Source organism: Cornus florida, unplaced genomic scaffold, assembly GCF_030987335.1.
Source record: "Cornus florida cultivar Cherokee Brave unplaced genomic scaffold, ASM3098733v1 CherokeeBrave_3.0.0_Hap2_Chr01, whole genome shotgun sequence".
Classification (NCBI taxonomy): domain Eukaryota; kingdom Viridiplantae; phylum Streptophyta; class Magnoliopsida; order Cornales; family Cornaceae; genus Cornus; species Cornus florida.
The window spans coordinates 109,499,116-109,571,204 of NW_026775571.1; the positions used below are offsets into that span (position 1 = coordinate 109,499,116).

Genomic DNA, 72,089 nt, shown 5'->3' on the forward strand with positions numbered 1-72,089 from the left:
TTTTAAAATTCATTTTTCTGAAAAATGTGAAAACAATATACTTCTAATATGATAAAAGTAGTTTTTTTTTTTTTTCTTTTTATTTTTTATAAACATATTCAGAATCTGTCTTTCGATTAGGGATGGCAATGAAGTGATTTGGGGTGGAGAATGCCGTCTCCATTCTCATTATCGTCTAAAATCGTTTATTAAATAAGACGTGGTGGGAATGTGTTTTATAAAAGTATTTTTGTAATTATATTACGAATTTTAAGGAAAATAAATAATTAAACAAAATTTCTTACTATAGTAATAATTATTTTTTTCCTCTTATATGAATAAAAATAAGATTCAACTTCTCTCAAGTGCAACTCGAAACTTAATATTATTGTTATAAAAATATCAAAATAATATATAAAAGTTCTCAGATAACAAAAATACAAAATGATATTCAGTAATTGGAAAATAATAAATTAGGATTTGCTTAATATACATCTAAAATTATTGAATATAAAGTAAAAGATAAGGAAAAAATTATAATTTACTATTGTAAACAGGGGTGGGGCTTTCCGTATCCCTGCCCCCAAAACTATGTGAGTTTTCAATCATAAATTGCATCCCCATCTTCAAAACTATTTAATCATCCACGTAATTGTTTTAAACAACACAAGGCAGACGCAACTCGCAAGTAATCGACAAAACGGGATATTTTGCCATATACTTCTGATGTTGTTACGTTGGATATTCTAATTGACTGTAATTTGATTTCTTGATCTAATCTCTTTGTCAGCAACAACTAAAAAATAAATAAATAAAAGTAGTCTAGATAAAAAATAAAAAAGTAAAAACAATATTCAAAAGTGTTGCATGAAACAAATTTTCCCCCGTCATTTAACTTAAATCTTTTTACAATTGGGAACTCTTTTATTACAAATTTAATTTTGTACACTGTTTTGTTGTACATGTGCATCGAGAATGCAATATAATTTCAATGAAGATATAACACTCAAGTAATATATTTAATTTGTTTGTTTTTGGAGACATAACGGTGTTAGAAGAGATTCGGGAGATAAGTTCTTAAAGTCTCGTTTTTAAATCGCGCTCATAACTTAAATAGTACATGTGTTATGGGATCGATACTCATACTTTAAAAAGTTTATCAAGTTTCCTTTGACTCACGTCCAAGATCTAAGTTGCCTAACTCAAAGAGAATTTGTTCTCACATATCGTGTGAGGAAAGTTCACTGATTAAAAAAAAATGAAGAGTCATCCCAAAAAACAGAAGCAGCAGTATTTAATTCGCTTGCCTTGAAAAATAATCCACAATCAAGTTGTCATTAATCTAAGTTGATTTGAATTATTTGGGTGCAATGAAACTTCATTCCTAAGAAAAATTAATATCATAAGTATTATTTTATAATTACCTCTTTCTTTTTCTCCAAATTTCATGGTTGGTTAGTTTTTACATTTTAAAAAACCAAGGTTGGAGTGAATAACTTGGATTCATTATTTTTGACATTAAACCCGTGTGCGTGCGATAGAAAGAAGAAGTAATTTGTTCTCTTTTTCAAAAGCATCATTGATTGGTAAAACTTAAGAGCATCACACATATGTTAGTCATGGACAAAATACTATGCATAGTCGTGCATAATTTGTGTAGTTGTTCAATTGTATCTGGTTTTTGTTTTGTCCCTCCAATTTTTTCAGTTGAATGTGATGGATATATATATATAATATAATAAAATAAAATAAAAAAGTAAAGTAGAAAATTCAAGTTACGCATATGTGTGATTATTTATTTAAAAAAAAAAATAGGATTAATTTCAGTGACACTCCTCTAGGTTTGGCCAAATGTCATATTAAAACAACTTTAGAAAATTATTGTCACTTAGATTTAATTTTATTTTTTTGTCACTAACACTGTTAAAAATATACGAAAAGACATTTTTACCCATAATTTTTTAATTATATTTATTCTAAAATATCAAGTAACTAAAATAACCATTTTACCCTCATTTAATCACATAACAATCTGCAAGTGAATCAATGCAACAAGTAACAGACAATGAATCAATCCATTTTGCACAAATTCATAAGTTTCCCAACCCAATTTAATCACCTGGGCATGGTGCATAAAAACCAAGGCCGTGGTGGTGGTTATGATGGAAGGGACGCCTATGAAAGAATAGTCCATGGTGGTGGTTGATAAAAATGGGTTTTCTAAATCTAGGTTCCTTTTCACAGTTATATGTTCAAATCTATCATTGATACTCACAAATTAGGGTTATATTATATATATATATATATATATATATATATATATAGGTCATATATATATGTTGTATAATATATACGTATATAATCACAATTCTTAGGAGGCGATGTTGTCTTCTCTCTGTCATGGACGCTGCCACCTCTCATGGTCTTACCCTGTTGTAATCATAGACAACGACACCTGGTTTTTGTAATAATTTGTATTGTTGCGACTGCCTAGCTGGTTAGCCTCATTCATTTTCCTTTGATTTTTGGTTGCTGTAATTCTAAGAGCAAATGGAGATGAAAAGAGATCTATATATATATATATATATACTTAGTAAGAGAAAAACATATATAATCAGTGATAGGGGAGGGAGGGATTCAATTTTTGGGCATTTTGGTGTTCTATGGGGGTAATTAAGTAATTTTATACGTGAAATAATCTTTTTGCAAGTCAACACAAAGTTAAAAGGGTAATAATGTCATTTTACATACAAAAATCACTCTAACATCCCAAAAAAGTAACATTTGGGGCGAGTGAAAAACGGATCAAGTGATAGCAATTTTTGAAATTTTATTTTAAGGTGATAATTGGTCAAATCAGAGAGGGTGCGACTAAAATTAATCCAAAAATATACTCTGACATCGCAAAAAAGTAATGTTTGGGGCAAGTGAAAAACGGATCAACCATTTATGATACAAGTGAAAGTAATTTTTGAAATTTTATTTTAAGATGATAATTGGTCAAATCAGAGAGGGTCCGACTAAAATCAATCCAAATATATATATATATATATATATATATATATATAGAAAAGAAAAGAAAAAACCTTTTAGGAAAACAATGTTTGATATTGGAAAGGAATGACAAGTAGAAGAAGAAGTAGAGGAGAAAAAACATATATCCGTGAGAGAAAGAAACAGCATATTACTTTTTGTTTGACCAAATACTATTCCCTTCTTTGTATACTAGTATCATACAAACGAAGGGAATAGTAAAAAGACCTACTTTTAAATCATACAAATGTGAAACAATGACTCAACGAGGGAGACCTACTTTTTGCACCTAGAATTTGGTGGACTATGAATTAAATCTTTCCCTTACCTTTTTTTTTTTTTTTTCCTTCTTTCCAAACCATACTTTATTCATCCTTTATTTTTTTATATTTCATCTATTTTTCTTATTTATACCATTCCCAAAGTAATTCTAATAAAGAATAAAAACAACGAGAATTAAAATTTTAACCTATAGAACATGTGATTCTTAATCAATACTCAACTATCACATTTTTTTGTCTTTCTTGTCAAAGAGAAATAATTTTATTAATAAATCAAATAGAGGCTATAATACTTCAAAAACGTCCAACGTTACACATGACCGGGTTAGCTCATTAGGGGCAATTGTCCTGAATTTTTCTTCTTCTGTTTTTAGGCATTTTGATATATATATACACATAAAATTACATTATTACCACCACTGAAATTACTAAGTACTATAAAATTTCACAATTCTTATTATCATGAGATAACACTTTGTCACCTAATGATTGACAATACAATACTGACTCTGTTCGATTCTTCAGAGCAATTGATTTTCTAAACCTTTACCGTTCTTTTAAGAGAAAAAATAAAAGGGAAAGTGCAGAAAATACTCTCTACCACCCACTTAAAAAAGTATACAAAAAATATCTCTTTTTCATGTTGTGTAAAAATACCTCTCTTGACAAAATTAGTGATGTAATATCTCGTTTGCCCTTTAATCCTTCTGAAAATGGCAAAGGGGTATATATGTTACTAATCTTATAGTAGAGGGATATTATGTGCACATTACTTTTCTTTTCTTTTTTTTTCGAAACTTTTTTATCTATGAATATCTTTACACTTTTTTTTTTTTTTTTTTTTTTGAAACTTTGAGAATTTGTAAAACAAGGATTTGAATTTGTTGAGATTTCAGTTTAGTATTTTCTACTATTTTTATTTTATTATATTTTTTTTCGTACCAACATTGTTAAATAGAAATAAATAAATAAAATTCCCAATATTAGTGTGCACTGACATCCATGTTGGTAATCTCACACCCCGATACCTTTTTCAATGGATCGGGGAATTCCCCTCTTTTGATTCATTCGAAAAGCGGAAGTTCAGAAAAGGAGAGGATGACCCATAGGGGAAGACTCTTGGCAACTTCCTTAGGCGGAGTGTTTTCAGAGTTTGGAGCATATTTGCTTTCTATAGTTTGCACTTTATTTTCGTTTTTTTATTTTTTATTTTTATCTTTACTTTACTTTTATACTTTTATTTTTATGTGTACTTGTCCATTACCAGCATACTCCATTAGTGTCATTTTCAGTCATTTTATAAAATTATATATTTTATAAAATGATTTAATAAAGGTAACTTAGTCAACTTATGGTTTAAAATTGTTAGAGTGATCTATTTACACAAAAATGAAACTTTATGGGTTTTTTTGCAGGTTAGGAGCGTCCTCCAATAGTATCATTTTATAAAATTATTTATTTGGGTAAAGTACAGGGACACCCCCTGAGGTTTGGGGTAAGGACAAAGAGAGGAAAGTTTGCCTATTTTGGGACAAAGACACCCCCTGAGATTTGATAGAGCTACCAAAGACACCCCAATGATAATGAATTGACATTTTTAACCCTCTGACTTTTATATTGACCAAATTGACTGTTGAAATGACCTTTCTACCCTCAAATCCATACCCATTTCTTTCCTTCTCTCCTTTTTGTTCTCTTCCTCCTCTTACTTGAAGGTATTTTGGACAACAAAATACCTTCAAGTACGTACGTGGGTAACCAATATGCATTGAACCCATTTGCATAGTAAGGACTACCATTCAACATAAGCTGTACTCCTCTGCTTCCAATGAACCCATCATTTGCTTCTACTTGGAGAAATATCCTTAAGAAAAGAACCAAGAAAACCAAACTCCAAAGCTTCATCTCTCTCTCTCTCTTTCTCTCTCCTCCTTTCTCTCTCTAAAGGCAGATTTCTCTCTCTAAATAAACTCAATATGAGAATACATCTCTCCTAATATAGGAAGCAAGCTCTCTATCTTGCAATAAAGGAGTTCATAAAGTTTGTGATTGTAAATTTAATTGTCGAAACAAATGTATTAAATAATGAAATCCCCACCTTCCTTTTTTATAGGTTAAGAAATAGTTGCATGTTTTATTCATTAATTAATGTATTCATGTTATTTGCATTCTAATATTTTATTAGATTTTTTTTTTTTTTTTTTTTTTTTTTACCCTTTTTTAAAAAGAGTACTAACCAATTAGGACTTATTTGGTTAAGGGTTTTTTTTTTTTTTTTTAATTGAGTTTTTAAAATATTACCAATCAAACAAATTCTGTATTATTTTTTATTCTTTTAAAATAGAAATTATTTTCGAAAAATTAATCCAAATAAATGGTATACATTTAAAAAAAAACTGTACCGCTTTTATGCTAATATATGCTTATTTCAAATATTAAAAATTAAAACAAGACCTTATTTTATTTTTTAAAGGTAAAACAAGACCTTATTGTAGATTGGAAAGGCAGCAATATTTATTTGGCAAGTGCCTTCAAGTAGTCACCTACATACGTACTTGAAGGTATTTGTTGTCCAAAAATACCTTAAGGAAGATAATAGAGAGGAGAGATTTAGGTGTTTTACCATTTTGAGAGTAATCCAAGAATTGATCATCACCATATACAGAGAATTTCTTTTCGAATAACATTAATCGGACTGATTTCTGGTAACTTAGGATGACATCAAAGAATTTGAAGAAAGTTACCAAGGATTTGACTCAAAGAAGTGCAAGGGTAATATGAATAGATATGAAAATGTGTTTTTATGATAAATATATATATATATATATATATATATAGAGTAATATTGAGTGAGAGCTTTAGAGAGAGAAAGTATAAGAGAGAGAAAGTAAAATAACTTTATTATACTTGATCAAGTTACATCCAGCGAAGTAGTAGATGCATGGCTTTTATAGGAAAAAAGTGAGGCTTCCATGATAAGCCACAAAGATGAAACTTACATAATAAGCCATAGAATTTGAGCTTCCTTTTCACACCAAACATTGTGTCATCATTGACTTACTTTCTTGTGGACCCCACAGATTGATATATATAACACTCCCCCTTGGGGTCCATAATATTACACTAAGAATATGCCTCGTTAAAACCTTGCTAAGGAAAACCCAGTGGGACAAAACTCTAGCGAAAGAAAAAGAGTACAGTATTCTTATGTATTTGAACATGGTATTGCATAGATTTAAAACTGCCTCATTAAAACCTTGCCAGGAAAACCCAGTGGGACAAAACTTGGACGAAGGAAAAAGAGTACAGCATGCCAATACCTCTTTGATGAATTGCTCCCCCTCATTAGATCAACCCTGAAGATCCTTTAGTTGATGCATTCCAATGTTGTGCACCAGCTTCTTGAATGTTGTAGTTGGAAGCGTTTTAGTGAATAAATCTGCTAGATTTTCACATGAACGTATCTTCTGAATATCAATATCACCCTTTTTCTGCAGTTCATGTGCATAAAAGAATTTTGGTGAGATGTGCTTGGTCCTGTCACTTTTAATATACACTTCTTTCATCTGTGCAATGCATGCCGCATTATCTTCATATAATATTGTTGGACTTTCTTTTATTGATGAGAGACCACATGTTGTTCGAATATGCTGGATCATTGATCTCAACCAAATGCATTCCCTGCTTGCCTCATGAATTGCGAGTATCTCAGAATGATTTGAAGAAGTGGCAATCATTGTCTGTTTCATCGATCGCCATGATATAGCTGTGCCGCCATGGGTAAACACATACACTGTTTGTGAATAAGCTTTATGTGGGTCAGAAAGATAGCCGGCATCTGCATATCCAACTAATGGAGACTTTGGTGCCTTCGAATAAAACAAGCCCATATCAGTTGTGCCACGAAGATATCGCAATATGTGTTTGATTCCATTCCAGTGTCTGCGAGTTGGTGCAAAACTGTACCGTGCTAATAAATTGACTGGAAAAATTATATCAGGTCTTGTGCAATTTGCAAGATACAAAAGAGCACCAATCGCACTGAGATAGGGCACTTCAGGGCCAAGGAGTTCTTCATCATCTTCATGAGGATGAAAATGATCTTTCTTGATGTCCAGTGATCGGACAACCATTGGGGAGCTCAATGGATATGCTTTATCCATATGAAAACGTTTCAGAATCTTTTCTGTATATGTTGATTGATGGATGAGAATACCGTTCGAAAGATGTTCAACCTGCAGCCCAAGGCAGAATTTTGTCTTTCCGAGATCTTTCATTTCAAATTCTTTCTTTAAATATGTGGCTGTCTTTTCGATCTCGTCCAATGTTCCCACAAGGTTCAGATCATCAACATATACTGCAACAATAACAAAACCAGATTCTGATTTGTTAATAAATATGCATGGACAAATATGACTGTTCACATACCCTTCTTTGAGTAAGTAATCGCTAAGGCGATTATACCACATTCGTCCAGATTGCTTCAATCCATATAAGGATCATTGTAATTTTATTGAGTGCATATTACGTGGTTTTGTTTCAGGCATTGTAAATCCTTCTGGGATTTTCATATAAATATCACTATCTAGTGATCCATATAAATATGCTGTAACCACGTCCATTAAATGCATATGCAATCTTTCTGTGACTGCTAAATGTATTATGAATCTAAAAGTAGTTGCATCAATCGCAGGGGAATATGTTTCCTCATAATCAATACCAGGTCTTTGTGAGAAACCTTGAGCTACAAGTCGGGCTTTATATCTCACGATTTTATTTTTCTCATTACGCTTTCGTACAAACACCCATTTGTACCCAACAGGATTAACACCTTCAGGTGTCTGGACTACTGGTCCAAATACTTCATGTTTAGCTAATGAATTTAGCTCTGCTTGTATCGCTCCTTTCCATTTTGGCCAATCATTTCTTCGTCGACATTCTTCGACGTTTTGAGGTTTCGGATCCTCATTTTCAATATCAAGAGCTACAAGATATGAGAATATGTTGTCGACAACAATTTCATTTATATTCCATCTCGTTTCATAATTTAATGAGATCTCATCATTTTCAGGTACCTTTGCCTCATCAAGAGCATGTGCCTCATCAAGGGCCACATCATCATCTGTTGCTTTTGCCTCATCAATATTTATTATTTCATCATTTTTAGGTACCTGAGACTTATCAAAAGCATCTGCCTTATCAAAGGCTATTATCTCAGATTGATCAATAATATCTGTTGCTCTTTTTGTGGCCTCTTCAGGAGTGCCAACTTTTCTTTGTGATTTCCTCTTACGAGAAACAATATCTTTTGCACCAACTGGTCTACCACGCTTCAGGCGTGTTTTAGATGTATTTGCTGCATTACTGACAGAAGGTCCCTCAGGGACAACAATTCGTGCTGGCACATTTGCAGCTGGTATATGTGATTTTATCACTTTCTTTGTATCAGTAAATGCATCAGGTAATTGATTTGCAACATTTTGCAAGTGAATGATCCTCTGAACTTCTCGTTCACATTGGTTTATACGAGGATCAAAATGAGACAATTTCAGGGCATTCCAAGTAAGATCACGTTGCTGCTGTACCTTTTCTCCCCCTAATGGTGGGAAAACAGTCTCATCAAAATAACAGTCAGCAAATCGTGCTTTGAAGACATCACCTGTCAGGGGTTCAAGATATCTAATAATAGATGGAGAATCAAAACCAACATAAATTCCAAGTCTACGTTGAGGACCCATTTTAGTGCGTTGGGGTGGTGCAATTGGAACATATACAGCACAACCAAAAACTCGTATGTGGGAGATATTTGGTTGTTGACCAAAAACAAGTTGTAATGGTGAGTACTTATGATAAGTAGTTGGTCGTATACGAACTAATGATGTAGCATGCAATATGGCATGACCCCAGGCAGAAACAGGTAATTTTGTTCGCATAAGCAAAGGACGACCAATTAGCTGAAGTCTTTTAATAAAAGATTCAGCCATACCATTTTGAATATGAGTGTGTGCAACAGGATGTTCAACATAAATTCCAACTGACATGCAATAATCATCAAAAGCTTGAGAAGAAAATTCAGCGGCATTATCAAGACGGATTGTCTTAATTGGGTAATCAGGAAAGTGTGCCCGTAATTTGATGATTTGAGCAAGAAATTTGGCAAATGCAATATTACGAGTAGAAAGTAGACAAACATGTGACCATCGTGTTGATGCATCAATTAAGACCATAAAATAACGAAATGGTTCAGATGGTGGATGGATTGGCCCACATATATCCCCATGAATTCGTTGTAAAAATGGAGGAGACTCAACAATGACTTTTGAAGGGGATGGTCTGATAATCAACTTACCTTGTGAGCAGGCGGTGCATAGATGATTATTTAGTAAGATGATTTTTTGATCCTTTAGTGGGTGACCATGTGAATTTTCAATAATTCGATGCATCATTGTACTCCCTGGGTGACCAAGTCGATCATGCCAAAGTATAAAAAGTTTTGGGTCACAAGATTTTTTATGGATCACAACATTTGACTCAATTGTTCTAATGGTTGTATAGTATAACCCAGAAGAGAAAACATGGAGTTTTTCTAATATCAGTTTCTTGTCTGAGGTAATGGAAGTAATGTAGAGATATTCAACATTTCTTTCATTTGCAGTCTCAATATGATACCCATTACGACGCAAGTCTTTAAAACTCAGCAGATTTCTCCGAGATCTTGTAGAATATAAGGCATCATTGATTTGTAATCTAGTTCCATGTGGTAAAATGATGTTGGCTCGTCCGGAGCCTTCAATCAAGTCGGTGGGACCTGATATGGTACTGACACTAGCGTCTGTCGGAGTTAAGTGGGAAAAATATTTTTGATCTCGAAGGATTGTATGCGTTGTTCCACTATCTGCAAGACATATGTCTTCACCATATATGTTGGAACTAGTCAGATCCATTCCTATTCATGCAAATTTCTTTATCAGAAAAAAAAAAACTTTTATAACAAAAACCTTTAATACAAACTAGAAAATAAAAACTTTAATACAAGGACAACAAAAAGCATAGTAGACAGTACATAAAAAGAAACATAAGATTAACTGGTGTGGACATTTCCATCACCAATCAGGAAGTCTATCATTTCATCACGATCATCAAAAAAATCTGATACATCCAGATTGGTGATGTTAACTGGCTCATCATGATTAATGAAATTCATTTCCAGATTTGTGGTGTCAATTTGCTCATCATGATCAAGGAAATTCATTTCCTTTTGTTTTCCTTTTTCTTTTATTGAGGCTTGATACAGATCAGCCAGATGCTTCGGTGTACGACAAATATTTTGCCAATGCCCTGTCATGCCACACCGATAGCAAGTATTATCATGAGCCTTGGAAGGTTGAGCCACATCCTTCCCTTTTACTTATCTCATTTCATTATGATCTTTCCTTTGAGGATATGGTGTGGATCTCTGATTGCGAAAATGTGAGGATTGATATCCTTCACGATAATAAGAGTGATTTCTACCACGACCATATTCATTATTGTGGTAGTTATTTTTGCCACGACCATATTAATTTCTACCACCACGACCACGTCCACGTCCGCGTCCATGGGATGAGGCAACATATGTTTCTGGGATCAGTGTCGATCCAGTTGGATGGGACTGGTGGTTTCTCAATAAAAGTTCATTATTTTGTTCTGCCACAAGCAAGCATGATATCAGCTCTGAATATTTTTTAAATCTACGCTCTCGATATTGTTGTTGCAAGAGTACATTCGAGGCGTGAAATGTGGTGAATGTTTTTTCTAGCAGAAGTTCATCAGTAACAGTATCACCACATAATTTCAATGTAGAGCTGATTTTGAATAGGGCAGAGTTATATTCAGCCACAGTTTTGAAATCTTGCAACCTCAGTTGCAGCCAATCAGCCCTGGCCTTTGGGAGGATAACTGTTTTTTGATGATCATATCTGTCTTTCAAATTGTTCCACAAACAAAGTGGATCTTTTTCAGTGAGGTATTCATTTTTCAGTTCCTCACTAAGATGGCGCCGGAGAAAAATCATGGCATTTGCTTTATCTTGCAATGGTGCATCATTCTTTTCTTTAATTGTGTCTCCAAGGCCCATGGCATCCAAATGGATCTGAACATCCAGAATCCATGATAAATAATTTTTGCCAGAAATATCCAGGGTCACGAATTCCAGCTTTGTCAAATTTGACATTTTTAGAATAATTAGATATGACAACAATATAAAAATATAATTTAGCATAGTATATAAAATAAAATGACATTAAATGATATAATAACATAATATAAATTATTTAAATAATAAAGGTGGTAAATCCAGCCATAGTAAATAAATTAGTAAACAATAAAAGCAGTAAAACCGGCCCATAAATCATTAAATAATAAAGGTGGTAGAACCGACCATAGTGTAAGCACATATATCATTTAAGTGAACAAATTTATTTTATGAATAATAATCCATAATTAACATTTTCTTACCCTTTGGAGTCAGAAATATTATTTTATCCGATAAAGCAAACCAACCCAATAATCTATCAAAACTAATATCACAAAATAGATATATAGTTGGGATAGAAAGAGGGAGAGAAAGCTTCTTCTTCAAATCTCAGATGGATAGAGCTCGTGCTGATAACGTATGATAAATATATATATATATATAGAGTAATATTGAGTGAGAGCTTTAGAGAGAGAAAGTAAAATAACTTTATTATACTTGTTCAAGTTACATCCAACGAAGTAGTAGATGCATGGCTTTTATAGGAAAAAAGTGAGGCTTCCATGATAAGCCACAAAGATGAAAACTTACATAATAAGCCATAGAATTTGAGCTTCCTTTTCACACCAAACATTGTGTCATCATTGACTTACTTTCTTGTGGACCCCACATATTGATATATATAACACTTTTGTCATTAGTATTTCTAGAGAGAGAAAATCCTTGGTAACTTTCTTCGAATTCTTTGATGTCATCCTAAGTTACCAGAAATCAGTCGATTAATGTTATTTGAAATAAGCATATATTAGCATAAAAGAGGTACAGTTTTCTTTGAAATGTATACCATTTATTTGTTTTAATTTTTCGAAAATAATTTCTATTTTAAAAGAATAAAAAATAATACAGAATTTATTTGGTTGGTAATATTTTAAAAACTCAATTAAAAAAATAATAAAAAAAACCCTTAACCAAATAGGTCCTAATTGGTTAGTACTCTTTTTAAAAAAGGGTAAAAAAAATAAATAAAAAAAAAATCTACTAAAATATTAGAATGCAAAACACCTAAATCTCTCCTCTCTATTCTCTTCCTTAAGGTATTTTTGGATAACAAATACCTTCAAGTACGTACGTGGATGACTACTTGAAGGCACTTGCCAAATAAATATTGCTGCCTTTCCAATCTACAATAAGGTCTTGTTTTACCTTTAAAAAATAAAATAAGGTCTTGTTTTAATTTTTAATATTTGAAATAAGCATATATTAGCATAAAAACGGTACAGTTTTCTTTGAAATGTATACCATTTATTTGGTTTAATTTTTCGAAAATAATTTCCATTTTAAAAGAATAAAAAATAATACAGAATTTGTTTGGTTGGTAATATTTTAAAAACTCAATTAAAAAAAAAAAAAAATCCCTTAAACAAATAGGTCCTAATTGGTTAGTACTCTTTTTAAAAAGAAAACTGTACCGCTTTTATGCTAATATATGCTTATTTCAGTGAACCTATTTGGTTAAAAAGAGTACTAACCAATTAGGACCTATTTGGTTAAGGGTGTTTTTTTTTTTTTTTTTTTTTTTTTTTTTTTTTTTTTTTAACATTGAGTTTTTAAAATATTACCAACCAAACAAATTCTGTATTATTTTTTATTCTTTTAAAATAGAAATTATTTTTGGGAAATTAAACCAAATAAATGGTATACATTTCAAAGAAAACTGTACCGCTTTTATGCTAATATAAGCTATACTCCTTTGCTTCCAATGAACCCATCATTTGCTTCTACTTAGAGAAATATCCCCAAGAAAAGAATCAAGAAAACCAAACTCCAAAGCTTCATCTCTGTCTCTCTCTTTCTCTCTCCTCCTTTCTCTCTCTAAAGGCGGATTTCTCTCTCTAAATAAACTCAATTTGAGAATACATCTCTCCTAATATAGGAAGCAAGCTCTCTATCTTGCAATAAAGGAGTTCATAAAGTTTGTGATTGTAAATTTAGTTGTCCAAACAAATGTATTAAATAATGAAATACCCACCTTCCTTTTTTATAGGTTAAGAAATAGTTGCATGTTTTATTCATTAATTAATGTATTCATGTTATTTGCAGTCTAATATTTTATTAGATTTTTTATTTTTTTATTTGTTTACCCTTTTTTAAAAAGAGTACTAACCAATTAGGACCTATTTGGTTAAGGGTTTTTTTTTTTTTTTTTAATTGAGTTTTTAAAATATTACCAACCAAACAAATTTGTATTATTTTTTATTCTTTTAAAATAGAAATTATTTTCGAAAAATTAAACCAAATAAATGGTATACATTTCAAAGAAAATTGTACCGCTTTTATGCTAATATATGCTTATTTCAAATATTAAAAATTAAAACAAGACCTTATTTTATTTTTTAAAGGTAAAACAAGACCTTATTGTAGATTGGAAAGGCAGCAATATTTATTTGGCAAGTGCCTTCAAGTAGTCACCCACGGACGTACTTGAAGGTATTTGTTGTCCAAAAATACCTTAAGGAAGAGAATAGAGAGGAGAGAAGGAAGAAATGGATATGGGTTTAAGGGTAGAAATGTTATTTCAAGAATCAATTTGGTCAATACAAAAGTTAGAGGGTTAAAAATGTCAACGAATTATCATTGGGGTGTGTTTGGTAGCTGTATCAAATTTCAGAGGTGTCTTTGTCCCAAAATAAGTAAACTTTTTTCTCCTTGTCCTAACCTCAAACCTAAGGGGTTGTTTTTGTACTTTACCCTATTTATTTTTATATATTTTATAAAATGGTTCAGTATTTTAGGTTTAAATTTGCGATATGACTTATTTTTATTAAATTGAAACTTTAGAGATATTTTTTTTGCACGTGAAATTTGTGACATGCACACTTTAGGGGTGTGTGATGCACTTGACCCAAGAAAAAAAAAAAAAAAAAAAAAAAAAAACTCTCGGGAAAAATATGAGAGTGAAATTACCATGCTGCCATAGAATAGAACTCCAACATCAGTTACGCGTCGGCTGGTGTTGGACTAGACCCGTCGGCTGCCGAAACAATATTCTTTTCGTCTGATTCAAATATAAATTGGCCTCTTTATTATCCCCATCACTTTCTACACGCAACGTACGCCGTGTCGTTTTCGATAAGGATTTGGTGTACTTTATTTATATGCTCAGCTCGTTGAAATTTTTGTACACTGCATCCTCGTTCACTTTATGTTTTTAAATAAACTATACTGTCCCAGACATTCTTCTTTGTTATTGTCTGCCGTGTTAGAAAAAATGGTCCCAAAAAAATATTCTCACCTGAACTCGAGTCCTTAATTATTTTTCTTGTATATTTTATACTATATATTAGATCAGAATATGAGAGCCTAAACTCACGTCACTCGCTAAAAAAATGACAAATTTTACACAAGGCTGTATTTAGTAAACTAAAGTAGAGTCTTTTTTTTTTTTATATATATATTTTTTATTTTTTATACTAACATGAATTAATAAAAATACGACACGTATCAAAATATTTTTAAAATAATTAATAAAAATTGTTTAGATTTTTTTGCGAATCATTCAAGAAATCTTTTTTAATTCAAACATGATAAATTAACTACAATTGTGAGACTATAATTAAATCGTACATTTAGTAGACTAAAGTAGAGGTTTTTTTTTTTTTTTTTGTAAGACTATAATTAAATCATACATTTAGACTACACCAGCCTTACCCTACACCACACATTAGGACTCCAACTTATCCTCCAAATGTATATCATTGTATTTATATAAATTATCAAAATTATAAATTCTCACAGATCCAAAGCCTCCAACTTAGATCCTCATAAGTCCGTGAGAGACAGATTTCCATAGGGGAAAAAACAGAGAACCAAAGCCTCCAGTTAAAAAAAAAAAAAAAAAAAAAAAGAAAAAAAGAAAAAGAAAAAAAAACATGACGTCTGTTGTTTGATCTGATTTTTCTGTAAAAATCTCTCTTACCCACTTTTGTGGTTTAATCAAATCTTGGAGAGGACAAGAACCAATCAGTATTAAATTATTGGACATTCATGGTTTCAAAATCAGTAAAAGAAACAATAAGACAAATGTTAATCAAATATATCATATGTTAGATTAGGTAGGGACAATCCTCTTGTCTAATTTTTCAAAAATAGGGACAACGGGACAACAACTGTCACGCCCCAAAATCTTAAATACATGAACTCTTGTCTAGTATTAAAATCTGACATAACTTTCTTTACACAACCACAACTTTACAAAAAGATAATTAAATAAAGAAGTAGATGTAAATCACCCACTAATTTATTAAATTGATACAATTATAAAAACAATCAACCTTGTCACAATTAATCTATGATAACTAGACAAATGAACTAAATCTCAAATTATATCGTCATTCTTATTACAATGCGAAAATTGATTTAAAACAAAGAATACGAAAAGCTAGCCAAAACTCGTCACCATTATGTGATCCCATCACGTTCCTACTCTACGAGCACCTGAAATGTGATAATGGGGTGAGCTCACAAGCCCAGCAAGTAATGCTAAACACAATCATCGTTCAACAAGTTAACCTTACATTGTATTCCCATATATATAAGCAACTCAATAAATGCGTTAATTAATTATGCATAATTATAAACTCAAAAACCATCATTTATTTTTTTATAAATCTGCATATCTCACATGAGCCTCAGGCTCCCGTCCAATAAAGTGGTGTGAATCGTATAGTCCCTGACTACCAAAAACATACGTGTGGCTGGATTGTACGTCTACTCCCCAGATGATTCCTGATCACGTCCACACAATAAGGGCTCATTAGACCCATGGCCATAACTAAAGGGTAATGCACTTCCAAATAGGTAGGTCTCTGACCATACCCAAAAGTCATCATAGGGCCAGTCCCTGACTATCCCTCTGACTAATCCAAATTCATTCATTAATTAATAATTATAGTGAATTATGAAAGGTATTATTAATTAATAATTTAAATTAATAATTAATACACCCAAATACCATTTCAATTAAAAAAACAGAACCTTAAAGACCCAACTAGTGAGAGTACAAAATTCCTAGACATAGCCTAACATTAGATATAATACCCCGCAAAAATTTAGAATCTAACTCTTAATAATTTTTTTGTACTCTCCCTTTTGGTGCTGAAAAATAATACTTTTTCATGTTTAAATTTCGCAAAACTAACAAATAGTCAATTAAAAATCTAGATTTCAGCACAAATAAGATCATTATACCTAAAACTAATATTCTGGAATTTAACACAATTTATGAAATAACAATACTATTTTCGATAATTTTCTAATATATAACTAATTAAAAAAAAAAATAATAGTTAAATGTATTATTTCAATTCAATACAACGACACAATGTTCCACACCCACTGTCGCCGAGAATGGTTGAATCATAATACCCAAAACGAGTCTTCCATCCAAAACAGTTCTATGCAATTTCCCTCCACCCACTTAGCACTAACCTTTGATCTACTACAAAATTTACCAATAACCCATAACTACCCATCTGATACCATACTTGTTCCAAAACAGTTCTATGCAATTTCCCTCCACCCACTTAGCACTAACCTTTGATCTACTACAAAATTTACCAATAACCCATAACTACCCAACTGATACCATACTTGTTCAATTGTAATTCTCACACCAACACTCTCTTCCACTCTCTGCTGCCGAGTGTAGGTTTCATATAAAAGACACCAAAGTGGGTCTTCTTGCCCACAATCATATCTGTATCATTTTTCTCAACCATTTAGTCTGCTTCACCTTCAGTTGATTCCCAACATTCACTATATATTATAGTGTCATAGGACTTTGTTTTGAAATATTACAGTGAATCTAAAACTTAAACTATACATTAATTCATGTATAAAATATATATATTCTAACAACCTCTAATTCTCATTTAAAAAAGAAATATAATTACACCAAATCAGATTCTTATATATTCATTTATATATATATATAATATTATACAATATATACTCATATAAGAAATCAGTTTCACCAACTAGTGTATTCAATTACACACACCAAATCAGATTCTTATATATTCATTTATATATATATATATATACAATATATACTCATATAAGAAATCAGTTTCACCAACTAGTGTATTCAATTACACCTTGTGTATGTGTAATTGAATACACTAGTTGGTGAAACTTATAAGAAATCAGTTTCACCAACTAGTGTATTCAATTACACCTTGTGTATGTGTAATTGAATACACTAGTTGGTGAAACTGATTTCTTATATGAGTATATATTGTATAATATATTATATATATATATATATATATATATATATATATATAAATGAATATATAAGAATCTGATTTGGTGTGTGTAATTGAATACACTAGTTGGTGAAACTGATTTTTTATATGAGTATATATTGTATAATATTATATATATATATATATATATATATATATATATATGTATTCGTACACATGCATTATTTCCACCAAGATGATTTCACATTCAATCATACAAAAATAACTAGCAGGTAACGATTACTTTAATATTATAAATTTTTAATTCCATACAATTTATTATTCATAATGCTGCCATCCTAAACTAACGTGACATTGATATACTATAACCCATTAACACATGCTATAATGATTTATAAGTAATACACATAGACCAGGTCACAAATATATATATAAGTGTACAAAGCAAGATTAACTTGCCTGTTAAATATTGTTAAACCTTTCTCTCTAGCCAATCCTTTGGTCACCGTCTCTTTTTTCAGCTACTGCAGATTGTCAACGAAAAATCCGTAACCCGCTTCCTCTCTTTCTCTCTCGGTAATTTCTTTCTTCTTTCTTTTTTTTTTTTTTTTTTTTTTTTAAAAAAAAATATAAAGGATAAATATAACAGCATTTGAATTATTAGACATTCATGATTTCAAAATCAGTAAGAATCAAATGGATCATATGAATTTAACTAATTATGTGTGAATCAAATGGATCATATGTTGAATAAGGTAGAGAAAATCAATTTACCTGATTTTTCAACGAAAAGAACAATGACCAATCAGTATTATTGAATAATTGAACATTCACGGTGATTTCATACATGAAATGTCAAATGTAACAAAGTCCATGAATTTACTCCCACACACCATATCGCATACACATATGACAAATATAATATTACCTATATAGCACATGTATATATATACCATTTAATTTATTTCTGTTCTAGTCTTCTGCATGGTTCATATTATCAAAGTCGTCACTATATTGCATGGTCTTCTCATTCTCATGAGCTGAATTGGAAAGAAAAAGATGTGTGACTCATCCACAACCGTGGTAGATGTTATGATGATTTTATTATTGTAGAATCTGAGTTGCGTAACTAAATCCACCTTCAATTCATTTGAATTTTAAAAGCATGATTAACGTAATTAAATTAATTAATCTCCATAACAAGAATAATCAACTCATAAAAAAAGTCAATATAGAGAGAAATTTTTTTTAAAGTCCAGCACCACTACCGACCAAGTTTCTAATAAATGTCATCGATTGAATGGTACATGAGCTAAATAATAATATATTACTTGTTGAACGAAACAAGAGCAGTTAATTGTTTATATTGTTTTTTTAACATTAATTGTTTATATTGTGGTGTGCGTGTTTCAGTTTGATTTGATTTAAGAAATAAATTATAATCATCTTGATCCTAACAACTTTTAAAAAAAAAATAGAAATCGAATTGATGCAACCATTTAAATCAAATCAATCGGAACCATATAAAAATTGTTTTGATCGGTTTAAATTATTATTATTTTTTTATAATTTTAATCATATTAATGACTTGGGAAAAAAAAAAGAATTTGAAATATGTCACACAATGAAACACAAATCATTGACCATTTTTAACAATATAAACATTTGATAAAAAGTAGTGTGAGAATAAAATTCATTCCTAATAGAGAATGGAATTAAAATCTTTTCTTCTATGTTTCATTAAGAAAACCATGAATGAAGAAAACTTAGTCTCAAAATATTAAGGGTTAAAATTATAAAATCCTTGCTACTTTTAAAGTTTGAACATTTAAACATTTTACAAACATTTTACAGCTTCTACATTTTACATTTTACAAACATTTTACATTTTATGTTTGACTACAGCTTCTACTTTAAACATTTTACAGTCGGCTCATAGTTTTCTCTCTCTATCAGCTTCTTACATCGTCAGCTCATCTTCACACTCGTATCCGAAAAACCAGAACCAACTACGAACAGATTGGTTTCATTCTGACCTTTTTACATATATATTTTCATCGCAATCTTGGTCATGCCCTCCGGAAACGCCGTCGTTTTCTGCGCTCTTGCATTGAGTTGCTTCGCTTCATTGATTTCTGCTCAGTCAAAGTTGCCTCAAGACGAAGGTACATCAATTTGTCTATTTCTATTACTCTATATGATGATGCGTGATGTTTGGATGCCAAGAAAGTGTGGGAGAAGTGGTATATTGGATCTGTCATTATCTGTTTCTACTTCCCCGAGCCTTTCACGTTCTGTTTGGGTAAGTTGAGTTGGGTTATCGTGGAAAACCAAAACAATAAGGCTCAAAGGCATCTTTCTCCGATTTTCTCCATAACCAAACACAGGATTTAGGTTGGGGTTTCAGTTTTTTTTTTTTTTTTTTTTATTATTTTTAATTCCAAACACAGGTTGGATAACACATAACCAAACTGTGAGAGGCACATGAGTTTATGATGTTTAATTATTTATAATTATGAAATCTAAGTTAAAGTTTAAGTTGCTTTGGTCAATTACAGATTTTTCTTCAATTTGCTGTGAGGCCTCGCCTGTTTATTGCCTTGGAACCACTCGATTCTAATTAAAGCTTGTGGAGTTTTGGATGGGTTAAGTGCATCTGGGTCACCAATTGTAATGCTTGGTTATGAGTTATTTTGTTATCAACTTTTTGGTTTTTGTATTGTCAACTCTGCCAATTAGTTCCTCCTTTTATTTATTTATTATTATTTTTATCCTTTTACCGAATTTTATCTGTTATTTGCTCTATTGACTAACATGTTAATACCACGTTTCCGATGCTCAAATTTTTTGTACACTCACAAAGTCTAGATTTCAAAACTTCAAGCACTAGCCCGTAATCTAGTGGCTTCAGTTGTTGCACATTTATATCTCAATTTGAATTGCAATTTGCATATTTAATATGTTCAGATTTCCTATGTGTCTAAGATGGTGTTTTTTTTACTATATATTTTTATATTTTCTTCTTAGCTTTTCATGGAAATCTGACACTAGATGCATTTTTATTCTTGTACAAGTCTATGAGGATTTCTTGTTCTTTCTGCTGATCAAAAAACTTTACATTGGAATTTAGTAATATAATTAGTGAATGCATCTCATACTGTAGATACAAGTGAATGTACACAAAATTCGAATATGGTTTTTGATTGGTACAAAATAATTGAAACCTATGTTTATTAGTGTATGGATGCTCCAAAATAAATTAGAGAGAGTCAATTATTGTATGATACATTTGCACCTTTATTCTCTGCACTTACTGCAAAAGTATTCTTCTATACAACTGATTCGTGTCTGTGTAAAGGATGTCGTAAATATGTTCTGAATTGAGCATCCAAGTTAAGATTCTTTCCGGTAGCTGGATTGGACCAACAATACTTCTGGGTCCTGCTGCAGAGGCCGGGTTCTACCTGATTTTGTTGCCCATCATGTAGCAGAAGAGGACTCCAGGCTGATTGAGGATCATTATGGTCATAACTTTGTTTAGGTTGGGCTTTGCCAAATTTCAATCAGGCCACTAATATTGTGTATTTTATAACTGAATTGGTGGATTTCATTTGTCCTAGAACCAGCCACCTAGTTTTATAAGATTATTTTGGGTTGGCTGTCCATATTCTGCCCAGCAGATCATTCTACTATTTGCAACAAATAATAGCAGTTCATAATTATTATTAACATAAAAAAGTTCAAATGAATATACTTTCATATGATGTGCTCGAGTACATGCTTATATTAGGCCACTCTAGAACGATTGATACTTATAGAAATATAAGTACATCTCATTCTTGATTGATAGATAAATGCATTATAGTGATAGAAGTAGTTCTCAGGTTCCATAAAGTTTTCAATGGACTTCAATTTGTAGAAGCTAAAGCACTTTCAGTTCAACTGCATGTGATAATACATTTTTTGATTTGTGGAGTGGCAAGATATGGAAAAGATAGGTAGAAAAATGACCTCTTTTTTCTGAGACGCAAGGACAGGATGAGTGAAAGTTGTTTAAGATGGTTTGATTCAGTTGAGTGCATTGGTATTTCGCAAATCATCTACTTTTAATGAATATAAGTCCTGAATTGTTTGTGAACTTCCATTTGCATTTTAAATAATGTAAAGTGCAGCTCATCCCTCCTTCCTTTCTCATTACTCTTGATATGCCTTGTTTCTCCCACACCCCAATCTGATAGTGCATTTTAGTTCCAATCTATACCTGAAATCATTGATGTATTATGTTGTTTCCAGTAACTTTTTGAAGGAAATAGATGTGGAGAAATTTTTACTTCATTTTTCCATAAAATGTTAACATCCAATTGTCCTGGTGTCGAGTTATACTATAGCCCCTGTTCAACATGCTGTATCTATTATTGTTCACTCAACTTCTTGTTTTTGCGAAAAGTTCTAATCACATGTTAAAATCAATGAATTTTAAAAAAATTAGGACTAGTCTATTGGAGTGGTGGACTGTGAAGTACGTCCTAAGATTGGAAATGCTAAGTAAGGTAACATGAAGCTGTTTATATCTATTGAAGGAGCTGCTCAGAACTAGCAGCTTATATCGAGTCTAACCAAAGCTTGAGGACTATAATGAAGGATTTTTTATCCAATCGGACGAGTTTGAAAGATGGATATGATTTGAAAATCTATGAAATTTCGCTATTTTTTTCCTTGCATCTAATAATATCCTTTAAACATAATTTTCCTCTCCATCGAGTTATTTAAGTTCACATCATTCAACATAGATTCATTATTTGATGCCAATTTCTTTCATTTGTGTCATTTAGTGCATGTGCTTCAGCAAATTCTCAATACAATGGGTGCAACGTATTTGAAGTTCAATGCTGATTCTTGCCAACTTGAAATGGTGGCTGGGACACAGGCACCTAGTGGTTCTGAACGCAGTGTTGAATGTGATTGCCAGTTTGAGAACAACACTGTTTGTCACGTCGTAAACATGTATAGATTCTTCATCTTATTACTGAATATGTTGCTTTAACTTTTCTATGCAATCATGGTACATGTGATTCTGTATCTCCTGACGTGTTTTTAGATATTTGGAACACTATCCAAACAACTTTAAATTAAGAAATGAAGTGGTAAAATATGATGCAATTGGAAGGTAACAGTTGTAGTTAAGATCAAGAACCTGGATAAATGTAGTTACGTTCTCTCTCCACCCTACTCCTCACCTTTTTTCTGTCTTTGTATGACTCCCTCTTTCTTTTTTATTCTTCTTACTCTTCATTTCTTTCTTTCTGTTTATCACATCCCAAAAGTTAAGACAAGCTCTATGTTCCAAGAAAAACCTCTAAAACAACCTTAAAGGATATTGTTACTGCGAAAATAAATAAAGAAGATATAAAGGGAAGATTTCTATAACATATAAGCATAGGTTCTATAATTGTTTTTGGCCTAACAATTGAACAAAAATTATCATGTTTGCAGTATGCTTAAGAAATATAGTCTTCCTGGTGTGCTTCCACCTGAACTGGTGAATCTTCCTTACCTCCATACAATGTAAGAGCCTTCGCAAATGCCAGTTGTCATGTTAGAATTTGAACTGCAGCAGTTTCTTATATGGTACCCTAGATGTGAAATAAAATTATAGTATACTGATTCTTGTTCCATCTTTATCTCATTTGTAGTGATTTTGCTTATAATTACCTTAATGGTACCATACCACGTGAGTGGGCTTCATTACAATTGAATTCAATGTAAGCTTTATCTTTTTTCCTCTTTGTCAAGAAGTCAGTATTCATAAGTTTCTCATTTTGTAAATTCGGTCATGGAATTGTTGATGTAGCTCTGTTCTCGCCAACCGCTTATCAGGGGAAATCCCAAAAGAGTTGGGAAATTTTACCAATCTCACATACCTGTAAGTCATCAGCTTTGGTTTATCCAATTTCTTTTTGGACTGTCATGGTGATAGAAGTCTATGAACTGAGTAGATCTTTTATCTCATTTGTTCTTGTTTCTTTTGAAACTGAAATAGTTGGGGGTGTCTTCCGGTTTTTAATAGGTAAGACTCACTCAGTCCCAGTTGGGACTTGAATCCTCAACCTCCTTTTTGGGAGGTGGAGGAGATACCACTCAAGCTAATGCTTCATGGAACATGTTATCTTTCCTCCATGCATTCAGTGTATTGTAAAATAATTTGAATATTGTATTCCTGTTCTGCTCTTTTAGTAATATTGAATGAGATTTATAACCAGGAGCCTTGAAGCAAATCAATTTTCTGGGACTGTTCCTCCTGAGCTTGGAAAATTAATTAACTTGGACAGTTTGTAAGTCATCTCGCTTTATTCTTCTTCTTATGGTTTAATCCCTGAATAAAGTTTGTGAGAGATGGAAAACATTTAACTTTTGGTTTTGCAACTTAATATTTGAATCAAGGATGTTGTCCTCCAATCACTTGACGGGAAAGCTACCAGTGGAATTTTCTGGGCTAAGAAATTTAACCGATTTGTAAGCCTCTCTAACATTTTCTTTGATTTCTTACAGTAATTTCAGTAGTATCAGTTCAACACCATTCTCTTACGCAATGCAGTAGGATAAACGATAACAACTTCAATGGAACAATACCGGATTTTATACAGAACTGGAAAAAACTTGAAAGATTGTAAGCTACTTATCTACCCAAAAGTGTCTTTTGAGAATTTAGCACGAGCACATAGGTTTTGCATCTTCTTTTTTAAAATTTAATTCACATTTGCATCAATGAAGAGAAATGCATGCAAGTGGACTGGAGGGACCCATTCCTTCGAGCATATCTCTTCTGGACAAGTTAACTGAATTGTGAGTATAGATCCTCCTCATGCTTTGTTTTATTTTGCTCATCAATTGCTTAATCTACTGTTGAAGGGATCTATCTGCTTATTGTGGTATCTCTTTAAACAGGAGGATTAGTGACATAAATGGGATGAATCAGGGATTTCCCAATCTGAGCAACACTGAAGGCTTAGTAAGACTGTATGTAGACTGATATATGTTACTGATATTTATAGGCATACGTTGGATAAAATGCCAGTCTTCATTGTGATTAATTTTATGGATTAGGGTTCTGAGAAACTGCAACATTTCTGGAGAAGTCCCCCCCTACATTTGGATAATGAAGAACCTGCAAATGTTGTAAGTAGAGCCTGTAAATTTTTGGTGTTTGAATTTTATTTATTGGGTTTCATCATTTTCGTCAATGTGTAATTGACTACATGTCTACAATGATTACTTTGGCTAAATATAATAAGAATATCTACATTGTATTTTCCTTAAATCGGTCTCTCAATTGATCGGTTGAGTACCTAAACTTTCAACTTGCTTCAAAGGTGCTCCAATGTTGCTTTTGTCAATTCTTTTGAACTACAAAAACTTTTGCCAGTTAACTAACCTCTTGTGAAAATGTAGTTTTCTTTTTTCATTTTCCCGAGGTGAGGTGGGCTGGGGTTGAGGGCATCTTAGTGTGGAAGTGAAGTTAAAAATCAGGCCAATTAAATGGTTTCCCAAGATGGGAAAAAATGAATCAAGTGAGGCCTCGATAGAAAAATGCATTAATGAAATAATTCAATGTTGAATTCTAGTAGCTGATGCGAGGCACATGCAGTTTCCTGCACTAAACCTGTACAGTGCATAAAATAGTAAGTAATACTTCTAACATGTTTTTGTTTAACGCAAACTACTCCAACCTCCCTGAGGTTTGGACTGATAACCTGTAGATGGAACTTTTGAAATTTTTGGTCAACCTCCCTGTGGTTTTGTTGACTCTCTGACCTCCCCTAAAGAAGTTTTTGTAAAACGTCTATTTTGCCCTTTGTTTTGATAAAAAAAGACTTTATATCCTTGTTCATCCTTCTAAAATTATATGTATGACCCTTTTACCAATTTTTATTTTTATTTTTAAATGAGAACAATTTTCCCGACATTGTTCAGAGTCACCAGCACTGCTGCTGATCAACTCCATCTTCTCATTCCTCTTATACCTCTATAATTGTTACTGGCTTAGTGCTACCTCTTCTCCACCAATTTTCTCTCTCCTCTCCTTCCTTCACTAATTTTTTTTTTTTTTTTTTCTCTTTTCTCTCATCTCTTTTCTCCATCTCATACTTCTCCTCTCCATCCCTCCAACCTCCTCCTCTCTCTCTCTTTCAAGTCAATCCACTTTTATTCCTTCTCTCTGTAAAACCCCGAAAGATAATGAGAAAGCGAAGGAAAAAAAAGGGAGAGAAAAAGGGAAGAACATAGATAAATTAGTACCGAAAATGTAGATATAGAAAAAAGTGGATTTTCTTTTCCAAACAAAATTTGAGTTTTGTTTTTGACTATTTCTACCCCTTTATTCAATCAGCCAATTGGAAGGCAAGTTGATACCTGAAATAATAGCAGACTCTACTAAAATTCCTCCATTACTTCAGTATCTCTTTATATATGTACATATCTATACATATGCATACTTGGATATAACAATTTTTTTTATATACAAGGTGTTTGGCAATTAATGGTAGATGCTGAATTGGAATAAAAATCAAAAGGCTCTACCATAACTCAACACAATCATTTCTACATCCCTCTATCTATCAAAATATAGGTTAAGGTTTTGATTTTGATATTTCTTAAAGAAACAGACTTATGTTTGATGAATGTGCAAGTCAAAGAGAATAGATTTATGGGGTGTACAGCTCAGGTCTACTTGAACACAAAGATGGACAGCTATGGGAACATGAGGTTTTCGGCAGATAGTGATACAAGATTATGAATGGAAGGAGTTGTCTAATAGCTTGGTTATTCTTCAAGAAAATGTTGTTCTTGCCGTAGAGGAAGAATGAGGCTTTTGCATGACATAGGTGATGATGGAGAAGGAACCGGTTTGGAGAGAAATAATGCGAGAGAAGAGAAAGGAGGTGGTGCTGGTTGAATGAGGTGGTAGTGGTGGAGGTGATGGTTTAGAGAGAGAAGTAATGGAGAGATAGATAGATAGAGGGCGTGTGTGTTTGGCAGGTGACTGGTGGGTGTGGCGGTGTTGGTTTAGAACTTTAGAATGTCGAAATGTGAACAGAGGGAAAGAGCAAGGGATAAAAGAGATTGGGGTATTTTGGTCTTTTTGATCATATTGATATTTTCTATTTTTTTTTTCTTCTTCTAATATGTTCTAATATAATGAGGATAAATTGTAAGTGTGCATAAACATTAGGGCTGCTTGACCTGCTAACTCTAACAAGGGGTATCAAGAGTTATTTTTCCTAAAAACTTTTATCTATGGGTTATTAGTCCAAAATTAATTCATCAATTTCTTTTAAACTAAAGAACTTCAAACTTTTCATATTATCTAAAATTGCTAATATTTTGTTGTGGACAACAGATTGTTGGAACAATTTATCTATTGTAACAGGAAAAATTGTATTCATCTACCATAAAGAAGCTAATTTTGTATTCAAGCCAAAAAAACATTTCCAGGTTTTTTGGAATAACACATGTCACAATATAGAGGAATTGGTTCTCTTCTCTTTGAAGTGGAGGCTTAAAGTATGGTTTCTAGTAATGTCATACCAGACGTTTTATAGTTTTTATGTGGTTAATTGGATTGACAAAGGCAATTGTGGTCCACAAATCTATGTAACATTTTTAGAGGTGGTTGATTTCTCTAGAAGTGGTCCAAACCATTTCCTGGATTTCTAGTCGGCGAATTTTTATTTGAATTTTTGTTGAAGAGGCTGGTGCTCTCTTTCGGAGATTTAGTAGAATATAATATGCGATCTTGGTTCACTCCTGTGCATCTGAATAACTTGTTTTCATCTCCATTTCTCTTTTTCTTTTCTTCAGAAGTTCTGTTCCTCAATCTTGTACATCCAGTCTCTCTTCTATAGTGTTTTCATTAAATACACTTGACTGGTAAATACACTCATGAATTATTCTAACTGATTTTCTTTTTCTTGTATTTCTTGTCTTGTGATTTGGATAGGGATGTTAGTTTTAACAGGTTAACCGGTGAAATTCCAAATGACATAAACACAAGAACCTTAAAGTTCGTGTAAGTATGACACCCAAAATTTAGGTTGCATTTGATCATGTTATTGTGATGAACTTTCATTTTGCGAGTCTAAAACTTGCTAACAAATTGTTATGAAGCAATCCTTTGGCTTCATATTAAAGCTACCAACGGTTTTCGTGATTGATTGTTTCTGTAAGTTCCATGAAATGCTACCAACTGCATTGCTACAATGCCATCATGTTCCGGAGTTCCTATATTGCGTTCTAACTATATCATGTTGCTTTGAGCAGGTATTTAAGTGGCAACATGTTCAGCGGAGATATACCCAACTCAATCTTGAAGGAGGGAAGTAATATGTACGTTTATTAGCTGGGATTCCCCAGATGTGTTTTTGTGAGAGTAGGATTATATGGTAATGTTATTGTGATCCACTTTTTACTGCATGCACATCATTGTCATCCTGAATGACAGTGGAGTCCTGTGTGCAAAAGTTGAGCACAAATAGGGCTGCCTGTATTTGTGTTTGGCTTTTGCTGATCTGTTTTAATCTTGATATTCTTAGATCTCAGTGCTCATTATATTTACTTTCATCTTTTAAAGCTCATGAATGCTTATTATTGCATGTGAAGACACAATGCATTGAAAAGTTCTATATATTAACAAAGGGAAGCCAATTTTCATAATTTGTTCACATGTTAACCTTTTACTTCGTACATACAAATTCTTTCTAGTTAATAACAGTTTGACCAGTTGGCTTTTGAATCCTTACATTTTTTACCTCGAATTTTCCCTGCTCATGGTGATTAAAAAGGATTAAAAAACTATACACGACTAAAAAGAATCTAGGGGTAGCCATTTTTTAGTATTGCCTTCAGGTTAATCTATAAACATAAGCAATCCAGTTGTTTTATTTACCTGAGTTTTTTATGCAGGACCATTGACATGGCCCTTTTAGAATAATCAAGGCCTTTAAGTTGTGAAATGTTGAGATGAAGGATTGTTTAATATGTTTTTCTTTTCCTCTATGATTTTGGGATTCTAAAGTGAAGAATGATGAAGTTAATAATTTAGTGAACCCGAATACCCTTAGTTAGGTTGTCCAAGTGGAAAGCTAATAGTCTTGCAATCCCATAGGGGGTTGCCTTGGTGAATGTAACCACTAATGTGATCAAGTTACTGTGGTGCACCCTTGATGGGCCAGGTGGTTATCACACTCTCAACCTCAGTCTCAGAGGCTTGAGTCCCCTTGTTACAGGAAGAGGAAAAAAAAAAAAAAAAAATTACTGAGATGTATTGAATTCATACCAGTGCATCTCACAACAATTTCAGTAATTTTGTTCTGCATATTTAAATTACAGTTCCGGGGTTATACCAATTAAGTTTTGAAAAAAATATTTTATTTCTACATGAAATTAGAGCATTTTAAGATTTAAGGGTCTTCGGTAAGTCGCGTCTTCCACTTCTGGTGTTAGGAATACTTCAATGCATATTTCGTTTATGCTTTCATCCTATATGAGTTGATCTTTTAGTCTCAGAATCTGATATATTATTATATTTTAGTAAGAAAAAACACACTGATGAAAGATAAATCATGCAAATGAGGGATGAGCCATTCTTCACAAGGACAATCATGAAAATACATTGGAAGAAATAGAAACTTCATTAACGAGAAACACTGTCCTTCTGCATCACACAACTTGAGTGTAAGATGTCCCCAAATGTTGTTGAATTGTTGACCTCTTTTTGCCAACTCATTTGCTTCTAAATTGTCTTCTCTGGCTACAATTATAAACTCTGCTTCAATTATCTTTCTTTCTTGCGTTTTTTTTTTTTGGAAGTTAAAGCAAACACGCACACCCATCATCCACAACCTAGTGAGACTCTAACTCTCAACCTCCCCATTTGGGGAGGAGAGATCATACCATCTGGCTAGAAGCCCATTGGTAAACTCTGCTTCCGTTGATGGTATTGTACAAAATATAGATGAATTATAAGTAGAAAAATCAATCAAACCCGTATAATAGCGAAAGACTTCAACTAATTTGAGTAAAATCATCATTCATTATGCATTATTCAAGCTAATTTAGGAAAACAAAGGTGCTCAGCTATTCCACTCAATCAAAAAGCTACATCTATAATGAAGCATGGTTTTAAGTTTCACTCTTAATTTATTTGTCCATTACATTCTTTCACTCTTCATTTGTGGTTTCAACTTGCACCGACTTACTCTTGTCCTGTAGTGGCTCCACTGGTTTTCCTTTACGTGTTTAAACCATTTCAGTCACATGTCAACTTCTGGCGCTCCTCACTCAGTTTCTAATATTATCCTTCTAGTTTTTCCAGTATTTACATTTCAGAGTCCTTCTCTAATATACCACTTATATGAAAAATTTAGCATCTGGATTGCCTATTAGTTGTACCTTATGGCACACAACTGGTCACATTGTTATGCCGTAAAGTTTCCCTTCGGGGAACTGTAACTCCATTTCAGAGTGCCAATTCTCCCCCATTTTCCCTCGGAAATGATCCAACGGTGTGCTTGAATTGGTCTTGTTAAGGTATAATTTCACTTGCCATTCAATTCCGACAACCAATCTTGAGCTGCATTAGCTGTTTGGTTTCTTCTTTCACGAGGAAGAAGGTTTTATTTTTTTTTGCAGGGAGAAGATTCAATCCTCTCTTACTCCTAATTTTTTCTTCACAATTGGCACCGATCCAGTGAACTTGCTGATTCTTTGATTGTTAATTAGCTGCAATACTCATTATTACTGCATTTTCATGGTGGTGATAATTTGATGATCTATTTGGTTTTCAACGCATAATTTTTTCATATTCATAAAAATTAAACAGATAATCCCAATATATATCTCTTTTATTTTAATACTTCCAAAAATTGAGTATCTTACTCATGCATGGGATATCTTTTATTCTGATACTTCCAAAAATTGAATGTTACTCATGCATATCCCAATACATGTTGATGCCTCGACAAACAATCTTTCTGATAAGAACGAAAAGAACAATTGATAATTGATTAACTACGACTATTAAATTGAATTCCTTAGGCATTTTTTAACCCCATAACACATAATGGTTATATTATCACATTTTGCATTTTATTTTGATGCACAAGGTGAAGCTAAATTACTTGATTGACTAACATTTAGTTGTGGTTTAAAAATTTCTTAGAAACAGCATTCCTTCGTTCTGGCTTCAAACTAATTATACTCGTATCATTACAGACAACATCTCTTACTTTTCTGGTTTTAATATAATTAAAATTCTATTTATATCACTGTAACTATAAAGATGCTGACAACTAATGTTAATAATTGCTTGCAGTGATCTTTCCTACAATAACTTTACATGGCAAGGTCCTGAGCAACCCACTTGTCAAGAAAACATGTCAGAATACATCGTTATATCTTTTCTCCTTTATGCATCCCAATTAAATGGAATTCTTGTGGTGATGATAATTGTGCTGTCTTTTCTCATCTTACCAGGAATCTATACATAAACTTGTTTAAAAGCTCTTCAGCAGAACACCCCTTGTAAGATGTTTTGTCTTGCTTTCCTAAAGTTCTACAGTTGAGTTTTATATTTCACAATCATAGGAGAAAAAAGTTTCAATTTTAAGGTTGTTCAATTTCCTATTTGGTGACTTACGAAAAGAAAAAAACCTATTTAGTGTACTTTTGATGCTAATCATCCTTGTATTCATTCTGTAACAGAAAGAGTATTCTTCCATGTACAAAGGATTTCAGCTGTCCACGATGTAAGTATTTCTTTGGAGTACCAATATTGTGCACTACCTTAAATTCCTTTTTATTTATACAGAAGTTCAATATAAGTTTTCCTTTAGCTATAATCTAATTTTGTGGAGCAATCTTATTTTTGCAAAGTCTATTAAACCTACCAATTTGTTAATAGACTGCACTAGCAGACCTGTTAAAATAACTAAGATTGCAAGACCAGTAAAGGTGGATTTCAAATTTCTTTTTTGACAAGATGGAATTCACTTAGCCCATGTTTCTGATTTTATCAACCGGACACACACACATACATATATATATGTATCTTTTGATTTTAGGATTGGAGCTGGGTGGACAAAATGGAGGCAAGCTAGTGGTATCCTTTGTGACAAACGAATACCAAATAAATTAAAAGAAAAATTCTATAGAACGGTTATTAGGCCGACAATATTGTATGGAGCGAAGTGTTGGGTGTTGAAAAAGACACAAATACAATGCATTCATGTAGCAGAAATGAGATTGCTATGTTGGATGATAGGAATCTGATGAAGAACCAGGCATGGCCCGAGAGTTTGAATTGCACACGACTCTCATCTATGCATGGAGGAGAGGCAAGGACAGATAGATTTTATAGTTTTCCTATATATTGTAGGAACTACAATAAATCTGGGGTAGTTTTGCAATATTTCCTTTTAATTATTACTAGGGTTAGGTTTACCTATAAATAAGGTATGCTGCCTTGCAGCTTTGTTGAAACCGAGCACACCTATTTCCCAACTCAAGCATAGGTGTGGCTATATGTTTCACTATGGCTCATGGCAGCCATTGTTGACTTGTTTATGTCTGCAGCAGCTGTTTTGGACATTAGGGTCTTTGTATTGCCTATATATAGATGGGCATATGTATTGTGTTAGTAGTTTTTGATGAATATTGAATATTGAGCATTGAATTGCAGATTTCATCTCCCTCAGATTCTTCCCCTCTCTTCCCTTTGTTCTTCTCACTCTCTCTCTCTCTTCTGGATTCTACTTCTCACTCTACTTCACTCTCACTACTCTCTTCTACATCTGGTTCTACATCACTTCTCTCTTCCCAGTCTACTTGTGTTCTACATCATTTGGTATCAAAGCTTTTGTGTCCTACATCAGAATCACTAGAAGAGATGTGATAAATAATGAACATGTGAGGGGAACATTAGGTATAGCGCCTATAAATGATAAAATTTGGGAAAGTAGACTGAAGTGTTATGGTCATATTCAACAACGTACACTTGATGATGCACCTATTAAAAGAGGAAGAGTCATTTGTTTAGGTGAGTGATAAAGAGGCTGACCAAAGCTTATGTGGGATTAAGTAAATTAAAAATGACTTAAAAACTTTAAGAGAAGACAGCGGGTATGATAGGAAAGAATTCATGTGGCCGACCCCATCCATATGGGATAAGGGCAAGGATGATGATTTTGATTTTATGAAGCTGGTTATAGTTTGTTCATTCTCTAATATAAGATAGCAGTCTAATTTTTTGATTTTCTAGCATAAAGTCATTTAGATCACGAAATTTCCTAATTAGAAATCTGAAAAGTCATCAATATTAGCATTAGTAATTAGTCTAATGAGGATTAAATAATCGGAAGTTAAAAGCTCAATGTAATAGTCATGGTGTCCTTTAAAGGAATCAATTTATGATGAGTATCAATTTGCCTTGTACCAATATATTTTTCTGTTATTTAGCTTCTTATGTAGAATGTAGTGAATGAGCTTCATAAATTATTTTGCTCAATTTTTTCTGTTGCAGATGGGTGCTCTTTGCATGTTAATTGTGGTGGCAATGATCTGCGTAATCGTACTGTTTTGTATGAAGGAGATGCACAGGTTGAAGGTGGTACTGCAAAATATTTTATAAACAGTAATAGTTACTGGGGATTTAGCAGTACTGGGGACTTCATGGATGATGATAATTACCAAAATACACGTTATACTGAAGATGTGGCATCAACAAACATCTCCGAATTTTATAGGACCGCACGTCGTTCTCCTCTTTCACTTACTTATTTCCGTTATTGCTTAGAAAATGGGGATTACACTGTTAGTCTGCACTTTGCGGAAATACAGTTCACAGATAACAATACATTTAGTAGTCTTGGGCGCCGAATATTTGATATTTATATTCAGGTAATTAGTTTTATCAATGAACATATATATTTCTATTAAGCCACAAAATTCCTTAACCGAACCTCTTTGTCTCTCAGGAAAAATTAGTTTGGAAGGATTTCAATATTAAAGACGAGGGTCATGGGGCTCTAAGGCCAGTGGTAAAACAATCTAATGCTAGTGTGACAAATAATATGTTAGAGATCCGATTTTATTGGACTGGGAAGGGGACTACACGCATTCCTGATAGAGGAGTTTATGGCCCTCTTGTATCAGCTATTTCGGTTGATCCGAGTAAGTAATTCACGTGTCTTCTTTATTGTAACTAACTATTCTAATATACATATATGTATACCATGTCTGATTTGAATTACATGTGTACAGTTTTTTTTTTTTAATCGCAGAAGACATGAAAATGTGTTAAATTATCCATGCATAATCATATATACTAATGAATCGTTGTGTAGGTCGACATAACATAAGTTGTACTATTATTGTGGCCAATTGAATTATTAATTTGAAAGGCATAAAAGGTTCATTTAATGATGGATAAAAAACGGAAATAAACCATACTATCAAGATTTATCATGCCAAATAACTAGTGAGTTAGTAGTGAATATAGGTGAATAACGGCTCAAAGGTTTAAGGAAAATATTGTTTCATATCTTAAGCCCCCTAATTCCAGATTAGTAAACTAGAAGGAATGGTTATTGTTGATGCTGCAATTTTTTATGTAGCAGTCACTTGTCACTAGTCATGTGCCACATGTACAAGAATGTCAACATCACATGTGCCACATGTACAAGAATGTCAACATCACATGCCACTTGTAAACTGCGAACACAGTTACCCACGCTGACCTTAGGTTATGGACCTTGTGGTTTAATTCAGTTTTGTATACTAGGTATCTTTAAACCTTCAATAATTTGAATTCCTCTAGGATGGATTCACAGCCAATTTTTTACAATGTTCAGTGATCCATTATTACTTATCATATTTATGTTCATATTGGTCATGATTAAAGTTCTTTTCTTTTAAAAAAAAAGTCACATCTACTTTACTGGAAAATTGAGAGAAGAACATAGAAGATCCGCATATGGAAATCCATCAACATTTTAATAGATCCCATTTTTATTCTTAAATATTAATGGACAATCTCAATCTTAATCTCAAAAATCATCATCATCTTTTACATTTTTACATCTTCTTGATTGAGCCTCTTTTGTGGCCCTTTAGTGAGTATGCTTATTTATCGAAAAGAAAAGAAAGAAGGGAAAAGGAAAAGATAACAAACATGATGCATATACTTGACATAAAATTAGAAATACTTGAAGTTTTTACATCTTTAAATAAGTAGATATCCTTAATGCAAATTTTGAGAAAAAAAATAGATTAGAGTTTCACATAAAACAAAATACACCCATTAAGTAAATCTCTAATCAAATTCATAATTCCTATCTTTTATCCAACACTAAACTATTGTATCCGATGACGTGGGAGTATAGGAATATCTAGATCACAACTGAAGTAATTCGGTAAGTTCAGATAAATTTACAAATTATACTCATTTTACATTTTGGCTATCTCATTCAAGCCGCAACCACAATAGGAGGTTTCAAGAATCCACTTTTTATCTTCGTCGTGGTTTCAATGATAACAATTTAGAGGTGTTCCTTTGAATGTTTTAAGATTGATCAGATTGCTGTGTATTCTTCCTGATATCATAATATGGTTGATTATGTGAAGTGTCTGCCTATAGGGTAAATCCAGTTCAGTTATGATGGGTGATTTATTGGAAACCTTGGTATGAAGGCATCCTTAGAGATGCTGTTTGGAGAGCTGTCATTTTTAGCTGGCACTTACTTTGCTATTAAAGCAGAAATGGTGAGGAAGTCTCATCTATGGATATACTCGACATTTCTTGGTAGAGGTTGACTTGAAGATGGGGTTAGTTTGGGTGAAAACTTGGTCCCTTTGCTCTTGGAGAGATGGTCATTTTCTAAGAGAGATTGTTGGAAGAGGGAAACTGGTGGTTTTTTAGGTTCCAAATCATTATTGGAACTAGTGGTTTTGTGGATTTATAAAGCATCTTTTTCTTTCTCTAGCACATCTTGAACTAATGATTAGAGAAAATTCATTAACTTGGATTTCTGAAGAGGGGAAGAGAAGGGAAAGAGCTGTGCACAAACTAATACAATGGATTGTGTGTGCGCGTGGATCCATGTTCTTCCATCATGCATTCATGTCTAAATTGATCCTCAAAAACAAATGTTCTCTATGTAAAATCTGGTGAATCTATGTTTGCTTTGTTTTTGGCTGTGTTCATGTCTTCTGTTTTCTCATTAGCATACTTGTTTGGTTTTGTTTATTTGGGCAGCTTTCAAAACTTGTTCAGCTGGGGGTGGCAAAAAGAACGTAGCTATTTATGCTACTGTTGGAGTCGTAGCATTTTGTATTATTTTCGTAATATTCATTGTCCTTTGGTGGAAAGGCTGTTTCAAAGGTGGGAAAGGAAGAGGAAAAGGTAAGCACTGTACCAAATGCTAAGCAATAGCTTTGAATGAAAGAGAATAAAACTATGTGCGCGCTTACTCTTGATTTAGTTCCATTTGTCAGTAATATATCCACAATATTTTCAAAGAAATCGTATTGAAGGTCTCCAGATAAAAAATAAAAAAAAAATCTCTTATTTTGGTTCTTGGTTGTTTGAAGAATGTGCTCCTTTATATAAATACTGTAATCAATCCCGTTACAAAATTATCTGAGATCAAAATTATCTGAGATGCAATAAAATGAGAATTCTGTAGTGAGGTTGTTATACTGGCTTTTATAGTATATGTGAACCAGGCCCCTCCACCCTGCTGCAATAAAAAGGAAAAAAGAAGGAGAAAAAAAAAATCATGGTGCAGAAAGATAATATAATGAAAACAGGCCTCTATCCTTCCTGCAAATAGAATCAGATATCAAATATGATTTAAACTGAGATTTGTTGTTTTTTAAAAATTTTAATGTATGTCGTACAAAGGAAAAGCATTGTAGGCTCATGATCTATTTTCTCCTCAATCAGATTTTGAAGGGCTAGAGTTGCAAACGGTTTCATTTACTTTAAAACAGATTAAGACTGCCACTAACAACTTCGATTCTGTGAACAAGATTGGAGAAGGTGGTTTTGGTCCTGTTTACAAGGTATCTAGCTACCCATTTCTGATATCATCTTTGGTTTTAAATTATATGCAAGGATTTTAAGTAAAAACTGGAATGCAGGGTCTTTTACCTGATGGTACCATAATTGCAGTGAAGCAGCTCTCCTCTAAATCTAGACAAGGAAATCGTGAATTTTTAAACGAGATAGGCATGATTTCTTGTTTGCAACACCCAAATCTTGTTAAGCTTCACGGATGTTGTATTGAAAAGGATCAATTATTGCTGGTATATGAGTACATGGAAAACAACAACCTGGCCCGTGCTTTGTTTGGTAAATGCGTTTTTCTATTTGGTGACTGTATTTTCTATGCTACTAGTAAGCTATGCTTTTGTAATTGTCATTTGATTTTCTGTAGCAATATTTTGTCATTTGATTTGCTGTAACAATATTTTAAGTGTTTGATGATGTTTTAGCTTCAGAGAACAGTCAATTAATACTGGATTGGCCAACAAGGCTTAAGATCTGTGTTGGGATCGCTAGAGGTTTAGCTTTTCTCCATGAAGAGTCAAGATTCAAGATTGTTCACAGAGACATTAAAGCTACTAATGTGCTGCTTGATAGAGACCTCAACCCTAAAATATCTGACTTTGGATTAGCCAAGCTTTATGAAGATGAGGAGAAGACCCACATTAGCACTCGAATTGCTGGTACCATGTCAGTCACCTTGTTCTTGTTCTCTTCTTATATGTGTCCTCAACATTCATAGCCTTCAGTATAAATATCTTTTGGTGTTGAATTACATTGCAATATTGTCTTGCAGAGGATATATGGCACCGGAGTATGCATTATGGGGTTACCTGAGCTACAAGGCAGACGTTTACAGCTTTGGAATTGTAGTTTTGGAAATTGTTAGTGGAAAGAACAACAACAATTACATGCCAAGTAACAATTGCATTTGTCTTTTAGATTGGGTACTCAAGAACTCTTATCTCTGTTCATTTCATATTTTCATTTCTTCTAAATATTATTATTTTTCCAAGAAACTGTTGCACAAAAGCTTGGGCTATTAAAACTGAGAATGCGGGTTTCAGACTTTCAGTCTAAGGACACCCATTTTATTATTATTACTATTATTATTATTTTTTTTGGATTATATCTGCACTGAGTCTCTCTCAGAAATCCACATTGATAAGACTCGAACTATTAATGCCCAATTTATTCTTCTTTTATGCCAGTAGAAAGGCTAGCATGAACTTCACACTGTGAACATTGAAATCTTGCTAACTGGTTATTTCCTTTGAAGTCTTCCGAAACTGAAAAAAAAGAATTTATGTTGTAGGCTTGTCGCTTACAACAAAATGGAAACCTATTGGAGCTTGTCGATCAGAAGTTGAGGTCTCAAGTCAACAAAGAAGAAGCAGAAACAATGGTCAAAGTAGGACTCTTGTGCACAAATGCATCTCCTTCACTTCGACCTACAATGACCGAGGTCGTGAACATGCTTGAAGGACAAATGAGCATTCCAGAGGTGATACCAGATGCAAATACGTATAATGATGATTTGAGGTTTAAAGCCATGAGAGACTTTCATCGAGAAAAGCAAAGCCAAAGTTTCAGTGGCAGCCAAACCCAAAATTCAACAACTGTTCGAAAGGAGATAGGCTCTTCCTCTACTTCTACTGATGAAATTTACCCGAGTACAGTATCTTACTGATAATGCTTGATGATATTCTTCGATGGCATACCTACCTTACTTGTGCAGCTCTCCTTCTCCTTGCATTGGATGAAAGATACTGCAGCTCCTTCTCCAGGTGCATCCTTAAGTTATACTGTATTTTATTTATTGGATTCTATTCAACAAGGTTGCAGCATTACATGTTGTACATTATTTTAAATTTTAGATTTACATTAGGGGAGGAGTATTATGCGGAATAGGGTTCTCTCTTTCTTTTCTTTTCTTTTTTTTTTTTTTTGGTAAATGGGTTCTTTCTTCTTTCTAGGTGAGAATTTGCTGTATTTAGTCTCAGAATTTTGTCACACCAAATATACAGAATTTAGAATGTTTTTTGTATATTGCATAGTGATGTTATTTCGACAAAACTTCATCTTGTGTGTCACTTGGCTTACAATTTACAAGCCACACAAAACAAGAGAACAAAATATGATAACAAGGGTTGGACACTTGAGGTGCTCCAAACACTCCTAAAAACATGATATTTGAGATCATATGAAAATTAGTTGGATTTCTCGTGGGATTTTATTTCAAATCCTTTCGATTCCTTTACATTTTCTAAATCAAATTCCTGAAAGGATTTGATTCCAAAACGGTGCTAAATTCCATGGAACTGACCGACAATCCAATTGAGCAGAAACAATTGGCTAGGGTTTTGTTGAACATATTGGATGCTGATTGTTGTCATTGTCTAGTGATCTTGAGTAGCATGTTCTTGGAGCCAAAGGTCTTGCCTGAGTATGGCTTTGGTGGTTGGGTGTATGTAAGAGTGGACATTGACAAGGACGTCACCCCAAATTTCTAGGGTTTCTCAAGATTTTCATTAAGAGATTGCACAGGAACTCTCCATTTTTGTTAGATAAGATAAAGGTCTGTATATACTTCCAAGCTATCATGCATAAAGGGACCCCCAAATCATACTAACCAACTGAGACAGTCTTTTACCCATCAAGTAACGTTATTACACAATAAAGTAAACCAGACCAGATGGAACAGTTCATGCAGATGTGACCTAAGTCACAGTTGCAGAGCAGGAGGGAATGTGACTGGGCGAGAGCGTGAAAGCGATAAAATTTAAGTTATACATAGTGAGTTGGGAACAAGAGTGTGAGCGGAGCGCGAGAGTAACACCCATTTAAAAAAATTATGTCATTGTTGATAATGCTAAGTCAATACTAATACAAGAATCAAGCATAACTTCTAAGAATATGTTATTATTATTATTTTTTTTCGGAAGTTAAAGCAGACAGACACACCCACATGAGGTCCTTTGCGATTCTTTCATCACTTCTTATGGTCATTAAAATAATAATAATCCGTATTTTGCCATCTTATTATTACACAGATTTTGTTACTCTAACCATTTGCAAGTTGAACAGTAAGAGATATTCAATTATAATATGTGTATGATAATAAGAATAGCATTACACTCGGTCATCCAAGGAGATCAAAAGTTAGGATCATGCTTATAAGAAATCACACACTAAACATTTTAACACTTCAAGTAATCAAACGTCTCTGATTCAAATCATTCAAAATGTCTTTCTTGACATAAAAATCTAAAAAAAAAATTACGTCCAATAGGATTTGAACCAATACCAAAGGTTTAGAAGACCTCTACACTATCCATTAGACAGAGATTAGAAATACATTGTTTCTCTGTAGGATGGAGGAAGAATACGAAGAAACTACTGCATTTTTTTTTTTCTATCTATGCAACTCTCTGGGCTACCTTGTTCTCACCATTGTTTCATTACTGAGGAGCAAAATCGATTCGATGGAGATCCTGGGCACATGTGAAGGAAGAACCATTTCGTGTTACTTAGGATGAATCAAACAACGGCTGAGTGTCACTTGAGCTCTGGAGTTGCAGCTCATCATACTTGCCTCTGAGAGCTTCGAACCTTGATTCATCACCATAGATATTTGGATCTGCGACTAAATTCTGAACCTTGAGACGACCCTCAAGCATGCTCACTACTGCAGACATGGTAGGCCTAAGTGCTGGAGATGGATTAGTGCATAATAGTGCTACTTGTATCATTCTTAATACCTCTTCTTTGTTGAAAGTGGAACCCAGTTTTGGATCCACTAACTCCATTAGATTTCCTTTTTGTTTTAAAACGAAGGCCTGAAATAAAAAGAGAAGCCAGTAAAATACCTCTAATAAATGTACCAAGCATGACTCATACAAACGATATCTATAATTGAATGAATAGGTAAACAAAGAAATTATTTTGATTTTCTGCCCTTTTTGAACTGCAAAAATTCAGATATCGGCAATTCTTTTCATTTCAGTGTAGAGTGATCTCAAAATCAATATTTAGAACCATGCAAAGCAAACAAACTGGTTTTTAAAACTGTTAATCAAATGCATTCAAAGAAGTAACCGATATTCTTACCCAATCAAGAAGACAGACATAATTCTCACCGGGACGATGCAACAATCTCCAATGCAACAACTCCAAAACTATAGACATCTGCTTTGTAGGTCAAGTAACCCCATAATGCATATTCTGGTGCCATGTACCCTCTGCACAACAAAGATTGTTCTGTTAGCTTCTATTTAACTATTATGAGGTTTTATGTACAACAAATATGACAATTAAAGTGGGACACACCACCATATACTTCTACCGGCAGTTGGAAAATCATTCATGAAATTTATAACGCTATCAAAATATGGTGAAAAGTCCATTAATTCATATATCATTCACATGTGATACCCTCCATTATAAAGCAGAGCTCCCTTCCTCCGTCAAAGCTACCATGGGTTAGCTAAGCATTTATTCAGGCAATTTTGCATGCTGACTATCAAGATATAGATGACCACCACCGATTGTTCAACATTTTTGTATGAAAATCATTCAAGAATGTCAATTTATGAAGCTAACAACCTTTTCACAAGTATGGTTGCAGTGCTAATGCAGAAACCTAAAGTAAACTTGTTTATCTGAAAAGATTTTGAAAGCTTCCCTATTTTGGTTACTTTTTGGACAGCAACACAACCATGTAATTTCAACCAACACCATTCATGCATCATTCATGTTCTCACATAGGTCACTCAGAGATGAAATAATATAATTGATGCCTGTATTTAGGTGGTATTTTAAGATGCACAGTTCTAAGAAAATGCAACTGTGTTAAAGAGTATTCTTGAAGGAAAGAGTGAATCGGAAACTCACATGGTTCCAGCAATTCTGGTGCTAATGTGGGTGTTCTCCTCTTCGTCAAGCTTGGCCAAACCAAAGTCGGATATTTTAGGGTTAAGATCCTATCAAGCAGTACATTGGTAGCCTTGATGTCTCTATGAACCATTTTCAGTGTAGATTCCTCATGGAGGAAAGATATGCCTTTTGCGATGCCAATACAAATTCTTTGCCTTGAAGGCCAGTCCAATTTCAATTACCCTTCCTTTGGACGTGCTCTTAACATTGATAGTACAATCAAAAGAATTCTACTGTGTTGATTGTTGGTAAATAGTAGTAATATTGTTTGGTTACTTATTCTTGTTCAGTCTAATTAACATAACATGCATGACAAAATAAAAACATCTACTTACCAAACAAAGCACTGGCGAGGCTATTATTCTCCATGTATTCATATACCAATAGTAATTGTTTACGTTCAGTACAACATCCATACAATCTTACAACATTAGGTGCTGTAAACCAGAGATCATGCCTATTTCATTCACGAATTCACGATTTCCTTGCTTTGATTTGGAAGAAAGTTGCTTGACTGCAATTACAGTACCATCCAGTAGTATACCCTGCAATGTTCTCCAAATGTCATAACCAAAGAAACAAAACGCTTAAACAAGCAAAAAAATACAAGAAAAGAAAAGGGCTCAATATATACCCTGTAGACAGATCCAAAACCACCTTCTCCTATCTTGTTTGCAATATCAAAGTTGTTAGTGGCGGCTTTAATTTGTCTAAAGGTAAATAATCCAGTTTGCAAGTCTAATCCTCTCAAATCTGTCGAAGAACAAGGTTAAGAAGTTGAATTGCATCTTACAAAGTAGTAATTTTGCTTTTAGCTGAATATACAAGTGCGTCTGGATTAAAAGGGCAAAATTTTGAAAGGAGAGGATCAAGATATGCATTTAGAAACAGCTTATGTCTTGTTTGATTGCAGAAAAGTTGTACGAAAGAAAAAATATCTGTAACCAACAGCACTACAGAAACCTAAACCTATTGTATATTTGTCTTAGTAATCAAATAGAGAAGGAATTATTCAGAACACAACTTGAATTTTCAACTTGAGTTGGCAAGTTACATATCATCAGAAATAGAAAAAGAACCATCTACCATTCCTTTCCCTCAGAATTTGACACAGGCATTTTAGGATCCTCGAAAGACTAGTAATCAGTAAAGCTCAGGTTCAAGTGGACAAGAGAAATTAGCGTGAGTTGTATGCAGCGGAATATTTAGAAATTTTGGATTATTTTAAAAACAGATCTTGGGTTTTTCTAACTTTCTTTATTTTAGCAATTAATAAATTAATATCATGCAATATAAAATAAAGCAAAGTAAAGTTAGAGATGACACCAGAATTTTTTGCCAATTGATAAAATACGTCAACTGTTTGAGTGGAAAAATCTCGTGAACTGTGCAATCCAAAGTAAACCGATCCACTATGCTTGAAACAAAGTATATTGAATTTTGACTCTGGCTCACACCCTATCGTTCTACCAAACACCAATTGCTGACAATTCTCTGGTTTTGCGACTCCTCGTCCAACAGTAACTTGACCTCCGGCTTATGCTTGATCTTTGTAGAAGAGTAGCAGGTAGATCAGATAACACTCCTCGAATGCTCTAACCATTTCAAAGTGTGATCGCTTTTACTTTTGTTCTTTAACTACTGGATTTAATGTAGAAGTAAATCTGCTTTTGTCTGATCGATGTAGATGCAACTGTATGATCACGAACAAGATTTGAACAACACAATACTAAAATCACTATGTGAATATGTGTGTGTTCTAGAAAGACAAATAGAAAAATTTATAAGATTTTCTGAGACAAAAATCTTTTTATGGCTTTTAAGAGTAATAAATTGATAATGCAAAAACCGTGAATAAACCTATGTATATGACAAGGTTTATATAGAATTTAGAATGTCCTAGTCCCTTTGAAAATATGAAAAAATTCGTGCATAGGATTTGGTACAATTCTAGACCAACTAGGAAACAATTCTAAAATAGGAAACTGAAAGCTGTATTGTGAACAGGACTCCTTGAACCAGTTCAGAGGGGCTGAACCGGTTCAAGTCTGGTAGTTGGATTTTCGAATTCAAACTTGAAGCCTTGAACCGGTTCAGAGGAGCTGAACCGGTTCAAGTTGGCCAGAACTTGAAATATGGTTATTTTAAGCCTGAAACACTGTATATGGTAAGTCTGAATGGTATACCAAGTGTAGAATATCCTAACCTGTTTAGAATTCTTCTTAATGTGTTGTTCTTACCTTTTTCTTCGTATGATCTTCAATTATGGTAAGTTGAACAACTTTCCAATTCCGTAGTCGCCGTCGATCTTGATAACTTGTATTACAAGTAACTTGAATTACAACTCGACTTGGACTTGTTTTGTTTATGATAATTGTGACGCCCTGAAAATTCTAATAAAATGATCTGATACCATTTTGTCACGACCCGAAAATTCTAATAAAATTTTCGATTTATACAAATCCAAATACATCAAAATACACCCATTATCATAAAAAAATGCCCTCTTTTATACAAAGTCAATTTCTTCAAATACACACAAAATTCTCCAAATAAATAAATAAATCCTGCAACGCCGACTCTTCCACTTAAGCCCGAATCTAGCAATCCCCGTTCATCTTCGATAACCGAAACTGGAGGATAGTGAGACGAGAAGTCCCAGCAGGAAAAACCATAACAAGAATTTCATAGAGATTTAATAAAACAGCTTCACAAAATATACATATTTAGGTGAATATATAAACAAAATACATATGCATTTAATTAAAATAGTTAATATAATCATTTAAAACAAAATCACCCCAAGCCATTTAAGGTATAGAGAACCTTACACTAAAAAAGATTTTCCTCACTAGATCATCAAAACCTCAAACCTCCGACCTCCTCTGTAACTCTCGGCTCACTCTCTGTCCCTCCTCACTCCAGGCCATCTCTGGAATCTCTCTAATTTTCCTTCTATCTTTGCATTCACTCAATCCACACACATATGAAATATATAAGGCAAATCTACCGACCTCACACAAATAACAGCCAACAAACCCACGTGCGTACTAATAATTTTGGCCCAAAAAGTCTTCTGATGGACCCCACTAAATCATTACATTATCTTTTCAATTCCTTTCATTTCATATACTCTCCATCAGAACCCACGTGAAGGCAAAACAATTTTGCCCAAAAAGTCATCCAGTGGGCCCCGCGAATCCTCACAATTGTTTTCTCAATTCCCACTCTTGGTAGGCAGCTACCCATTTGCTTTGCTTCTTTCCTCCCATCTGACATAGGATATATATATATATATATATATATATATATATATATATATAACAAAAATCAATTCAAACCCATTCATCATCTTTAGGTGGGACCCGCGCCAAACCACTTTGCCATTTATTTCTTTTCTTTTCCTTCGGCCAACCACTTGCTCTATTACTTTCTTATTACATATTACATATATATATATATATATATATATATATATATATATATAACAAAAATCAATTCAAACCCATTCATCATCTTTAGGTGGGACCCGCGCCAAACCACTTTGCCATTTATTTCTTTTCTTTTCCTTCGGCCAACCACTTGCTCCATTACTTTCTTATTACATATTATATATATATATATATATATATATATATAATATGCAACACAAATACCAATTCCAATAAAATGAAACACTAATCTTCAATTGCAGTCGCCAATTAAAATAAAACAAAAAAATCAATCTTGACAGCTATTGTAATACCACTAGTTTTCAAAAGGATAAAATAGGAATTTAATTTTGATTTTTATTGCATTTTTATTTAATTATTTGACTTATGTGTTTTGGTTTCTTAATTGATTAATGGTGAATTTATTTTATTATTTGCTTAATTAATTAAGGGTGTATTTATTTTAATTTAATTGTTTAATTGAATTTGTTTTAATTTAATTGTTATTTGATTATTGATGTTTTAATTGATGTGTATTTGGTAGCTTATATTTGGTAAATTATATTTGGTAGCTTATATAATTTGTTTGTGTCGTAAGGTTTTATTGTTTTGTGTAATTAGGTCGCCGTCTTATATTAGGTTTTAATTAAAGCTTATAAATATACGGTTATAATTAGACTTAAAATTAGGATGCCTATATATATATATTCTTATACGTCTGCTAGGGTTGGAAAAAAACCCTATTCACGTAATCGTGTCTTGAGAGGAAAAAACAGAGAATGTCTTGAGAGTTAAATAGAGGGGCAAGGGATTTGTAAAGGGGAGTTGCTCGTGGGTTGAACCAAGAAGCAACACAGGAAGAGAACAGTGGTCAGAGAAGGGGAAACAGTCTTGGGGTTGCTGGAACTTAGAGACGGTGGTTCAGGTTTCAAACCAAAACCTAAAGGCAAGTTTCATTCTATCTCCTTCCTGTAAACTTGTGTTCTGTGCATTCGAAATAGACTCCAGGAATCTAATTAAACTTTTAAAATGGACGTTTATGCATTTTAGATTAGGAGGTAATCTGTTTTACGTTCTTGCAACTTAAATTGTTGTTTTTGCATAAACTGTTCAGTTGTGATTTAAGTTTTTTTGTCAATTAATTCACATTGGAATATGAGGAGTTTCTAGGATTATAAGAACTAAAATTGAACCCTAGGAATGTTAAAAAGACTTGGGACAGAGGGTTGAACTTCGCCGGAAGTGCAGACGACAACCGGACGAAGCAGAGATGAAGAAGGAAGGCAGAGATGGGCTCTTAGGGGGGAGAACCGGCTCTCTAATGGAGGGAGCCGGCTCCCATGAAGAGAGAGCTAGCTCTCCATGAGGGAGAGCCATCTCTGGAAGTTGTAGAGACGGCTCCCTTGAATAAAAACCCCTACGGGGTGTTTTCGGGTAATTTTCTGATTCCAGGGGCTTCAATGGAGTTTCTGGAAAGTTATGGGAGGTTGGAAATGTTTAAAATTAACATTTTAGAACCTTAAAACAGTTAGTATAGGTTGGTGTGCTATTTGTAGGAGACATCATGAAATACAAATGTATAACGGGCATGCTGTCAAGAAAGGAGGAAGGTTTATTTTGCTAAGTTTGTTTTAGCAACTTAAAAGGACTGATATTAAATTATTCATGGGATGTTATATGAAAGATATATATAATTTAATGAAGGCCAGAAAGGTTGGTTTAGGTTACAGTTATAGACATCATGAGCTTTAGATACTAAGTTGCATTTTGTCAGGAGTTAAGGAGGTTTTACTTGCGGGTTGTGTTTTAATCAATTTAAATGGATTAATATAAAACAATGTTGGGATTTCATATAATGTGCAGTTTAGACTTTCGAGTGTCATTATACCATGCACCGGTTTTGTAATTGGGATTGGATGAACATCATGGGATTGAAATGTTAATTTACATGCCACCCAGGATTAAGGAGAATTTAATTACTAATTTTTGTTTTAGTAACTTAAATGAACTAGTATGGAAAAGGATTGTTTGGGAATGCTAGCATAATATGCTCAGGTTTTAATTATGATAATCATGTTACATGCTATGGATGTTAATTGATGAACTGTTTTAATTTCTGTTCTGTTAATTATGCGGATATGGATAGTTTGAATTGTTTGTTATTACTTAGAAATTAAAACGGATGTTCTATGATTTTTATCATATACTGGATGCATGATAGGATCTTATCTAAATCTGATTTCTAATATGTTGGTTTTTGGATGTACTTGATATGCATTTGAGTGTGTATCATTTATGGATCATATGCATTATATGTACCAGTATGGGACGGTGCCATATCAAGGACGGATTAGATTAAAACGCTAAATCCTACATGTTCATACATACGGAATGGATTAACTAAAATAGTTAAATCCTATATGGATGCATGTCCTGTCAACTAAAACAGCTGAACGACATAACGGATGTTTGTTTTATTTTTTTTCTGTATTAGGAAGAATTTATATATATACTTATGGTATTGTGATATGAGCTTGAGTCTCAGAATCATGGTTAGGGTGCGTATATCGCAAAGGATGGGTAACTGGATATTGCTGATATTCCCTGACAGGAGATGTACATGGCCACTGGAAAATGTGATTTACATGTTTCCTTCTATGGAGGCTGAACTACACTATAGGCTAGTGAGCATTCTATAGTGTGTATCTATATATATATGGACTATTTTAGTTATTGTCGAACTGTCTAGGATGAATCTGCGTATCGGGTTTATGTATGGATTGTAGTAGGATAGAACTTGCATGTGGGCCTGACCCACTCTTATTTTTCAGGTGTTCGTTAGTACCAGGCTTAGAGCTTGATCGTGATGAAGTAGATACAGTCACTCACTCTTCTGACTACATAGGATTTCTTTTCTTATTATAGTTTAGATATCAATTATGTAATTTATTTTCATTTGGGATTATTAGGGGTCCACCGGATGGATTCCCGAGTTGTACGAATTTGAAGGTTTAAAATTTATTAAACTTTTGTTTGGAGGATTTTCGGATTTAGAATTCTTTTCAGCTTATTAATTTATTCTTATTTTATTTTGTATTCCTGCTTGTTTACATATTAATTGTCTGATATCCCTCGGATATGTGCTCGGACTTGATCACCCGTGGCTCTAGAATCGAGGGGTATCACAGTTGGTATCAGAGAACTCCAGGTTCTAGTGTCCTTAGGAGTGTTTTTCGTTATATGACTTTCGCGTTGCGTCTCTTAAAACTTAGAGCCATGTTAGGATTCGTTGTACTCTTTTTACGATTCGTTAGGAGGAGCAGCTGATGTCAATTATATTTCATAATTATGGAATGGTTGGCACTAGGAGGAGGATGGGGTCTAAGGCGACAGCGATTCAGACCCAAAGGAGTAAAGGAGTACGTTATTGAGTTCTTTGTCAGAAGCAAAACTTGGGATCGAAGGTTTAGTTCCGATTGGCGCTACTTTTAGAAGTATAAGCCAAGGAAGGATTTAGGAGTGTGTTTTAAGGTCACCACATAATGGGACCAACACGATTTCAGTTGTTCTGACAAACGAGGAATAGGAGTCCGAAGAAGATTCTAGTGGAGGAGATTTCAACATACCCAAGAAAAAGGGTATTGAATCTTGAAAATCAAGGATCGCGCGAGGGTGATGTGGTTCGCTAATAGTATAGTGAACGAAACTTGTAGAGATGGTGTGGATTGACCTACATATAGTTAACCTTTCGTATTACCTTTAAAAGAGGTAGATAAAGGGAACTCTTCAGGAGTTTAGGATCGGATGGAGTTCTTATCGGAAGGCAGTAATGATTTTATATCACGTTCCGGGGAGTATGGGAATTAGGTTGTGACGGTCTAAGTTGCTTTATTAAGCTACATTAGACGGTTTTCATTCCGCGTATAAGGAGGATGAGGGTTAAGCCTTTGGAATTTGCTGAGGCAAATGGATTTTGTTTTGAGCTATGGTTTGAGCTTATGTTTCGAGGTTGGATGATTCCCTCCGAAACTATAAAAAGGAGATTGTGAACCAATCAGGCAAAGTTGATTTCTAAAAGAGATTTTCTTTGCTAGGAGGAACGATGTTTTATGCAAGATTATATTGTGTTTTTATTGTGTGTGCATTATGTGTTTCATTTTCGTTAATTATTCAGGATCGGGGAATACGGTTTAGTTGGGGACACAAGTGTGTGATTAGCCAACTACCATTTTGGAGGAATAACGTTAGTTACACTAGGATTTTGAGCATGTGGTCATACGATTTATTAAGTATACCTACATTTAGCCAATCTAATAAACCTAGACATGCGTGGTTATAGTAGGTTTTCAAGATAGGATAAGTAAACCAGCAGTTCGAGTCAAATGATATAGATTCATTTGATATACTATAACACCACGATGGTTTATTGGAGATACTGACTTTGCTGAACATCTTCTTGGAAATTTTAAAGGTTGTTCCCAAGTCAGCTGGTGGATTTAGTACTTGCTTAAGTACTTTATTGGAACGGTACTGACTGAGGATGGTAGACGGACTAACTATTCATCAGTCTATTCTTAAATCAAGAATTTGATTCATGAGGGGGTGTCATTGGGAGGAGGAGTCGGAGTTGCATATCAAGGAAGAAGCAAGTCTCTTCATTGGCACAAATAATATGGAAATTTTTTTTTTAGGTCACAGTTCGCAACAAATGGTTGCTGCCCGAAAATTAGTGACTATTTGGAGGATGGAAAGTTTCCGTATTCTTTTGAAGTTCGATAGGGAGTCTAATAGACACTTACTTGTGTTAGAGAAGTAGGATGTTAAAGACTTAAAGGTGGGGTCGAACATTTAAATATGGAAGCTGGTGTTACTAGACTAATGATACTTTCGTTAGATAAATTGGAAGGAGGATGTAAGGACTGAGGTTCACAACTCTTAGTTCTTTATTGGTCCTGGAGGAAACATGATGCTTCACACAGGGAAGCAGATGTCTGGAGGGCAGGTATGAGGAGGGACACAGTGATTTTGTCTCAAAGTCTGATATCTAGTAGATAATCTAGATGGACCGTCAGAGATCATTGGATTCTTGCAGCCACTTCTTATACTAGAGCGGGAATGACAGAATAGTTCCCACGGATTTAGTTGAGAAATTTCTGATTCTACACAAGGGTCAGGATTTTGGTTGGGATACTGCTTGATTGATAAAATAAAACCAGCTTCATTTTGTCTATTTTAGGACTGAAAAGATATCAGTTTATACGAATAGCACGGATCACGAGACGGCTTAGATGGATAGATGTGGTGATTCACATTTTGCATTAAGTTTCGTCTAGTAGAAGTAGTAGGAAGAATGATGCTCTTAGCAAACTGATATGGTAAATGAACCTTCGGTGGTTATTGCAAAATCAGTTAAGGTTTAGCATGTGAAAAAAAAAATGACACTTGTTATTGCTAAGGTAATTAGGAAGGTCAACTTAGATTATCGGAGCTGACACTGGAGGAGGTAGTACCTTACTCAGATGAGCTTAGGGTTCTGAAGAAGGATGAGTAGTTGGTCTTTATGATGCTAGGAAGGTTGGAGTGACAGAGCTGTAAATTTAATAACTTTTACGGTACAGTCAAATGGTTATAAGTTGCATCACGACATACCAAGTTCATTTTGGGGAACTGGTATAGATAGAGATATGTATATCACTGTCTCCAAATGTATCACCTATTAGCAAGGTGGAAAATGGATACTTAGATATTAGTGGAGGTTTTAGCCACTTCTTATCTCAAAATGGGAGTTGGACTAATCAGGAGGGGATGGTTGGTAGAACTTACCGACATTGGTTAGAATTTTAATTCCATATGGTTTACGAGTAGTGGATAGAGCAAGTTCGCTTGTGGACACTAATTCTGGTAGTGTTTACTTTGGCGTTTGGTATCAGTTCTACATTGCACTGATAACGGAGTTAGAACACGTGCTTATTTCGTTTAGTCAATTAACAGTGCTATGTCAAAGGAATTTTTTGAAGGTGTTGGAGTAACAACTATGCTTCGCATCTCTAGACGGGAAATTTGATCGCGATATTATATTTGATCATGGCGAATTGAAAGTGTTACTTCGTTTTTCAGTTATTTTTTGGGCTATTGATGGCACCAGGAGGTTAGTGTGACAACATTTGGGGTTTTGGCTATTACATAGTGCAGATTTCTCACTCGTTGGTCAGGCATGGAAGCGAGGTTATCTAATAAGATCTTGCCTTTATTTAAGGATCCATCGGAGAAAAATACTCTTTTTCGTAATGATTGCGCGAGGTTTGGAGGCGACAGTCGGGTTTTGTAGATAGTTGAACTCGTACATAGGGGTTTTCTATTAGGAAATTGTTATTTGGGAGGACTTCCGTATAGGAAACAATGTGTTTTGGAGGAAGGTCAGTTTTACGTATTGCACTGACTTTTCACGGATTTTGGTTATCGATTTAGACAGTAGCCTATTGCTTAGCGTTACCAATTAGTTAGTGCTTGATGCATAGGACTTTTATGCGTCTATTTTGTGAAACTTGGAGGAATAGGGATCGTTACCCTTCACTAAATATTGGGTAAGATTGGATGGTTGCTGGATACAACCTAAGGGTTGTACATTTATGGTATTTCTTTAGCACAGAAACCTGGTTATTGTTGGATGTGTTGGAATTTGGTGGAGCTCATATAAAAAGACTGTGCCACACGAAAATGGAAATGAATTTTGAAAAGACATTAATTCAAAGTTTCGTGAATTCCGAGGACGGAATTCCTTTTGTTAGGGGGAAAAATGTAATACCCCTGGTTTTCAAAAAGATAAAATGGGAATTTAATTTTAATTTTTATTGCATTTTTATTTAATTATTTGACTTATGTGTTTTGGTTTCTTAATTGATTAATGGTGAATTTATTTTATTATTTGCTTAATTGATTAAGGGTGTATTTATTTTAATATAATTGGTTAATTGAATTTGTTTTAATTTAATTGTTATTTGATTATTGACGTTTTAATTGACGTGTATTTGGTAGCTTATATTTGGTAGATTATATTTGGTAGCTTATATAATTTGTTTGTGTCGTATGGTTTTATTGTTTTGTGTAATTAGGTCATAGTCTTATATTAGGTTTTATTTAAAGCTTATAAATATATGGTTATAATCAGACTTAAGATTGGGATGCCTATATATATATTCTTATACGTCTGCTAGGGTTGGAAAAAAAACCTATTCACGTAATCGTGTCTTGAGAGGAAAAAACAGAGAATGTCTTAAGAGTTAAACAGAGGGGCAAGGGATTTGTAAAGGGGAGTTGCTCGTGGGTTGAACTAAGAAGCAACACAGGAAAAGAACAGTGGTCAGAGAAGGGGAAACAGTCTTGGGGTTGCTGGAACTCAGAGACGATGGTTTAGGTTTCAAAGCGAAACCTAAAGGCAAGTTTCATTTTATCTCCTTCCTATAAACCTGTGTTCTGTGCATTCTAAATAGACTCTAGGAATCTAATTAAACTTTTAAAACAGACGTTTATGCATGTTAGATTAGGAGGTAATCTGTTTTACGTTCTTGCAACTTAAACTGTTGTTTTTGCATAAACTGTTCGGTTGTGATTTAAGCTTTTTGTCAATTAATTCACACTGGAATATAAGGAGTTTCTAGGACTATAAGAACTAAAATTGAACCCTAGGAATGTTAAAAAGACTTGGGAAAGAGGGTTGAACTTCGCCGGAAGTGCAGACGACTACCGAACGAAGCAGAGACGAAGAAAGAAGGCAGAGAGGGGCTCTTAGGGGGGGAGAGCCGGCTCCCATGAAGAGAAAGTCGGCTCTCCATGAGGGAGAGCCAGCTCTGGTAGTTGTAGAGCCGGCTCCCATGGTGGGGGAGCCGGCTCTCTTGAATAAAAACCCCTACGGGGTGTTTTCGGGTAATTTTCTGATTCTAGGGGCTTCAATGGTGTTTCTGGAAAGTTATGGGAGGTTGGAAATGTTTAAAATTAACATTTTCGACCCTTAAAATAGTTAGTATTGGTTGGTGTGCTATTTGTAGGAGACATCATGAAATACAAATGTATAACGGGCATGCTGTCAAGGAATGGGGAAGGTTTATTTTGCTAAGTTTGTTTTAGAAACTTAAAAGGACTGATAATAAATTATTCATGGGATGTTATATGAAAGATATATATAATTTAATAAAGGCTAGAAAGGTTGGTTTAGGTTACAGTTACAGACATCATGAGCTTTAGATACTAAGTTGCATTCTGTCAGGAGTTAAGGAGGTTTTACTTGCGAGTTGTGTTTAATCAATTTAAATGGATTAATATAAAACACTGTTGGGGTTTCATATATTGTGTAGTTTAGACTTTCGAGTGTCATTATACCATGCACCGGTTTTGTAATTGGGATTGGATGAACATCATGGGATTGAAATGTTAATTTACATGCCACCCAGGATTGAGGAGAATTTAATTACTAATTTTTGTTTTAGTAACTTAAATGAACTAGTATGGAAAAGGATTGTTTGGGAATTCTAGCATAATGTGCTCAGGTTTTAATTATGATAATCATGTTACATGCTATGGATGTTAATTGATGAATTGTTTTAATTTATGTTCTGTCAATTATGCGGATATGGGTAGTTTGAATTGTTTGTTATTACTTAGCAATTTAAACGGATGTTCTATGATTATTATCATATACTGGATGCATGATAGGATCTTATCTAAATATGATTTCTAATATGTTGGTTTCTGGATGTACTTGATATGCATCTGAGTGTGCATGATTTATGGATCATATACATTATATGCACCGGTATGGGACGGTGGCATATCAAGGACGGATTAGATCAAAACGCTAAATCCTACCCGTTCATACATACGGAATGGATTAACTAAAATAGTTAAATCCTACATGGATGCATGTCCTGTCAACTAAAACAATTGAACGACATAACGAATGTTTGTTTGTTTTTTTTTTTTTTTTTTTTCTTTTTCTGTATTAGGAAGAATTTATATATATACTTATGGTACTATGATATGAGCTTGAGTCTCAGGATCATGGTTAGGGTGCGTATATCACAAAGGATGGGTAACTGGATATTGCTGATGTTACCTGACAGGAGATGTACATGGCCACTGGAAAATGTGATTTACATGTTTCCTTCTATGGAGGCTGAACTACACTATAGGCTAGTGAGCATCCTATAGTGTGTATCTATATATATATGGATTATTTTAGTTATTGCCGAACTGTCTAGGATGTATCTGTGTATCGGGTTTATGTATGGATTGTAGTAGGATAGAACTTGCACATGGGCCTGACCCACTCTTAGTTTTCAGGTGTTCGTCAGTACTAGGCTTAGAGCTTGATCGTGATGAAGCAGATACAGTCACTCACTCTTCCGATTACATAGGATTTTTTTTTCTTTTTATAGTTTGGATATCAGTTATATAATGTATTTTCGTTTGGGATTATTAGGGGTCCACCGGATGGATTCCCGAGTTGTACGGATTTGAAGGTTTAAAATTTATTAAACTTTTGTTTGGAGGATTTTCGGATTTAGAATTCTTTTCAGCTTATTAATTTATTCTTATTTCATTTTGTATTCCTGCTTGTTTACATATTGATTGTCTGATATCCGTCGGATCTGTACTCGAACTTGATCACCCGTGGCTCTAAAATCGAGGGGTATCACAACTATAAATCTTGAAATAAATATAAATTAAAATTCTAAAAATCCGAATTGTCACAATAATTGCCAAATACAAAATAATATCTCACAAATTCCCCTTTTGGCAATTTCGTAACAAAATCCTAAAAACAATTTGAATAATCTTCGCAAAGCAGAAAAGAAAATTACAAATTTGTTTAAAGGTAAAACACGGAATATCACTGTTCTCTTCTCTTCTTGGATATACGGCTTGACCTAAATTCCTGCACAATATGAAGCAACAACTACCAGTGAAGTTTAATTAAAAAAAAATTATAAAAACTCCCCCTTAAGTAAATATCCAAGCATGTCATTAAAGCGTATACCAAGAATATCCAAAAATAATGACCTTGTTAACAAGTGTATGATGTCATGATATATGATAAATAAACACAAAAGTCAACATTATTATCTTCTCAACCACTATGTTAGAAAAACATCATCTTTAGTCGTCTCCACTATCCTCCTCATCCTCATCCCCATTTGAGTAGTCATCTTCATCCTCAGCTCTCAGAGACGGATCTGGAGGTGCATGCTTGTAAACATCTTCATCTGGAGCCCCTTGCTGCTATCCTCTCATTTGATTCATCATAGCTTGAGATCTCTAATCTCAACCATCATTCTGTCAAACATAGATGCCTAATGTTGCAGAATATGAGAGTACATGATGTTTGCATATGCTCTTGTGAAGTTCCCTTTGGGAGGAAATAACTGTGAAATCTCTGGAGCTTGTGACGACCATTCATCAACCCCTCGCCTGGCCTTTCTTGCATTCGTCCTAGCAGATTGTGACTTTTTCAAGGAACGAGGTTCCAATTCAGTCATTATAGGCTGATGATATGCTCTTGGAGGAATCTAAACATTCTTCTTTTTAAAGATTTCCATGATAATCATCAGAAAAGGAGAAGAATACTTTCGCGAGTTCTTTTTGTAATGAGCTATCATTAGCTGCATAATGGATGGTGTAAGCTGAATAGTCTCATTAATGACACGAACTTGTGCTCGCTCAAGATTAATCTCATATTTCTTTCTAAAATAGCCAAGATTCGCCATTGCAAACAAATTGAAGAACGTTGTTTCATCTATTAGGAATCGAGCTGGAATACTGTCTTGATTTATAGAAGAGTTTGGTACACAAATCTTTGGAACAATCTGAGAAAAATTTGGACCCGTGATTGTCAAAGACAGAGTATCTTTTGTCAACTGATGACTGTCTGGACGGTCTAGGATAGCTTCAATATCCTTTTCATCCATAATGTAATCTTTTCTTAAAAGAGATACGATGAAGTATGAATCTTTTACTTCTCGAATATTTGCATAGAAATAACGCACCATATCCGGACAGTAAGTACTTTTTCCAAGCTTAGTAAAAAAAAACCATTTGTTTTCTTTGATGTAATTCATTAGCTTTTGTCCTGCTGTGCCTTAAAGCTTTTGAAGATTAATGTTCTTTTCAGACTTGATAGGACCATCCATGTAGACCGAGAGATAAGCTTGCCAAGCATTGGCATTGTAGAAGTGTGACTCTTCAAATTCAATTCGTTCAGTGCTTGAAATGGACGGATACCTTATAGGAGCATTTCTTGAAGCATGTGTATCACCTTGAGGTTCTTGAATGGTTATACTTGTTCGGGGTCTCTTGGGAGGTCTAGGTTGTGCAACACCTTTGCCTTTAGCTTCCTTAGACAATTTTGAAGCCATGTTCTTTACAAAAATTTTCACTTTGAAGCTTGCAAACTCTCTTGGGAATTTAGATTAAACACTTGGTGTGCAACCCCAAAAGTGATATATAATTAGCTTGTTTTGATCTTCAATCTTCCCCAAAATCAACCAACAATGTTGATTACAACTCAAATATCACCTTAGAAGTTTCAATCTCTTCAATCAACCTAAAAGATTAACCAATCCTCTAAGTTCAATCCCAAACTCCACAATTTTCTATCAAACCCATTTTTGAATTTCAAATTTTCACACAACCATCAATTTTTGTCTTTAATTTTCATGTTTATCATGTAATGATCAAGTATACTCCATGAATGAATGCCAAAAATATGATATGAATTATATGGTTGATGTGTATATATGTATGTGTATGAATTATGGAGTGAAGGGAGCAACTAAGTACATAGAGGTAAAGAAAATAGGCAAACAATGAAGCAACAAATAGGTATAAAAACCCCAAGCTCGTGGCCTTGAACCGGTTCAAGAAGGCTAAACCGGTTCAAGAAGGGCAGTCCTCTTTTTGGCTTACAGCCTTGAATCGGTTCAACAAAGGTAGTCTTGAACACAATGTATTTTTGAAAAAAAATCTTTTTCAAAATTTTTCCAGAAAACATTCCAAGACATGGTGATTAAAAAATCAACAAAAGAAAAATCTAAAAACCTAAAAATCAAAATCTTTGTGAATTTTTTTTAGACTTTTCAATTTTTTTTTTCTTTGTTTTTTTTTTTTAAAAAATAAATTAATACAAATCATCAATCATTAAAATTATCCAGTCAACACACGATTTAAACTTCTTTCATAGAATTTTAAAAATATCTCAGAGAACAAATATATGACTCCACACAGACTTTTCAAATACTTTCAAATCTCAGAAAGTAATCACAACATGAAATCAAACTTGCAAATTTTACTGAAAATTTAAAAATTAATCTAGCAAGTTCATGTGTGTGTGTGAAATCCAATCCAATGCATCTTCAGTTGAATTTCAATAGATCATTGTTTAAACTTTATTGATCAAAAAACATCAAGATAAAATTGTTTTGAGCAAATTTTTTTTCTAAACTAAGTGGCTTTTACTTTAAAGAGTAGTTATCAATTCCCCAACTCAACTTATCTCCTCTTTTAGCTTCAATTCACAGTCTAATGGGAGTTTTTGATCAAATCTCAATAGGTAGCCTTTTTCTTTGCAAATTATTAAGCAACTTTTAATTTTAATTTTATTTAATTTTATTTTTTTTATTTTTTATTTAAGCTCCTATTTTTTCAAATAATAACCTTTATAACTTTTGTGAACAATAAACCCTAGTCAACATATCAAAAGATTTTTAACCAAATTTGTCAGAGATGGACTGGTGCATAAAAGTTTATGAACTTAAGAGATTCAATTCTAAAAGTCTCCTAATCAATGTAAATCATCTTTCATTGTATAGATTACAGACCAATAATCTATTTTTATTCAAATTATCATGTGTTTCAATTTGCATTCAAAGATTGATCATAAATTTCTTAACAGAATTTCACATGTATATCATGAAGATTATGATAAAAAATTTAAAACCCTAACCAAACCCTAACAAATGATCCAATGATAGCAAAGATTTTCTTTTAAACACAAGCCATGATCACTTTTTTTTTTTTATTTTTTATCATAGGATTCAGTTTGAAGGTGAAGTCCTTTTGGAATCTAGTTCTATGGACTCAATAGACACAAAATTGATCAAATCAGTCTTTTTGATTCACACAGTCTTGATTCTCACTTCCTGAAATTCTCTTTCATTCTTTACCTCTTTCTTAGGAAAATTTTCAACTTTAGAAAACTTAGGTGACATAAAATTCTTTTTCTTTTTAGAAAACACCTTTTTCTTAGCTTGAACATTTTGAGAATGAATCTTCGAAGACTTTCTTTTTAGAAAACACATTTTTTTTAGCTTGAACATTTTGAGAATGAATCTTCGAAGACTTTTTTTTTTTTCCTTTGAAAACATGAGTGATACTTATGTCCAGTCTTACCACAGAAAGTGCAATGCAATAGTTTAGGCATATAAGATATATCAGAATGCAATGAACCAGACAAACATGGGTTAGGCATATCAGCAGGTTTAATAAAAATTGTTTTACCTTGACCTGGATGAACCTCTAACAAATCCTAACCCAGTTTTATCATTCACATCCTTTCCCATGTTGATTAACTTATTCAAAAAGTTTTGACTCATATTGAATCATTTCAGCTTATCTTTTTTAGATTTAAATTCAATTTCAAGCTAATCATTTTTTAAAGCAAGACATTTCTTCAATGAGTTAGCAATACTTACCTTATCCTCAAGAATGATGATCTTCTCCTCAAGCTCAATGATGACATAATTGCTTTCAAAATCTTTCCTCTTGCCTTCATCAATTTGTTTCCTTAGATCTTTATTCTCTCCTTTTGCTTGGATAAGCTACTTTGTTAACTTATTGATTGCCTGTTTGACTTCTATGGTTTCTTTGACCATCTTCTTCAATCTTTTATCGTCTTTTTCAACCTCTTACACCTGTTCATCATGAACTTCATCGTCTTCATTATCTAAAATATCGGAGTCAGATAAAGTAACGACATGAGAACCTCTTTCAAGAAAAGAGACATAAGTAAAACGACATAAGAAAAATCATTAGTATCATCATGAGGAGAATCATTATCACTTAAAGCAGAATTTTCAGACATAGAAACTTTCATTGATTTTCCTTTATTCCTATCATTTTGTTTTTTCCTAGGACTATGACAAATATTGGATGCGTGACCTTTGCCACCACAATTCCAGCAAGTGAATTCAGTTTCTTTTGATTCTTCTACTTACTTTTCATTAAAACTAAATTTCGACGTCTTGTCAAAATTTTGAGGATTGGCTATGCTGTCATTCTTTCTCCTCTGTTGTCTTTACAATATCAGAGTTATCATCCACAAAATTCTCAACCTGTGTTGATTTTAAAGCAAGATTTTTCTCCTTCTAATTTAAATCGAAGTTCTACATTGTAGAGGTTTTCAATGAACCTACAACCTCGTCAACTTTACAGAAGTTAAATCCCAATGTTCAGTGATGGTTCAACTCTAATCTGAAATCTTTTAGGTAACGACCTTAAGATTTTCTCACAGATTTTCTTATCATTAACCCTTTATCCTAAGTGACGCAGTTCAGAAATTATTTCAAGAAGACTAGAATAAAAATCAGGAAAAGATTTATCTTCTTTCATCACGATGTTCCCAAAGTTATGGGAAAATATCTGAATTTTGGACAACTTCACTTTTGAAGTTCCTTCACGAGTAACCAGTAAAATATCCCAAACTTCTTTAGTAGTTTTACAATCAGAAATTCTAACATATTCAGATGGAACAACAGAATTAATAATTGCATATAAAGCTTTGCCATTAACATCATTACGCTCAGTTTCAATAGCAGTAAAAGCAAAAGCATCTTTTAACTCTTTAATTTCTTTACCATCCACAGTTTTATCTACTGTAGGTGGTGTATAGCCATTTTCAACTATTGCCCAAGTTTTACCACCTGAATTTTGCAAATAGGCTCTCATATTTGATTTCCAAAAATTGTAATTATCTCCTTCAAATAAAGGACCACGTTGATTAGAACCATCTTCTTTCAACGCATAAGACATGATTTTAAAACAATTTATGAAATCAATCAAAACTTTCTACAAGGATCAACTCAATGTGTAGAGATTGACTCTAATATCAATTTGTGAATTGTACGCAACGGAATATTTAGAAAGTTTTGATTATTCTAAAAATAGATCTTGTGTTTTTTTAACTTTTTTTATTTTACAATTAATAAATTAATATCATGCAATATAAAATAAAGCAAAGTAAAGTTAGAGATGAAAGTAGGATTTTTTGCGAGGAAACCCCAGTTGATAAAATACGTTAACTATTTGTGTGGGAAAAATCTCGTGAATTGTGCAGTCCAAAGTAAACCGATCCACTATGCTTAAAATAAAGTACACTGAACTTTGATTTTGGCTCACACCCTATTGTTTTACCAAACACCAATTGCTGACAATTCTCTAGCTTTGCGACTCCCCATCCAACAGTAACTTGACCTCAGACTTATGCTTGATCTTTGTAGAAGAGTAGTCGGTAGATCAGACAACACTCTGGCCTCGAATGCTCCAACCCTTTCAAAGTGTGATCGTTTTTACTTCTGTTCTTCAACTTCTGGATTTGATGTAGAAGTAGATCTGTTTTTGTCTGATCGATGTAGATGCAACTGTATGATCACAATCATAATTCGAACAACACAATACTAAAATCACTATGTGAATATGTGTGTGTTCTAGAAAGACAAATAGAAAAATCTATAAGATTTTTTGAGACAAATCTTTCTAAGGCTTTTAAGAATAATAAATTGACAGTGCAAAAGTCGTGAATAAACCTATGTGTATGACAAGGTTTATATAGAGTTAAAAATGTCCTAGTTCTTCTAAAAATATGGAAAAATTCATTCATAGGATTTGGTACAATTCTAGACCAACTAGGAAATAATTCTGAAACAGGAAACTGAAAGTTGTATTGTGAACAAGACTCTTTAAACCGGTTTAGAGGGGCTGAACCGGTTCAAGTTTGGCAGTTGGATTTTCAAATCCAAACTTGAAGCCTTGAACCGGTTCAGAGGGGCTGAACCGATTAAAGTTGGCCAGAACTTGAAAGATGGTTCTTTTAAGCCTTAAACATTGTATACGGTAAGTCTGAACGGTATATCAAATGTAGAATGTCCTAACCTGTTTAAAATTCTTCCTAATGTGTTATTCTTACATTTTTCTTCGAATGATCTTCAATTATGGTAAGTTGAACAACTTTCTAATTCCGTAGTCCCGTCGATCTTGATAACTTGCATTACAAGTAACTTGAATTACAACTCGACTTGGACTTGTTTTGTTTAAGATAATTGCTAAATACAAAATAATATCTCACAATTAGAACATACTCTCTCTTCGAATAATAATTCTTTTAGGGAAAAAATAAATTAATTTTCTACTTTGGATAAAATTGTGAACTCCCTAATTTGGATGATGGTTGCAGCCTACAAATAATATATGAGTTCATTTGGTATCATACTTTAAATTGAGTAGCCAAATCGGCATCTGTATTAAAAGACTCATAAGAACTATTATAATCTATCCTACAGTGTTTCGAGGTCATCTCAATAGAATAGATGTTGAAAAGTTCTGGTCATCCATTCCAAATCAAACTTCATGCAGTAGATTACACCACCTTGTTCCCTTGAGTTTCTGCTCCCAAAAACACCATTTTTTTAGTGCTTAAAAGCCTTTTTAGGATCCTCCAAAAGCCCCCAGACACTACCTAGAAAAGTCCTTAGTTCCCTTATCACCCTTCAGTTTTCAAACACGACTGTTTGCACTTAAGACATTCTTTACAAAAAGGTAGAGAGCCATTCAAAAGTGTCGGCCATAATATATTTCCCTTGTTTTTCTTGGATGCCATTTCACTCTCTATCAAAGTGATCATTATGTTTATTATTTTAATTCTCTATTTTGTTCTTACACTCAAAAATGTTCTTGTGTATATGATACATGAAAAAAAATAAAAATAAAAATAGATTGTTAATTATAATATTATTGTTGATTTAATTCTTAGAGGCTACAAATAATAAATTAATTGACATCTGATGGATGACACATCACAAGTCCAACTTTTCTCTCTTACAAAGTTTGGTATTGTCACAAGTATCTATGATCAATTAATATTTTTTTTTCCCACAATGGATGCGAAGATTTGACTTCTAAACTTAAATAACACACAGAATTGTGATTTATTTAGCAAGTTGTTTTAACCATTTTTTAATTTTATAATAATACTATACTATAGTATGATATGGCTAACGTGTAACTAATATCCATATTGGACATCAATATATTTAATGTTATGGTCTTTAAAACAAAAAAAATAAAAATAAAAACTAGGCAACGAGCCACAATGTTTGAACATCTAAAGTAAATGTATATTCAAATAACTACTAAAAGGTTAAAGGAGTTGTGGTGGCTCAAATAAAAAAGGGTGTCTAAAATTCATTGCTTTCAGTGTCTTAATACCGGAAGGTAAACAAATATCTTTATTTATAATAGGGTAAAGCGCATTAAATCTCCCTGAACTATTGGGGTATGTAAAAGAAATCCCCTGAATTATAAAAATTACAAAAAAATCCCCTGAATTATTGGGATATGTGCAAGAAACTCCCCTGAACTATAAAAGTTGCAAAAAACTCCCCTGAACTATTGGGGTATGTGCAAAAAAACCCCATGAACTATATATTTTTTTGTAGTTTATCCCATCCACGCGAATTGATTGACTGAAAGGGACAATGAAGCCGAGAAATTTGTTGCTGGGATCGGTAGGTCTCTTGTTATAGCTCCATTATAACCGTTGCACCACTAGCCAGATCCGTCGGCCATATATATCACACTTCTCTGCACCGTTGCGTCAGCCCATCGCCGTCACCGCTTTGCCCACCATTCAGCTCACCTTGCTCGTCGGTCCATTTCACCATCCATTCCAATCTTGCCGGCCCATTCCGCCATCTCCATAGCCGAGCACATCGCCGTCCATGTTTCGAGCACACAGCCGTCCACAGTTCACCACCGAGCTCCTTTGAGCTCGCCGCGGCCTCCACAGTTCACGGCGGAGTCAACCGAGCTCTCATCATAGCCGAGTCCTCCACGCACAAGCCGCCATCATCCAAGACCGAGCCATCCCGCCAACCTCGGATTTCTTTGGTCTCTTCTCTCTCTCTCTAGCTCTCAGTTTTGGGTTGTGTTGGGTGAAAGACATCTTTTGGTAGAAAAAAAAATAAAAAGTGTATACGTTAAAACGACGCAGTGTACGTGTTATAAGAGTAAACTGGTTTTCAAAATTTTCGGTACCGGAAGCTGATGTCATGGGGGTAAATTGCAACAAAATCATAGTTCAGGGTTTTTTTTTTGTAGTTTAGGGGGATTTTTTGCAAATGACCAATAGTTCAAGAGGGTAAATTGTAACAAAATCATAGTACAGGGGAATTTTTTGAAGTTCAGGGAGATTTCTTACAAATGACCAATAGTTCTGGAGTTTAATGCACTTTACCCTTTATAATATCTTGATTTTTAGTGCTCATCAGCCCACTGTTTGGAAAAAGAGGTGGATGTTCATGTGTGATGGATGGCTGGAGAATGATAATTCTATGGGGTGCATTGGTCTGGCTGCCTTTATTTGCTGGTCTATTTGGAAGTGGTTTATAAGCATCCGCGCTGGGATCCTTTTGACGATGCTCAACGTGCTCTCTTTGCCTTTCAGGAGTTTTTGGAGGTGTCACGGCAACACTCGCTGTTAATTTATGAATTATGCTCTGCTGTGATGAATTTTATTGCATATCTTAGGTTTTAAAGATTCTATCCACAACACGAACACAATGTGTTTGATCACACACTGACTACAGCTTCTACTTTAAACATTTTACAGTGGTCTCTCTCTGTCAACTTCTTAGATCGTCAGTTCATCTTCACACCCGTATCAGAAAAACCAGAACCAACTACGAACAGATTGGTTTCATTCTGACCTTTTTACATATATATTTTCATCGCAATCTTGGTCATGCCCTCCGGAAACGCCGTCGTTTTCTGCGTTCTTGCATTGAGTTGCTTCGCTTCATTGATTTCTGCTCAACCAAAGTTGCCTCAAGACGAAGGTACATCAATTTGTCTATTTCTATTACTCTATATGATGATGCGTGATGTTTGGATGCCAAGAAAGTGTGGGAGAAGTGGTATATTGGATCTGTCATTAGCTGTTTCTACTTCCCTGATCCTTTCACGTTCTGTTTGGGTCAGTTGAGTTGGGTTATCGTTGAAAACCTAAACAATAAGGCTCAAAGGCATCTTTCTCCGATTTTACTCCATAACCAAACACAGGATTTAGGTTGGGGTTTCAGTTTTATTATTATTATTATTTTTAATTCCAAACGCAGGATGCATAACACATAACCAAACTGTGAGAGGCACATGAGTTTATGATGTTTAATTATTTATAATTATGAAATCTAAGTTAAAATTTAAGTTGATTTGGTCAATTATTAATTTTACTTCAATTTACTGCGAGGCCTCGCCTGTTGATTGCCTTGGAACTACTCGATTCTAATTAAAGCTTGTGGAGTTTTGGATGGGTTAAGGGCATCTGGGTCACCAGTTGTAATGCTTGGTCATGAGTAATTTTGGTTTTTGTATTGTCAACTCTGCCAATTAGTTCCTCCTTTTATTTATTTATTATTTTTATTTTTTATCCTTTTACAGAATTTTGTCTGTTAATTGCTTTATTGACTAAGATGTTAAAACCAGGTTTCCGATGCTCACATTTTTTCTATACACTCACAAAGTCTAGATTTCAAAACTTCAAGCACTAGCCTGTAATCTAGTGGCTGCAGTTGTTGCACATTTATATCTCAATTTGAATTGCAATTTGAATATTTAATATGTTCATGATAACCATTTTTTTGTGTTCTATCTCTTATGCATCTAAGATGGTGTTTTTTTATTATATATTTTTATATTTTCTTCTTAGCTTTTCATGGAAATCTGACAGTAGGTACATTTTTATTCTTGTACAAGTCTATGAGGATTTCTTGTTCGTTCTGCTGACCAAAAAACTTTACATTGGAATTTAGTAATATAATTAGTGAATGCATCTCATTACACAAAATTTGAATATGGTTTTTGATTAGTACAAAATAATTGAAACCTATGTTTATTAGTGTATGTGTGCTCCAAATAAATTAGAGAGAGAGTCAATTATTGTAAGATCCATTTGCACCTTTATTCTCTACTCTTACTGCAAAAGTCTTCTTCTATACAACTGACTCGTGTATGTGTAAAGGATGTCGTAAATATGTTCTGAATTGAGCATCCAAGTTAAGATTCTTTCCAGTAACTGGATTGGACCAGCAATACTTCTGGGTCCTGCTGCAGAGGCCGGGTTCTACCTGATTTTGTTGACCATCATGTAGCAGAAGAGGACTCCAGGCTGATTGAGGATCATTATGGTCATAACTTTGTTTAGGTTGGGCTTTGCCAAATTTCAATCAGGCCACTAATATTGTGTATTTTATAACTGAATTGGTGGATTTCATTTGTCCTAGAACCAGCCACCTAGTTTTATAAGATTATTTTGGGTTGGCTGTCCATATTCTGCACAGCAGATCATTCTACTATTTGCAACAAATAATAGCAGTTCATAATTATTATTAACATAAAAAAGTTCAAATGAATATACTTCCGTATGATGTGCATGAGTACATGCTTATATTAGGCCACTCTAGAACGATTGATACTTATAGAAATATAAGTACATCTCATTCTTGATTGATAGATAAACGCATTATTGTGATAGAAGTAGTTGCTCAGGTTCCATAAAGTTTTCAATGGACTTCAATTTGTAGAAGCTTAAGCACTTTCAGTTCAACTGCATGTGATAATACAGTTTTTGATTTGTGGAGTGGCAAGATATGGAAAAGACGTAGAAAAGATGAGTGAAAGTTGTTTAAGATGGTTTGATTCAGTTGAGTGCATTGGTATTTCGCAAATCATATACTTTTAATGAATATAAGTCCTGAATTATTTGTGAACTTCCATTTGCATTTTGAATAATGTTAAGTACAGCTCATCCCTCCTTCCTTTCTCATTACTCTTGATATGCCTTGTTTCTCCCTCACCCCAATCTCTTAGTACATTTTAGTTCCAATCTATTCCTGAAATCATTGATGTATTGTGTTGTTTCCAGTAACTTTTTGAAGGAAATGGATGTGGTGAATTTTTACTTCATTTTTCCATAAAATGTTAACTTCCAGTTGTCCTGGGGTCGAGTTATACTATAGCCCTGTTCAACATGCTGTATCTATTATTGTTCACACAAGTTCTTGTTTTTGCGAAAAGTTCTAATCACATGTTAAAATCAATGCATTTAAAAAATATTAGGACTAGTCTATTGGAGTGGTGGACTGTGAAGTTAGCTACATACGTCCTAAGATTGGAAATGCTAAGTAAGGTAACATGAAGCTGGTTATATCTATTGAAGGAGCTGCTCAGAACTAGCAGCTTATATTGAGTCTAACCAAAGCTTGAGGACTATAATGAAGGTTTTTTTTTATCCAATTGGACGAGTTTGAAAGATGGTTATGATTTGAAAATCTATGAAATTTTGCTATTTTTTTTCCTTGCATCTAATAATATCCTTGAAACATAATTTTCCTCTCCATTGAGTTATTTAAGTTCACATCATACAACATAGATTCATTATTTGAAGCCAATTTCTTTCGTGTGTGTCATTTAGTGTATGCACTTCAGCAAATTCTCACTACAATGGGTGCAACATATTTGAAGTTCAATGCTGATTCTTGCCAACTTGAAATGGTGGCTGGGAGACAGGCACCTAGTGGTTCTGAATGCAATGTTGAATGTGATTGCCAGTTTGAGAACAACACCGTTTGTCACGTCGTAAGCATGTATAGATTCTTGATCTTATTACTGAATATGTTGCTTTAACTTTTCTATGCAATCACGGTGCATGTGATTCTGTATCTCCTGACGTGTTTTTAGATATTTTGAACACTATCCAAACCACTTTAACTTAAGAAATGAAGTGGTAAAATATAATGCAATTGGAAGGTAACAGTTGTAGTTAAAATCAAGAACCTGGATAAACGTAGTTACTTTCTCTCTCCACCCTACTCCTCACCTTATTCTGTCTTTGTATGACTCCCTCTTTCTTTTTTTATTCTTCTTACTCTGTCATTTCTTTCTTTCTGTTTAGCACATCCCAAAAGTTAAGACAAGCTCTATGTTCCAAGAGAAACCTCTAATACAACCTTAAAGGATGTTGTTACTGCGAAAATAAATAAAGAAGATTTAAAGGGAAGATTTCTATGGCATATGAGCATAGGTTCTATTATTATTTTTGGCTTAACAATTGAAAAAAAATTATCATGTTTGCAGTGTGCTTAAGAAATATAGTCTTCCTGGCGTGCTTCCACCTGAACTGGTGAATCTTCCTTATCTCCAAACAATGTAAGAGCCTTCGCAAATGCCAGTGTCATGTTAGAATTTGAACTGTAGCAGTTTTTTATACAGTACCCTAGATATGAAATAAAATTCTACTATACTGATTCTTGTTCCATCCTTATCTCATTTGTAGTGATTTTGCGTATAATTACCTTAATGGTACCATACCACGTGAGTGGGCTTCATTACATTTGAATACAATGTAAGCTTTATCTTTTTTTCCTCTTTGTGAAGAAGTCAGTATTCATAAGTTTCTCATTTTGTAAATTTGGTCATTGAATTGTTGATGTAGCTCTGTTCTCGCGAACCGCTTATCAGGGGAAATCCCAAAAGAGTTGGGAACTTTTTCCAATCTCACATACCTGTAAGTCATCAGCTTTGGTTTATCCAATTTCTTTTTGGACTGTCATGGTGATAGAAGTCTATAAACTGAGTAGATCTTTTATCTCATTTGTGTTCTTGTTTCTTTTTTTTCTTTCTTTTTTTTTTTTTTTCTTCCATAGTTGGTATTCACACACATATGCCTCCACTGAGGCTTGAACCCTTGACCTCCCTTTGGGAAGTTAGGGCCTGATACCGCTAAGCCACCGACCCGTTGGTTGTTCTTGTTTCTTTTGAAATTGAAATAGTAGGGTGTCTTCCTTTTTTCGATAGGTAAGACGCACTTAGTCCCAGTTGGGACTTGAATCCTCAACCTCCTTTTTGGAGGTAGAGGAGATACCACTCAAGCTAATGCTTCATGGAAGATGTTATCTTTGATACCCCTAAGATTCTAGAGCCACGGGTGATCAAGTCCGAGCACAGATCCGAGGGATACCAAACAATTAATACATAAACGAACACAGATTACAAAATAGATTTACGAAATAAAATACTAAATTTAAAATCCTCCAAATGATAAAGATTAATAAAAATCCAAATCTCCAAAATAGATACAACTCGGGAATCCATCTAGTGGACCCCTAAAATCCAAACTGAAATAATCAGCTGAAGACAAAATCCTAATCTAGAATATAAAATGAAATCCTACATTATCGGAGGAGTGAGTATCTGTATCTGCTCTGCACGTCCAACCTCTAGCCCTGGAACTGACGACACCTGAAAAATAAAGGAGTGGGTCAGGCCCACATGCAAGTCCTATTCTATTATGATCCAATCAGAAATCCGATACGCAGATACATCCTAGATAGCTCAACAATATCTAAAGTAGTCCATATAAATATAATTACACACTATAGGACGCTCACTAGTCCAAGTGGTACGTCTCATCCTGAGTAGAGATACCATGCAAATCGCACATACTGTGGTCATGTGTATCTAGACCTACCAGGGAACAGAAACCACCGTCCAGTTATCCATCCTAGACGATATACGCACCCTAACCATGGTCCTGAGACTCAAGCTCATACCTTGGCACCATAACATAAATATATAAAGTCCATTCAAGGTGTGTCATTCAAAAGGTTTATTGACCTGACACCAACTTATAAGTAGGACTTAACATTTTGCAGTTAATCCATCTTATTTCAAAATAGGTAGGACTTAGTGTTTGAACTAATCCATCCCCAATATGCCACCGTCCCATACCGGTGCATATACATACATATAAGTAGGACTTAACATTTTGCAGTTAATCCATCTTATTTCAAAATAGGTAGGACTTAGTGTTTGAACTAATCCATCCCCAATATGCCACCGTCCCATACCGGTGCATATACATACCTCCATATAATAAAATTGATTAAACAGTATTAAGCAATTCATCAATTATACTCCACACTATGCATCAATATAAATTAATACATATATATCAGTATTAGGCATTAAATATAGGGCCTAAAAATAACATTCCAATGATGTAAACTGCTAAAATAATCTAAGCATTTACATTCTCCAACTTGTCCATAAATTGATGCAGTTAAATAGCAAACATATATCAATTTTTAATCCAAACAAAGCATAGGTAATTTCAGGTAAATCACTATACTTATAACTCCATTTAAATATGATTCACAACTTTAAATCATAAATTAAAACAATCTCCAATTTACAGTAATAAATTTCTTAACCATAACAGTGCACAACCTACAGGTTTTTCCCCAAGTTCACCCCACTCCATTCCTTAATCAAATTATGAATAGATGTTTCCCTATTGTTTTTTATAGGTTTACAACATTCCTACACATGATTTAAAATAGTTTAAACCAAGTAGAAATACCCTGCACCGACCAAACAGACCCTAAAAATACATAACTGTGTGTTTCAGAGGAAGAAAAGGCTCAGAAAAATTTAGAGCCTTCTCCAAAATATGGGAGCCGGCTCCCCACCCTTGGGAGACGGCTCTAAGGCCTTGGGAGCCGGCTTCCTACATGTGGGAGCCGGCTCTTGCATTGTGGGAGGCGGCTCCCTCCTTTGGGAGCTGTCTCTCTCACCCCTAAGAGCCGTCTCCCCGTCTCTGCTTCGTTTTCCTCGACTCCGGCGTGTTCCACGACCTCTGTATTTGTTTCAATACTTGCTCTAAGGTTTAATTAGTGTCCTACAACAGTTATAAAGCATTGACATGCATCAAAGACATCAATTAAACAAAGCTTAAACTTAAACGAAGCATGCATCAATTAACCGAACTGAAAGAACTTGTAATACAGTTTAATTCCAACAAAGCTATTTCAGTTTACCCAGGCCTCTGTAAATCTTTTACTACGTGTTCTATTATTCCATCAATGTCCCAGACTAATTTTTAAGACATCAATATGCATCAAGGTTCTCAATTAAACATACTTTAAACACAACAACGGTATGAACCAGTTAACAGAGATTACAGAAATTCGCATATCAATTTAATTCAATGAAACTAAAAATATTTCAAACATGCAATAAAGACTTGTTTTAGCATCCATTAAAGCCCTGGAGTCTACCTAGGCATGCGCAGAACACGAGTTAAAGGGAAAGAGCTAGAACAAGACTTGCCTCCGATTTCAATTCAGAAACCTTTAAACCTCCGTCTCTAGCAACTCCGGCGACCTTAGTTGTTTTTTACTGACCATCGTTGCTCCTAATTCAATCCACGAGCATGCATCAACACCTCCTCCTTGGTTCAGCCCTTGACTCTAAGCCAACCCTAACCTTTCTTTCTCTGTTCTCTCTCTGTTCTCACAACTCTCTGTAGGACTCTGTTACGTGAATAGGGTTAACCAAAACCCTTGGCAGACCTATACTTATATATTTATAGGTTTTAATTGAAACCATAATTTAAATCCTACAACAACCCTAAGTCGGCTACGTTCAAACATAAAACCCTAGAATCCATCCACTACCTAAGTCGGTTAGCATTTTTAAATTTATACGTGCATGTACTAGAGAAATACAATTTAATAGTTAATGCAAGAAATTAACTTTAGACAATCAATTAAAGAAAAACAAATACACAATTAATTGAATTAAAATAAAATAAATCAAATAAGCAAATAAATGAAATTTAAACACCCAACTAACACATTTAAATCAAATAATTTAACAATTAATGCAAATACACACTTAATCAATTTAAAAATGCAAAATAAACAGTTAATTAAATACCAAACCTATCCTTTTGAATTTAGGGGTATTACATTATCTTTCCTCCATGCATTCAGTGTATTGTAAAATAATTTGAATATTGTATTCCTGTTCTGCTCTTTTAGTAATATTGAATGAGATTTATAACCAGGAGCCTTGAAGCAAATCAATTTTCTGGGACTGTTCCTCCTGAGCTTGGAAAATTAATTAACTTGGACACTTTGTAAGTCATCTCGCTTTATTCTTCTTCTTTTGGTTTAATCCCTGAATTAAGTTTGTGAAAGATGGAAAACATTTAACTTTTGCTTTTGCAACATAATATTTGAATCAAGGATGTTGTCCTCCAATCACTTGACGGGAAAGCTACCAATGGAATTTTCTGGGCTAAGAAATTTAACCGATTTGTAAGTTTCTGTAACATTTTCTTTGATTTCTTACAGTAATTTCAATAGTGTCAGTTCAGCACCATTCTCTTACACAATGCAGTAGGATAAACGATAACAACTTCGATGGAACAATACCGGATTTTATACAGAACTGGAAAAAACTTCAAAGATTGTAAGCTACTTATCTATCCAAAAGTGTCTTTTGAGAATTTAGCACAAGCACATAGGTTTTGCATCATCTTTTTTAAAATTTAATTCACATTTACATCAATGAAGAGAAATGCATGCAAGTGGACTGGAGGGACCCATTCCTTCGAGCATATCTCTTCTGGACAAGTTAACTGAATTGTGAGTATAGATCCTCCTCATGCTT

General features: G+C 33.7%; 3 protein-coding genes and 1 pseudogene across 7 annotated transcripts in view; 2 read left to right on the forward strand and 2 right to left on the reverse strand.

Moving 5' to 3' along the window:
* Positions 1-10,374: 10,374 nt before the first annotated feature.
* Positions 10,375-11,505, reverse strand: LOC132280514 (uncharacterized). The gene is made up of 2 exons (XM_059782441.1): positions 11,028-11,505; positions 10,375-10,631 (listed from the first exon to the last, which is right to left on the reverse strand). The coding sequence occupies exons 1-2, from the start codon at positions 11,503-11,505 to the stop codon at positions 10,375-10,377; spliced, it is 735 nt and encodes a 244-aa protein (XP_059638424.1).
* An 8,210-nt stretch (positions 11,506-19,715) lies between these two features.
* Positions 19,716-38,967, forward strand: LOC132313389 (probable LRR receptor-like serine/threonine-protein kinase RFK1). Of its 4 annotated transcripts, none has more exons than XR_009483424.1 (24): positions 19,716-19,957; positions 22,625-22,796; positions 23,286-23,357; positions 23,486-23,554; positions 23,644-23,715; positions 24,053-24,124; positions 24,234-24,305; positions 24,388-24,459; positions 24,564-24,635; positions 24,738-24,809; positions 24,897-24,968; positions 27,790-27,858; positions 28,110-28,175; positions 31,162-31,224; positions 31,323-31,370; positions 31,551-31,594; positions 33,367-33,743; positions 33,821-34,016; positions 36,100-36,246; positions 36,790-36,908; positions 36,987-37,197; positions 37,341-37,574; positions 37,688-37,838; positions 38,207-38,342. XR_009483424.1 is itself a non-coding variant. In XM_059812137.1 (24 exons), exons 1-24 carry the CDS (start codon positions 19,864-19,866, stop codon positions 38,579-38,581), a joined length of 3,018 nt encoding a protein of 1,005 aa, XP_059668120.1. In that variant the 5' UTR covers positions 19,719-19,863; the 3' UTR covers positions 38,582-38,967. The 4 variants fall into 4 exon arrangements, 3 of the variants coding, with proteins under 3 accessions (XP_059668120.1, XP_059668129.1, XP_059668136.1); XM_059812137.1 differs by having other exon boundaries at positions 19,719-19,957; positions 37,341-37,581; positions 38,207-38,967; XM_059812153.1 differs by lacking the exon at positions 19,716-19,957 and adding an exon at positions 20,003-21,333 and having other exon boundaries at positions 37,341-37,581; positions 38,207-38,967.
* A 1,127-nt stretch (positions 38,968-40,094) lies between these two features.
* Positions 40,095-42,838, reverse strand: LOC132313445 (probable LRR receptor-like serine/threonine-protein kinase At1g53440; annotated as a pseudogene).
* Positions 42,839-63,869: 21,031 nt separating this feature from the next.
* Positions 63,870-72,089, forward strand: part of LOC132313427 (probable LRR receptor-like serine/threonine-protein kinase RFK1) — a 35,854-nt gene continuing 27,634 nt past the window's right edge. Inside the window, exons 1-10 of one of the 2 annotated variants that reach the window (XR_009483426.1) lie at positions 63,870-64,035; positions 64,189-64,414; positions 67,048-67,219; positions 67,710-67,781; positions 67,909-67,977; positions 68,068-68,139; positions 71,482-71,553; positions 71,663-71,734; positions 71,817-71,888; positions 71,993-72,064. Coding sequence is in view for 1 of the 2 variants with exons in the window: in XM_059812189.1 (XP_059668172.1) it covers positions 64,321-64,414; positions 67,048-67,219; positions 67,710-67,781; positions 67,909-67,977; positions 68,068-68,139; positions 71,482-71,553; positions 71,663-71,734; positions 71,817-71,888; positions 71,993-72,064 (767 nt within the window). In the remaining variant the exon portion in view is untranslated. The remainder of the gene's footprint in view (positions 64,036-64,188; positions 64,415-67,047; positions 67,220-67,709; positions 67,782-67,908; positions 67,978-68,067; positions 68,140-71,481; positions 71,554-71,662; positions 71,735-71,816; positions 71,889-71,992; positions 72,065-72,089) is intronic. The other variant, XM_059812189.1, reaches the window with a different exon arrangement.

Coding starts and splice junctions, on each gene's coding strand:
- LOC132280514 (XM_059782441.1), bottom strand. CDS start 11,505: ATGTCAAATTTGACAAAGCTGGAATTCGTGACCCTGGATATTTCTGGC. Junction 10,632..11,027: donor GCAACAACAATATCGAGAGC/GTAGATTTAAAA, acceptor GTGGCATGACAG/GGCATTGGCAAAATATTTGT.
- LOC132313389 (XM_059812137.1), top strand. CDS start 19,864: ATGCCCTCCGGAAACGCCGTCGTTTTCTGCGCTCTTGCATTGAGTTGC. Junction 31,225..31,322: donor CCCACTTGTCAAGAAAACAT/GTCAGAATACAT, acceptor TCATCTTACCAG/GAATCTATACATAAACTTGT. Junction 37,198..37,340: donor CCTGGCCCGTGCTTTGTTTG/GTAAATGCGTTT, acceptor ATGATGTTTTAG/CTTCAGAGAACAGTCAATTA.